Genomic DNA, 68,659 nt, shown 5'->3' on the forward strand with positions numbered 1-68,659 from the left:
ATCAGCAGATCTTTGTAGCCACCATTCCAACTTGGAATTAGTTCCTGTCATACTAGTGTAGGCACCTTGTAGCAAGCCCATTTGCTTTCACTCAGTTCCTGACTCAATTTAAAAGGCTATGTAGAACCACCCAATGCCTGCAGCAATACAGCTTGAGTCCAAAGCAGCCAGATATAATTTCATCCATATATCCTGGCTGGTCACAGTTGGAGGAGCTGGATAGCTGGTCCCAATAACATACTATTAACTGAATATTATAAAAGTTGAATGGTAACAATCTTGTATATTTTTTATCATCTATTCATCTATTTTTATTTTTAATCTTGTATATTTTTTATCATCTATTCATTTTATTAAATATCCTTGTTCTTGATCAGAATTCAAATTACCAACTAAAAATATCCCTATGTCTTACTACACAGTTTCCTTGAAGCACAAAATGTTTCCAGCTGCACATCAGAATAATACCTGGAGTAGAAGTTAATAGCTACCAAAAAGACGACATTTTTATTGGTGGAATCAATTAGGGCTCCAGGATTGTCTTTTTAGTGCCAGTATTTAATTCTCCTGGGTATTTTAAGAACTGTTTGTAATGTAATTTGGTGCCAGGTTCTAAATCTTTCAGGTATTTTAAGAACTGTTTGTAATGCTCTTAGCTTTCAGCACTATTTTTTTTATTGCTGGTTTAATTATAGTTTCACCTACTTTGACATTTTTATTATTTGCTAATTATATTATGTGTCATTTACTGTTTTATAGTTTGTGTCCTACATTTTATGTCTTGCACACTATACATAGAAGTCCAGTAACTAGCAGGACTAAAAGTGCAACAGAAAAACAAAGGGACAAATGCAAAAGTTCAATTTGAGTAGACCGTAGTAGGACTGTGCTATAAGGGCAAAATCTCATGCATTTATGCCATTTGGAGAAGACATTTCTGAATAAATGATTTGAGGTTGTACTATGTCTTATTATTTTTAATTTTTTAGAGCAGGTGGGACAAATAGCCAAATTAAAGTCATTAAATACATGTTTCTACCGTTCTGGAAGAAGAACCTATGCTGTGTTATGAGGAGAGCCAGCCTTTTTGACAAAGGGTTTTGTCTTATTAGTCTTTTAGTAGATCAAAAGGATTTGGTTAAAAGATTTACATGATCTAAATTCTACTCTGTGACTTTGACTGTGTAGCAAAAAAATATGAACCATGGTCAGCAATACTGAGCCTATTAGGATATTTGAGTACATATATTTGAGGAAGGGTGGAAACATTAGCAACAGAGCTGGTGACTCAAGAGACCAAGAGAACGTGGTAATTGAGGTTTGTTTTTAAATTAGGAAATGGGGTTGTGACTATCTGGGACTCTGGACAACAGAGAAGCAAACTGCCCAGCAGCCGTCCTGCATTCCCCAACGATGTACAGGTGATGCCAATCCTGGGAAAACTGGGCCATCATAAGCTGCTATGTTAAAGTAGCGTCTATCTTTGCTTCCCTTTTAACAAGATTAGTCTTGCTTTTCTCCTGCTCTTTATGTGGCTGTCTACTGGCCACCTCTTTGCTCTCATGCTAATGTGATTAGCTGGGCATTGGGGACCATACTGGGAGATACTGTCACAAAGATCTCTTCTTACTTGAGTGCACCTCTTTCCCGAATGCAGCATCTTGTGTTGGTAGTCACAGGGGGCATTGTTAACCTGAGGACCCAAACAGAAAGGGATATTTATGATCACATCCCATAAAACCTGATTCAAGCAGACATTTCAGAGAAGAACTGGACAGAAGACAGATGTGTTTCCTAATGTAGATGCTGGCAGAGCATTCACTTGTTCAGCATATGGAAGGGTTCTTTATGGTGCCTAGTTACAATCGCTTTTATTAACGCTACTTTAAAAGGTGCCAAATACAAATACGGACACAGACTTACCAAGGGAATTTTTAATCTCTGTTTTGAGCATCTGCATGGGAGCAAGTTACACTGATTTCTAGAGAACTTTCATCCAAATAAGTATGATTAAGGGAGCAAAGAATTTAGGTTCCCACAAACCAAATGTGGGAAGATCTACTTCTGCTCATTAGAAAACTGTATTCATTTCATAAGATTCACAGTCACGGTTTTCTTTAACAGGCAGGTGGAACTAAGGATGGGGGGAGCAGTTATTTGGTCTACATTTTAAACCAATACATTTTCAAACCAATACACATATTAAAATGTTAATTTGTGAAATGTATACCTTTTTGAACTTTTCAAGAGTTCTCAGATTTAAAAAATAAATACAAAATATTTTAGATACATTTAGGGAAAGTGCACATAATATATCTGTATTAGTGAAAATCAGAGCAAAATGCATTATATTAAAACTGCTTATAAAATTATTTAATATAATAAAATAAGCATGCCAAATGCCTCAGTTATGAGAAATACATACAACACATGCAAATTTTCATGCAAACCTTTAATAAACCTTACAAATGAAGCGAATTTATGGGTGTTTCTGAGAAAGAGAAAAACTGTTGTCCAACAGGATGAAATCTCAACACTCTGCTTCCTAATAATGACATTGACAATAAATAATTCTATCTTCCAGTTTAAAAATGTTTTTGTTACAAAATATTGGCAGAATTTTATTACTGGTACATTTATTAAATTGCTCATCCCAAGCTGATCCCATCTAGAGGTGTGGAACTACAATTCCTGTTGTCCTTTCGCTAGTGTGGCCAGTGGTTGATGAAGGATTCTAAATTAATGTCATATAGAACAGTTGCAACTGATACAAGAAATGATCACCCTAAAGATGAATTCTAGATTGTCAAACATATGTTGGAAATGCAAAAACACTCAACTTCTAGTTGTTAAAGAGATAGCAGCAGAGATAGGCTTAAGCACTGTTCAGTGATCCAAAGTCTTCTAAACTCTTTTCCACCTGTCCTAACCCCTCTGATCCTTAGGGATCTTTCCACCCTCCTCCATACTCAATGCAGGAACTCTTTCTAGAACTTCTATTTCAAGAGGTCCTGAGAAGGAGATCCACCAACTCTTTGGGTAACTGGTTCCATTGCCAAACTCTTGTTATTGTCAATAATTTTCTTATAAAGTTCAATAAAAACACTCTCCTGTTCCTACCCTCCGAGGCATCAGAAAAGAATCCTGCATCAACATAATCTTTATCTTTTATAGTAGCTTCATTTTCTCTTCTAGATATTGATGCTATCCACAGAAGCTTCTTACAGCACATCATTTCTGACTGATTCTCCTCACTATCCAGTTTTCACAATCACACATAGAAATTGGAAATATTTGTCTATACCGTAATCACAATTAGCTTCTCCATCAGGAAAGCCCTGTGAAGAAGTTTACTCCTTATGCTTTCTTGCATATGTTGAGCAGGGAAGAAGAGAAGGTCTTATTTGGATGTTCTTTCTTGCTTTCTATGCTATTCATATTAGTTTTTATGGAAGCTGACTTTCTCAGCTTCCATAGAAACCTTTAAAAGGTTGACTAAAGACTTCAAAAAATTGAAAGCTTGGAATCCAAGCAAGCTAATAGTATAAACAGACATTGCATAGCATGTTTAAAATCTAAGTGCAACACAGTGAACCAAGTATTATAACATCTCTGCTCCATTTTTACATTAATACCTTATGAAAAAATGAGACAGAAAATCAGAATGTTACATTTGGTTCTTTTGGAGGATGTCTGTTTCCTTTAAACAAATTGAAACAAATGAAGGGTATATAAACATTTAGTTTTACTTTGTGGACTAGTCACTGAAACTATATGCAAGTCGATTTGCTGGGTACTCAGTAAAAAAAAAAAACTTCATAGAACAATTTGTGGATAATTAATTTATTAGTGCTTTTATATTATTCCTTTCCTCTATGTCTCTTCTCCCCACTTTATCCTCCCATTAGCACTGTGAGATTGACCAGGATTTAGGTGCAAGGTCATACAATGAATTTTATGGCTCAGGAGGATTAGAACCTGGACCTCCAAAGTCCTTGTCCAACACTTGAACTTTTACATCACACTGGCTTTTCTAATGAGGATGCTGGGATGTTGATAAGCCTTGGACCCTAATCCCATTAAATAGATATTAAGCTGTAGAAGTTGTTGCCTAGTGAATTGTCATTTCTTACTTTAGCCTCTTTTTTGGAGGGGGTTGAGGAATTTCCCACAGACATCACACACAAATGCTACATGAGATTTTTTTTTCAGTTTGCTAAATTTTGCCTTTCAGGTTCCCATAAAATGTTGTTATTCTCACCCTTGTGCAATGAAAGCATCAATTGATTTATGTATAGAACAGGCAAAGCTGTCGCTTATTTCATGTATTATTTACTTAAGGAAAGAAAACATCCAGGTTGAAGAATTGTATGTTTTCTTTCTAGACAGGAAGAGATAGGGCCAAAGAATAGGCAGCCGCTTGTGACATGGGAACAAAGCAGGGGTGAATTTGGCTTCTCCCCCACACACTGGGACAATTCACAAGGTCTGAAGCCCGCATGAGGTGTCTGCGAGTCTTACAGGAAGTGATTATTAGAGATAGGCTAAAGAAAAGATCACTTGTAACTGTTGGAACACCTGACAACTCAGAACTTGAATAAGTTATCCAGTGACTACGTTGGCTGGACTTTTATTGGAAGTTGTAATTTCCAAGATCTGAATGATATCCCATTGGCCAGGACAGTGGTTCCCAACCTTTTTTTTTTTTTTGACCAGGGACCACTCTCCAACATTAGTACTAAAAGGGTTACAAATCAGTTTTTGGTCAACTTTAGATTCAGTTTGGTTATTTGGGGTGCTGATTCAGAAAACTGCATTGGATAGACCAAATCAGCTCTAGTTTCTGATACAGAACATATACTATCCAGTAGTCACCATCTGCTCGTCCACAGAAAACCATAGTTAATAATCTAGAGCTGATGTGGTAATAGTAATCTTCCATGGGTAGTCAGCCTCTCCCTTGCTGGCATCCCCATTGCTTCAGCACGGTAAGAGGGTTTTGTGAGATCAGTGACTCTCGTTGCCGCATGGTTTCTAGGCAACGGCGTAGTAATGGTGAGGCCATGGACCACATTTTTATTGTTGTGGATCACTAGTGGTCCATAGATCACAGGTTGGGAACCACTGGGCTAAGAGAATCTGGGAGCCTGGAACAGTAATCTTTCTGAGCAGTACTTTTTTTTTTTTACCCAGGTTCCATCAACTGCTACACGTTCTCACTTTCATGCTATTGTTCTTCTTTCTAGGTTTAAGGGCCCTAGTGTGGCTATATGCATTTTACATAGAAGACATTTGAAGCTGTTCTGTATTTAAAGGACTGCCTGATCCAAGTTTGATTTAAATGAATGGGAGAACAGTGATTGTTGCCCATCAACCATCCTCCCTGCTATGACATGTACTGTATCTATTGCTAGTATAGCCAGTATTATATTTCTATTATTTCTATTTCTAGTATAGCCAGTATTTCTAAATGTATGTCTATGTATATAAAATTGTAAAAACGAGTCTTATACTGTATAAATAATTTATTTACACACTGTTTTGTGATTCATGATGGGAAATGGCTAGATTAATAGAAAGGGTTTAGAAAGTTTGTAGGGAAGCCTCTCCCTTGACTCAGCCCCTCTCTCCATCTGTCCTGCCCATATCTTTGATGATTAGACTGATATGCTTAGGGGTAAACCCCTTTCTCCTGTTTCCAGCTCCCTTCCTGGAATTTTCCATTCCCCTTTGTTCTCACAGGATGAACTTAACCTAGCTAGAAGAAGGATCCTAGTTACTTTTTCTATTAGCCATGTAGTTCTCTTAAATAAAGCTTTTCAGTAAGTTTAGCTACTGGTTTTGCTCCTTAAGCATGATATCTCAGAGTTCCTCCTGATATGTGCATCTCTGTGCAAACATGATACAAGGGTCCCCGTATTTCCAGTAGGCAGTTGATCACTTGATTAGCGCTGAATAGGACTGTAAATAAAGAACAATACTCAAAAACAGGGGAATGACAGGCAAGAAACAATCAGGGGAACCTAATCGCCTCCCAAGGCACCCACATTTTTATTTTTCTGACCCACATTTTTATTTTTCTAAAACATCAATTCAAAGCTGTCAATCCCCTGTTCTTTAGTACCACAGCATACACAACATGATCATTTGAGCTGTTTATACCCATTGTAGTATATAACAATAATCCCCTCTTCTGTTTACTGTCTATTTACCCGGTTCCTCTGTACAAAAACAAAAAATTGAATATTACTTCTTTGGATAGAAGACACTAAAAAATAAAGAAGCCATTACATTTCAGATGGTTAGAGTTTCCTTTGAGCTGTTTGCCCTTGCCTATTTGTCCTTGCTTTCAAGAGAAAAAGAAACTCCCAGCATCCTGAAAGCAGAAACATCTGTCAAGACTCAGCTTTCTTGGCTGAACACAGCAGAAGGGAAAAGCTCAACTGATTAATGTTGTCTTTTACCTAATACCACAAAGGATATCTAAGGACACTGACATCATTATAAGTCCACCCTAAGCCTGGTAACAGACCAATCAAATACATCACATTTTCAATATCCTTTATATTGCCTAGAGGAAAAACACCAAATGAAGTGTGCAGAGACCCAAAGGACTGCACAAAATCTGCTGCTGCTTCTTTGACCATATTTCACAACCTTATTTGTTGACCTAGGAGCTCCACCTTCTCTGATAGAAGGATCATTTTTTAATTAACGTATTTAGCAATATATACTAAATGTTGATTTGGAGTGAAGGAAGAAACACAGGAAAGAATGATTGGGAAATAGATTCCTCACAGCAAAGATTCCACTGTAATGCAAAATAGCCAAGAACTGTATTGGATAAGTAGCTTCCTGCTCTCCTACTCCAGAATAAAACCTTAATGGAAATGCAAAGGGAAAGGGACAGGAGACAGTATTCCCATTAGATGGCTAACACTGTTCAAATAACATTGAGAGTGGTTTATAAATTCCAAATAAAGTTGTCTGGCACATTTGAACATAGCTCATCTCATCCAAGGGAATTGATAATGTTGGGCGAGTGGGCTTAATATCAAAAATGATGCATGCCATATGCCAGCAAATATAGAAAACACAAGAATGGCCATCAGACTGGAAAAAATCAACTTATACCCCCATACCAAACAAGGGAAATGCAACTTTTGTACAGTGGTCCTTATTTCTCATGCCAGTAAGGTAATGCTCAAGATCCTACAAGGAAGACTCCAGCAATACCTGGAGCGAGAGTTACCAGATGTACAAGCTGGGTTTAGAAAAGGCAGAGGAACGAGAGACCAAATTGCCAGTATCCGCTGGATAATGGAGAAAGGCAGGGAGTTTCAGAAAAACATCTATTTCTGTTTTATTGACTATTCTAAAGCTTTTGACTGTGTGGATCATAATAAATTGTGGAGCCCCCGGTGGCGCAGTGGGTTAAACCTGTGCCAGCAGGACTGAAGACCGACAGGTCACAGGTTCAAATTCGGGGAGAGGCGGATGAGCTCCCTCTATCAGCTCCAGCTCCTCATGAGGGAACATGAGAGAAGCCTCCCACAAGGTTGATAAAAACATCAAATGATCTGGGCGTCCCCTGGGCAACGTCTTTGCAGACAGCCAATTCTCTCACTCCAGAAGCGACTTGCAGTTTGTCAAGTCGCTCCTGATACAACAAAATAATAATAATAATAATAATAATAATAAGAAGAAGAAGAAGAAGAAGAAGAAGAAGAAGAAGAAGAAATTGTGGCAAGTTCTTAGTGGTATGGGCATACCAAATCACCTTGTCTGTCTCCTGAGGAATCTGTACAAGGACCAAGTAGCAACAGTGTCAGAGGGATTACCAAAGTATTTTCTGTTGGTCATGGGGGTTCTGTGTGGAACGTTTGCCCCAATTCTATCATTGGTGGGGTTCAGAATGCTCTTTGATTGTAGAACTATAAATCCCAGCAATTACAACTCCCAAATGTCAAGGTCTATTTTCCCCAAACTGCACCAGTGTTCACATTTGGGCATATTGAGTGTTCATGACAAGTTTGGTCCAGATCATTGTTTGAGCCCACAGTGTGCTCTGGTCTCTGGATGTAGGTGAACGACAACTCCAAAACTCAAGGTCTGTGCCCACCAAACCAGTATTTTTTGTTGATCATGGGAGTTCTGTGTGCCAAGTTTGGTTCAATTCCATCATTGGTAGAGTTCAGAATGCTCTTTGATTGTAGGTGAACTATAAATCCCAGCAACTACAACTCCCAAATGACAAAGTCAATCCCCCCAACTCCACCAAATTCGGTACAGTGAATGAAAATACATCCTGCATATCAAAAGTTGGATGTTTGTAACTCGGAGACTTCCTGTACTTATTTTTTTAAGTTCTTATATGAAAAACTGGTAACTTTTTAAAATTTTATATAATGGGACAAGTAGCATATTTGAGCCCACTGGCTACAATTGTTTTTCTATAAATTTCTAGAATTTCTCAAAGGACCATCTGCTAAGTGTTAATGGACACCAGTCCGTGCACCACCACTTCAAGTAGCTGGGTATTGTTGGTGCTTTGAGCAATTCTAGGTACATTATTTGAAACGGCATGTTCCTCCTTGATTTTTCTACCTTTTGATCCTTGGTTTTGATTCTTTAAGGAAAGTAAGCAAACTTGGTTAGTAAAGTGAATGTTAATCAAATGTGGTTCTCGCCATTTTCTGCATGATCTCTACACAGCAGGGGCTTACGTGGTTTTCAAATGCTAATGAAGGTGGTCAGTTGAAACATTCACACCTAGCTTCAGCAGAGAGCTCTTTGCCCCACCCCAGTCATTCCACAGATATATAAACCCATTTTCCTATTTCCAACAGACCTCACTACCTCTGAGGATGCTTGCCATAGATGCAGGCGAAACGTCAGGAGAAATGCCTCTAGAACATGGCCCTATAGCCCGAAAAAACCTACAAGAACCTAGTGATTCCAGCCATGAAAGCCTTCGACAATACATTAAATAAATATTGTTCTTCGTCCTAGTCTCCAGGGAAGCAGAAAACAAGCTTGCTCCCTCCTCCCTGTGACTTCCTCCCATATATGTATACATGGTTATCATGTCTCCTCTCAGCCTTCTCCTTTTCAGGCTAAACATGCCCAGCTCCTTAAGCCGCTCCTCATAGGGCTTGTTCTCCAGACCCTTGATCATTTTAGTCGCCCTCCTCTGGACACATCTCTCTTGAATTGTGGTGCCCAGAATTGGACACAGTATTTACCTTTACTTAACTGCATAGCATAAGAAAGGACACTCCGCGCATGCGGAGAACGAAAAAGAAAAAAACCCAAACCACTTCCCGTCCTGCCACTGTTTTCCGCCGCCGCCATATTTACCCAGGGCGGAAGAGCGGGCAACGGCGACCGGGAGGAGCCCAAAAGCCCCAATAAAGACGCCTTTCGCGAGCTCTGGAGGGGGTGGGGCGACTGCGGGGTCACGTGGCCTGGAGAGACAATATGGAGGTGAGGGAGTTTATCGTGAAGGAGGAGGTGGAAGAGGAGGCCATCGCGACGGTGGCCGCGGAGACGCAGAGGAGGGCCCAAGCGGGCGGCCAGGAGGAGGAACGGGTTCGCCGCCGGAGGGTCGCCTCCGAGGACAAGGTCTTCATCTGCTCCTTCCCGGACTGCGTGGCCACCTTCAACAGGCCCTTCAAGCTCAAAGCGCACCTGCTCCGCCATATGGGCCAAGAGCAGGAGGTGAGTGTTGCCATGGGGAGGGAGGGAGGGAAGGGGCGGGGGCAGGCGCGCGCCTCTCTGCCTGAGGCCACGCGCCGCGCCGCCTTGGGGTAGTGAACCTGACCCTGGCAGCCAATCAGCGTGAGGCGGCTTCCCCATTGGCTACTGCCGGAGAGGAGCTCGCGCTCGGGAAGCACTCCTGCCGGAAATGGGTTCCACTGGAGCGCGCGCAGCTACTCCTGCTCTGCCTGCCCTGTAGAATCCTCATTTATTTATTTATTAGCAGTTCCCTGCCACGCCTTGCTGTGGCCCAGTCTTTGTGTGTGTATATATATGTATGTTTTATCTGTGTGTGTATGTGGTTTTGCGCATGCGTTGAAATGTAATTTTTTTTTGTTTTTTGGCTTATTAAGTCCCTTCCTCTGTGTTTTTCAGTGTTTTTATGAATGATGGTCACTCGTTGGCCTGATAGGTGTATTGTGTCCAAATTTGGTGTCAATTCGTCCAGTGGTTTTTGAGTTATGTTAATCCCACAAACATTACGTTTTTATATATGTTTACTATACTATATTTATACCCCGCCCTTTTTCACCCCAAAGGGGACTCAGAGCAGGTTACAAGTTAGATGTACATACAATATATTATAACGGGGCTCCATGCAGTCATGCTGGCCACATGACCTTCGAGGTGTCAACGGACAACGCCAGCTCTTATGCTTAAAAATGGAGATGAGTACCCCCCCCCCCCCCAGAGTTGGACACGACTAGATTATTAGCATAACACAATATTAGCATTATATACTATACATATTGTATTATGGCCATTTGTCAGGGGTGATTTGAATGCAATATTCTTGCTTCTTGGCAGAGGGTTGGACTGGATGGCCCATGAGGTCTCTTCCAACTCTTTGATTCTATCATATTATTACATAGCATAATATTAGCATTATATATTACTATATTGTATTATACCACTATACTGTAATATTATTAGTAATATTACGTGTAATATATAATATATAATTAATATTATATAGTATTATTAGTATTATATGTATATACAATATATTATATTATTAGCATAACAATATTAGTATTATATAGTACTATATTGTTGCTGGGGGGAAGGGCCCTCAACTGATGGCACAGGAAACATGGTGGAACAGTCTTCCTGGCTTCCTAATATAACAGGTATGGACAAATTTTGGCCCTCCTAATCTCCCAGCCCAGGTCTCTTTCTTTTATTTCTCGTTTAGTCTTCCTGAATGCCTCTGGCAGCAATTCCCACAGGAAACCATTTCTCTCATAATCTGCTATCCTAAATTCCCCTGGAAACTCTTGCTTGGATTTACTCATTGCCTGGATCTTGTGCTACAAGCATTTTTATTTCACTAGTAAACTTTTCCCACAATGATTTTGATACAAGCCAAATGTATTGAAAACAAATTGGCCTTCTAAAAATGCTTTTAAGAGCTGATAAAGCATATTGAGTAAGTATATAGGTTGTCATCCAAGTACAAATGCAATCCTAGCTGCAAAGTCAGCATACATTTTTTATCATCCCTTCTCAGTGGCATAGTAATAATACAGCGCAGCCCTGTATCAGTGGAGGATACATTTTTGGACAACCTTTGGGTGTATACATACACAAATATGCATATCTGTTTTATATATAGAATAGACTCTTAAGTTAATTGACATCCTTCGGGATTGATGAATGCCAGATAAATATAGTTTCTGCTTGCTGAGAGTTACTATTAAAACTAGGACTAATACTATACTCCATGCTATATTAAACTCTGTATCTATTTAATACTGAAGAACAATAATTAAAAGCAAATTGAGGCAAATAAAAATGTAACACAGTTTTACTGTGTTATAAAAACAGCTTTGTGAATGCAGTTTTAGTTTTTGTTAAATGGCGATAATAAACATTTTGCTGGTTGCTCGAGAGTTCCAATTGTTTGAGTTTCAGTTAATTGAGAGTCTGTATGTCCATAGAGAATTACCACTGTACAGTATACCAGAGTTCAGTTGATTTAAATTGCTAAACACTCTATAATATTTATATGGCAACCTTAAAGGTGCATCTGCACTATATGGTTATAAAGGTTGACTGTCCCTATTCTGAAATTCAAAATTGTCCATATGGGGATGCATTTACACCAAGCATGGGCAAACTTCAGCCCTCCATGTGTTTTGGACTTAACTCCCACAATTCCTAACAGCCAGTAGAGTTGAAGACAAAAACACCTGGAGGGGCGAAGTTTGCCCATGCCTGATGTACACTGTAGAATTGACACAATTTTATTTGCCATGGCTCAGTGCTGTGGAATCCTGGGATTTGTAGTTTGGTTAGGTACCAGCTTTCTTTGCAGAAAACGCTAAAGAAATACAATTCCCATACTTCCATAGCATTGAGTGATATGAAATTGAATAATTTATCAAATGTTGATACATCCATGGATGGCTGAAATAGTGACATCGTGCTTTCTGGTGGTTTAGTGTATATAGACTTGTGTTTCATGCACAAATATGGTATATAAAATTACCTCCGGGCTATGTGTATATGAAACATAAGAAACAGGTATTCCAAGCTCCAAAATAAAAAAATAAATCTGAAATCCAAAACATTTCCAGTGTCAAGTACTTCAGATAAGAGAAACCCAATCTGTATCAGTTTCATATCACATGGATAGTCATGACTCCATCCTACTTATTCCTGAGATCTACTCTCAGATGAGGTACATACAATTTTCAGCATGAGTGCTCTTGTTCATATTTTTTGGGAAGTCTGAATACTTCACCTAACTATAAATCCAAAGATTACATAGGCTGGAGCGATAATAGTAGTTAAAAGTAATATCAGACTGCTATAAATGTGTATTGATGATGATAATTTCATCATTATCATTATTTATATAGTACAATCTCTACATGCCACTTTACAAGTAAAATAACAAAGAAATTCCTTGCCCTCAATCTCACAATCTAATTAAGACATGACAGAAATGGAAAGGGGGACAGCAGTGTAGGAGGGGATTACGTCTAGCAGAAACTGCCTTTTATACTCTCCCTTTAAAGTCACAGCAATAGCAGATGGAGAGGGGTCTTTTATCTACTTCTGGATCTAGATATACATTATTTCAGGAAAGGGTTATGTGTCCCCCTTTGGATGCAGGTCCTCACCAAGATATTTGTGCTGTCAGTACAATTGGTCAGTTTGTTAACATTTCCTTGTTGATTAGATCAGACAGGAAGAATAGCAACAAAAGAGGGACTATGCTAGCACTGTCACTTTGTGACTGGCATGCTCTTATTCTTGGTGCTGTGCTGCCTCCTTGCCCTACAGATAAATGGCATATACAAGTACTTAGAGGCAGTGCTAATTTCACCTACTGGCACACTCTGATTATTTGATATTATAAGCCTCAGTGCCTGTTGTAAAAAAATAGACATCCTTTAGGCTAATTAGTTAAGCACCCTCATTGTGCAAGGAATATTCCATTTGTAATTTCTACAAATCACTGCCTTTTATAAAGCACATGAATCTAAATGAAGAGAAACGTTTCCTTTTCTTTCGCCTTATAATTTCAGCTTATTTAAAGAGATATGTCTATTTATGACTAGGACTAGAAAGTCTCAGATTGGTATATCATAGGTCAAAACATTCCTTCTTCCTCTTAGTTGAATAGCTCTACCTTGATTAAATTGGAAATGAACTTTTGATGAAGGAAGTATCAGATTGATTTGATGAAGCAAAAACATGGAAAAGAGGAAATGCTCTCTTTGTGGAGCAGAGAAAAGCAGATGTGTTCCTTGGAAAGACAAGGATGTGAGTAACTAAACAGTAGTTTAGTTACTCTGAGTCTCCCTCGGGGAGAGAAGGGCGGGGTACAAACACAGTAAATAAATATTAGTGTGATATCTATTGATATACTTTAGGTGTAAGAAATGCTTTTCCAGAAAAGTTCTAAGGCATGTCATGAGATAACCAAGTAATTTTTTTAAAAAAACCCCTTCTTTTTTATCAGCGCCCTTTTATTTGTACTTACGAAGGCTGTGGCAAAGGCTTCACAAGAGATGCTCACCTTAAGCGCCATTACCTTATACACACAGGAGAAAAACCATATGAGTAAGTATGCTGTTTAATTACAATCTGTGTATTTGAAAGGGAAAATATTTGGATTTTAAGTGCAACATCCAAAGCCCCAAATTTATTTTGGGACAAAACAAATTGCCAACAGTAAGCCCAACAGGAGGATATAATGCGACTGCACTCTCTCATATTCAAAAATCCAAAATTGTCCAAATGGATGGCTAAAATAGCTGTCCCATTGATTTCTGATAGTTCAGTATATACAAACTGTGCTTCATTCACAAAGTAGCACAAATGTTGCTTACAAAATTATCAGGTTATACATATATAATGTATATGAAACATAAATGAATTCCATGTTTAGTCTTGGGTCCAGTCTCCCAAGTATCTCATTATGTCCATATTCTAAAATCCAGGACACTTCTTGTCCTAAGTGTTTCAGACAAGAGATATTCAGCCTATATCTATTCCTAAAGACATCAAGGTTGACTTTATCTGGTGGCAATGAATTTTATAGTTTAACTGTGTATTTTGTTAATAAGTACAGTTGGCCCTCCACATTTGTGGCTTTCACTTTTGCAGATTTGATTATTTGTAGATTAAATTAATATTTTCTTTAGGTCCTCAAGCCTGACTCTGCTCAATTTCTACCATAGAGTTGTTCTGGAGTACCTAGAGATTCCTAGAGATCTCTTTCAGGTAAAAACAAAGGTGTGTGTTCTTAAAAATGGGATTTTCCCCATTTTTTTTGTCAGGGCCATGCACCCTTACCTCCTGTGAATGTGGAGGGCAGACTGTACTATCTTTTATTTATTCTAAGTTTCTTGCTGTGTCCCTTCTGTGCGTGGCCCAGGGATTTAAGGTTATGAAAGTGGAAACAAGATCAGTGATTATTTGACTGGGATTTCTTTAATTGTTCAATGGTTCTGGTAGCTAATTACACATGCTTTTGTTTACTCATTCTTGTTATTGAGAACCTTTAAAGCCCTAAGTGGTTCTGGCCCAGACTACCCGCCCGAATGTATCTCCTGTTACGAACCATCATGAAATTTAAGATCATGTGGAGAGGCCCTGCTTTCAATCCCACCACCATTGTAAAAGCGATTGGTAGGGACGAGGGACAGGGCCTTCTCAGCAGTGCCCCCCTCCCGCTTGTGGAATTCCCTTCCCATGGACATCAGATTGGCCACCTCCCTCCTGTCCTTTAGAAGGAAACTCAAGACTTGCTTGTGGGACCAAGCATTTGATCATTGAATAGCGGCAAGTGAGAAGAAGACATAAATAATTTGAAGTGACAATGAACTGACCTAGACTTTGGTTTTAACTGGCATGTTTTTAACAACTGTTTATTTAATGTTGATTTAATAAATTAGTTGAATGTTTTTATGATTGTAATGGTACCAAATGGTGCTTGCTGTGAGGTCGCCCTGAGTCCCCCCTCGGTGATGAGAAGGGTGGGTACAAGTGTATGAAATAAACAAACAGATGTTTGTCTTTGTAGATGCACAGTGCCTGGTTGCAATGAAAAGTTCATCACAAAAGCAAACTTGAACAAGCACGTTATTCGCAGGCATCTGCAGAGGAAATATGTAGTAAGTGTCTTTATTTCTTTTCTATTTTGTGCTGGACATTTGGAAATCATTTCCCAAAGTATGCTTGATCTATCAGTTATTTTCATCTTGTTAGTGTTTACATTGCATGCCTGGGCTGTTATTAAGCACCGAGGACCAACATGCTACTGTTGGCTGTCACCACTGTCAGCTAAGGCAGGGGAAAGTTTCTTAATTGGGTTGTTGTAGGTTTTTTCAGGCTATATGGCCATGTTCTAGAGGCATCCTCTCCTGACGTTTCGGCTGCTTCTATGGCAAGCATCCTCAGAGGTAGTGAGGCAGCTCACTACCTCTGAGGATACTTGCCATAGATGCAGCCGAAACGTCAGGAGAGAATGCCTCTAGACCTACAACAGCCCAGTGATTCCAGCCATGAAAGCTTTCGACAATACAGTGTCTCAATTGCTTGCAAAGTGTTATTTGATAGAGGTGGCAGTGGGGACCAATTCTGTGAAGAGTCCTGTCAGATCACAGCCTTACCTCATGCTGTGTAGAAATTGGGAAAGTTACTTTTTAAAATACTGCTCCCAGAATACTGTATCCAGAATGGGTCCTTTCCTCAGCTTTGCCATGGCTTTACATATCAATACTTGGGGAGCACATAAAATAAAAATACTTTACTTTACCTTTGCCTGTTGCTGATAATATCAAACTTTGTTTTCTGAACAGTGTGAATTTGAAAATTGTGGGAAGGCTTTCAAAAAGCACCAGCAGTTGAAAGTCCATGAGTCCCAACACACTGGAGAGCCAGTCTTCAAGTAGGTGAATTATTTAGCACCTCTGTCTATGCTTTTATGCATGAAAACAAGTATTGGGGTTTTCAGGATACCTGTAGACAAGAATTACAAATGATTACTTTGACAAAGATATGTACAGATGTTTCTGGGATGTCTTTGGTTACTTCATCAGTTTAATTTTGTATGCTATGAAGCAAGAAATAACTGGAGTCATTTTTGACAGCACACTTTTTCACACACCCTGTGCTGATTAACAATGTGCCTCTAGTTTTTAGTGTGAGCATCAGCAGCTTTATAAAAATGCTACAGATTATACTGTATGATCATCATTTCCATTCTTTTCATGATTCTTATCCTAACCCCTGTTCTGACCCTTTCCCTTAGAGCAGTGGTTCTCAACCTGGGGTACCCAGATGTTTTTGGCCTATGACTCCCAGAAATCCCAGCCAGTTTAATAGCTGTTAGGATTTCTGGGAGTTGAAGGCCAAAAACATCTGGGGACCCCAGGTTGAGAACCACTGCCTTAGAGCCATCCTGGCCCTTCTCAGTTCCCATCTTTAGCTCAGCTTCAATAATTTGCTTTGATGTTTCAAAATGTTTGTCTCCTTTTTAGAAATACCATCACTAAGAGAATGCTGGTTTTTATAGCTTTTACAATGAATCAAAATTCTTATACTGTAACAATATTTCAGTAGACATAGCACACTTTAGAAAATCTGTTTAGCACAACATAGTGTTATTATTACAATAAAATACAAGTCTCTCTTAAGAACAAAAAGTTTGAGACTTAAATTCTACTCCAAAAGACGTTTTGCAAGATGTAGCTTAAATGTATTAGACAAAAAATAATCCTTCTTGTGGTGAATTCTTTAAAGGCAGTGGGTTGCTGTCAGTTTTCTGGGCTGTATGGCCATGTTCCAGAAGCATTCTCTCCTGACGTTTTGCCCACATCTATGGCAGGCATCCTCAGAGGTTGAGGGGTCTTTAAAAGCAATTTCTAAAGTGTCCTTAGAGCAGTGGTTCTCAACCTGTGGTTCCCCAAATGTTTCAGCCTTCAACTCCCAGAAATCCTAACAGCTGGTAAACTGGCTGGGATTTCTGGGAGTTGTAGACCAGAACATCTAGGGACCCATAGGTTGAGAACTACCGCCTTAAAGCATCATGTTAATTTTATGATGATAACAGTGAAAAGAAAATCCACTTTATGAATTGCTGCTTCCTAGTTTGTCAGCTGTAATTATGATTGTAGTTGTTACGTGAATAGTTTTGTGTTTGCCACATAGATGTACCCATGAAGAATGTGGAAAGCATTTTGCGACACCTGCACATCTAAAACGTCATGGGAAAACTCACGAAGGTAAATAATTTTCTTTCTTCAGCCATGCCAAAACAGCAAAAATGTAGAAGACTGGCAGATTCATAGTACAGGAGAAAAGGAACATACTGAGTGCAAGAAAGGACCATCAAAACACAGTAATTTCACTTGGAAAAGATGGAAAAATGCTATAAATTATTCATAAATGGGTTATCAACTTCAGATACAAGGACTAGGCTCAAGCAAATTGATCTTTTAGTTTAATCAAAACCTGACAGACAGTGTTGGTTAATTTCAGTGACTTTAAAGATAAAGCTGTGCTCAAGTCTTCTTGAACCAATTATACACACACACACAAACACACACTGTATTCTTTGTAAAGTTATTGGCTTTCTTGAGGATCACTTTGTTAAAGAAAGCTCATAAAACAACAGCAGAGTTTGACAAGTATTATGTGCTGAATAACTGTCATTTTAAAGTATAATAGTATAATGTACAAATCAATATTGTGGTAGATGTGGTTGTCCTTAACATCCTAGGAATCTGAAAATCCAGTTCAATGAGTTAGCACTGTATAGGCAGAAGAGGAAATTCCCTATAGCAGATGAATGTGCATTAATGCTTTGTTTTAGCCTGTTTAACTTTATTTTTGTGATGGTGTTTTCAAATTAGGTTATCCATGCAGAAAGGGGGACTGTCCATATGTTGGGAAAACCTGGTCGGAGCTTCTGAAACACATGAGATACAGTCACACAGGTAATTTCATAGTGATAAGTTTTTTTGAAAACTCAATCTTAAACTTTCTTGCTGTTGCTATATGCCTTCAATTCTGACTTGTTATGGGTTTCTTGGCAAGGTTTATTCCAGAGATGTATTCTGTTTCCTCCCTCTAAGGTTGAGAAAATGTGACTTGCTCAGAGTTATTAACTGGATTTCCATGACTGGTTAGTGATTTGAAATGTTCAACACTCAAAGCCAATATACCATGGCGTCTGTTGTATATACTGTTCTATATCTATGGGGATTCAAGGTCTTTCATGTTAGAAATTTACCTGTAACTTCCAGGAATGAAAGTACATACCTATATAAGAAGATATTATTTATTTATTTATTTATTTATTTATTTATTTACAGTATTTGTATACCGCTTTTCTCACCCTGAGGAGGACTCAAAGTGGGTTAGGGTTAGGGTACGCCACCCTGAGTTGCCTTCAGGCTGATATGGGCGGGATACAAATGTTGTAAATAAATAAATAAGGTAATGGAACTTAGAGGATGCTAATAAGGAGTTGGTTAATTTTGTTCACAGAGTTTGTTTTCCATGTAGAGAAATTAAAGTAGTGCCCTCTCTGTTGCAGTTTAGGCAAAACCTTAAAAGCTATCTTTTTTAAGGAAGTCTTTGACTGAACTCAGGACTTACAAAGTTGAGAAAGAACCTGGACTGTATGATGTATTTGTGGGTGGTTTTAAAGTATACGAGTTTAATGTATGTTTTAGGACATGTGTCAGCAACTACTAATAATTGGTTTCAAATCTTTTAACTTTTATTATGCATGTTTTAATCCGCTATAAGCCGCCTTGGGCCCTTAAGTGGGGAAAGGCAGGGTCAAATTCAGCTCTAACACTATGCCAGCAGTTTCTACCAAAGTACTTTAAATGTACCAGATCCCACCTGATTTTGGAAGCTAAGCAGGTTGATCCCTGGTTAGCATTTGGATAGGAGACTGTCAACGACTAAGAAACCCTATGAAATTCTTCAGATGGCCTTGAGTTAACAGGTGACTGGAAGACACATACGCAGTTTCTCCTCTTTTCCCCTTTTCTAGAACCAGTGATCTGCAAGATATGTTCCAAAGAATTCACCCGCAAAGATTACCTCAGAAGCCACCAGAAAATTCATGCTGCCAACAGAGAAGTTCTAAAATGTCCAAGGGAAAACTGTGAACGAACTTATACAACGGTGTTCAATCTCAAGAGCCATATTCTTTCATTTCATGAGGCCAGAAGACCATTCAGATGTGACCATCCTGGCTGTGGAAGAGACTTTGCAATGAAAGTAGGTGCTTTTAAGTGTCTGTTTGACTCACATTGTTCATCCCCCTTTAAATATATGCATAAACAGAAATGTTGTTATTTTACAGCAAAGCCTCATAAGGCACACAGTGATACATGATCCTGAAAAGAGAAATGCCAAGGTAAGTCACATTGTTGTCTTCATTTCTGTTTAGGAATGAAACAGAAGTTTCTGTGAATAACCAATGCCTGACAGTAATTTGGTAAACTTCGTTTTGATGGGATGGTGATGGTCTTTGTTAATGATTCAAGAATGTGGTGATAGTAATGCAAATTCACAGAACTAAGTAGGATTTTTTTCACTTAATTATATGTAAAAAGAGTAGATTAATTTAAATATTTAGTTTATAATACAGCTTTAGGTTTTTGATTGATACTGCTTCATATATTTCCAAAATAGTAATCCAAGTCTGATAACACATTGTTTAGCAGTAAAATAATTCAGGTGTCTACACTCTGGTTTCATGATTGTGTCCAGAACTTACACCTTTGTTATCCTGGCTGGTTTGCAAACTTCCCTTTTTCTAACCCATAGAAGCAATGTCTCTTAACTATTTCCATAAAGTACCATATGTTGTAATCAAGAGCCTTGACAAATTGTGAGGTTTAAGTGCCCATAAACTGGACAGTTGTTTTCCTTCCAACTTGTTCAGATCCACCTTCACAAAATTGAACTAGTCAGGAAATGCAGGCAAGTAATGTGAAAATGAAATGCCTGTGGTTGGTAGGTACAGTGTTAATAATTGATATTATAGAAATAATAACATTGATTAGTTATGTAGATTTGGTTAAAAGAGAATTTTCTATTTGGCAAATACAAGAATTAGCAATATATTTATATCAGAACCTGGAAACGTTTCCTTTATAGTTTACAGCTTCTTCAATCTCTCATGCAGCATGGCAGCTATAATCTTAAAAAAAACAAACCAGCAAATCTTAAAGTGAAATTCCAGATTTTATTTTGAAAAAATGTTTTAAAGAAATTTCTGAAATTACTTGTAGTGATGGATATGACTCTGAAATTACTTGTAGTGGTGGATATTTCCCCAGTAGGTGCTTCTAAAGTTCTTTTGCATGTTTGGTGCTAATATAAGTACTGGCACTGTAAATATATTTGAATGAACACACTTAGTATTGGATCATTGAGCATTCTTGCTCAACTCATCCCCACCCACCATTCATTTATGCTTATGAATTTGGGAATTTTAGGTAGTGTAAAGGTAAAGGTTTTCCCCTTGACATGGTGCTCATCTCCATTTCTAAGCCAAAGAGCCGGCATTGACCGTAGATGCCTCCAAGGTCATGTGGCCAGCATGATTGCATGGAGCGCCGTTACCTTTCCACTGGAGCGGTACCTATTGATCTACTAACATTTGCATGTTTTTGAACTGCTAGGTTGGCAGAAGCTGGGGCTAACAGTGGGAGCTCACCCTGTTCCCTGGATTCAAACCGTCAACCTTTTGGTCAGAAAGTTCAGCAGCTCAGTGGCGTAACCCGCTGTTCTACCAGGGGCTCTCTTTAAAGTTAGACAGTATAGGCTCCCTCTAAAGTTTCCTAGTTTGTTCACCTATCAATAATACTTGCTTATTTAACAAGGTAGATCATATGATCAAAAAGTCTTAAGTTTAGTGGTCATATAAAAACACCCCCTTCTCTATCAACTTCCTCTCTGCTCTTTTCCTGCTTCTATCCTCAGCTTCAAGATAGTGAAATTAATTTTTGAAACTTACTGAAGCTAGTCCTTTTGCCTAATCTTTTCATTAGTTAGTTAATATGTGGGGACGTCAAATGTATGTACGTTCTAAAAATGATTAGTAAAGTTATTTAGTTTGTAACATGATGCTGCCTGCTTGTTTCTTTACTTAAGTCAGTTCCAACCTTGGAGGTACTGAAGACTGAGGAGGATTACTTCTGCTAAACTCTGCTGAAGGAGATCGTTTCCTATCAAATCCAGTCTTCATATTTTTTTTTCCAAAAGGGCTTACACCCTGGGATATACTACCTTTCTCACATTTTGGGGTTGATGGGCCCATTCTCAATCTTTAAGTGCTTTTTCTGAGACCACATAGCTGCTGTTTTACCAAATCTACAAATGGTGCTGCTTTGCTGCTTAAAGAATAGAAGATTAGGCAACAATGGCCATGGATAAGTCCTGGCCTTGGAGTAAGCTGATACATCTCACCGCGATGGGGGTATTTAATGCTATGTCCTGTGGAAACAAGCAGATCCCCAGAAACAGTTTTATATGAACAATGACAAGGCAACAGCTTACATGTGACTGGCAGTTGATGCAAAGATAAATTTGCACATCCAAGATTTGAAAAACAAATGTGAGAAAAACTACAGGAATAACTTGACCCTTCAAGTAGCATTAATTAGGCTGTTCTTATCATGAGGCTTCTGGGTGCAGAATTGTTCAGCCTTCGATTTTTGGACGAGAACATTAATGTATATCCTGACTGTCTGGACTTCCAGTCTTCTGGAAAGTTCATGCCAGAATTTGTGAAACTTAGACTGTCTATGGATAGCCTTCCAAAATATTACACTCCAATAATCACTGCTTTTCAAATTAAGGAAGGTATGACTTTGCAAAAGACTATTTCTGAAATTGGAGAATACCAAAATAAACAAAACTGCATAGAATGCATCTATAAAATAAAAGTTGCAGGAGAGAAATATCCCATCTGTTGGAAAAGGATTTGCTTAAAGTACCTTCTTCCCTTCAGAAAAAAATGTGAATAAAATTTAAATATTCAGAGGTCAGCATTAAATGCCATATTCTAAGCCAACTATGGGAAAACAGCCTTCCTGTAGTGTACGGTGAACTCAATGAGGCACTTTACATGGAACCAGCCTCCTGGATTTCAATTTCCTAGGAAAAAGGCATCTTACATGCAAACAGAAAAAGAGTATTTATGGTTTACAGCAGGCTGCCAGAGCATGGACTAAGAAACTAATCACTTTCTCCCCGAGAAGGGGTTCATTCTAAGCACTTGAGTATTGACAGATGTATATACAAAAGGTTAAAAATGAAAAATGGACTTATATCATGTGTTATGTTAATGATCAGATCCTGTGCAGTCAAGACAAAGCAGATAGTAAGGAGATAATGCAAAATCTCAAGGATACACACATTAAAAATGTGGAAGACATCACGCACTATGCAGAACAGTTAACTGTCTTCTCATAAGAAATCTCATTGCAGTGAAAAGAGTTGGCAGATATTTTTAAGGAACCACAGATCACAGTCTGTTGCTGTGGCCAGCCACAGTTGATCACTGCACATTTGGTAGACAGGAAATCAACAGAAACCTGAGTTTTTATGGTGGAAAATCCATATGTTGGGCAAATAACTATCTACAAGTGCATATTCTTCTATTGGTGCTAGGTATATATCAGCAAAGGGTGTGTGTGATGAAATACAGTGGCTGCATAACTTACTTCTGTACTTCAGAGTAACAGAATCCAAGCCAATCATTTTGATGCAAAATTTCTGAGAGTAAAAAACACTCAGGAAGATGATTAATATTGGTTTCCGCAAGGTGAAAGAGACACTTCAAAGTAGACTTGTTCAATAACAGTGCTGCAACACTGAAATTATGATTGCTGATAACCTTACCAAGCTTCTCTCCAAGGAGCATTTCCAGACATTACAAGAAGGGATGTTTTTGATGAGGGTGCAAGAGAATTAGAACATGGAACTGTTGTGAAGTCAAGCATTCTCTCACTTCCTTTCATTGCTATTAGAGCAATTGGGGATTTTAGATAGTATAGGGTCCCCCTGCATGCTTGTACTCCTCCCGAGTTCTGTACGTCAAGTTCCCCCATTTGCTCACCTATCTGTTAACAGTGCATGGTCATATACTTTATGTATGTAAGTAACCAGACCATGTGAGAAATGTATAGGATTGGTGATATAAAAACTCCCCTTCTTTCTTTCCGTTTCCTCTTTGTTCTTCTCTTCCTCCTTTGTTCTCAGCATTAAGATGATGAATTAATTTTTTTAAGTTCTCTGTGGTGCTCTTTCACCCAATCTTTTCATTAGTTAGTTAGGATGTAGGGAATTCAAATGTATGTACATTCTCAAAGCAATTAGTAAAATTATTTTGTTTGTAACTTGATCCTGCCTCCTGGTTTTTTTTAAAGTTAAGTGAGTCTGAGCAAGAGAAGCATTATTTCTGCTAAACTCTGCTGATGGAGACTGTTTCCTAATAGATCTAGTCTTTATATCTTTCCCCAAAAGAGAAAATACACTCCATTTTACCAGGCTTAAGAAGTCTACCATGCCTTACCAGGATTCCTAATAATGGGGAAATTCATATGTTTTCACCAGATAGCAGCTGTCAGACCTGAATGTTAGGGAATCAAAACACTTCAGATATAACTGTGGGTGGGTCTTGCATGCATTTATTCTCCCCCAACATACTTTGGCAATCATATGTGCAAGATGAACATTCAGATACAACTGAAGTTATAGAAAGCATGGTTACAAAAATTAATAATGGCTTTCCAGGCATTCTGAAGGATGAAGCAGCATGCTAGGAGCTGCTGCTTCATCCTTCAGAATGTTGTTGTAATTCCATTAAGCAGATAGAATTATAGATAGTATTAAATGCAAGAGAGGAGAGTTGGCGTTACAGTGATGGAACAGGTCCCCTTTTTGGAAAGATGTGAAGTAGTGGATCTTCTTGCTTACAGGGGTATCTGTTTGCGTCTGCTTATGTTTGCATGTTTAAACAAGAGTATATTTTTCCTGACCCAAAGGAAACCATACTTAAACCACAATTATCTCTGCAACTTCTCCAGCACTGAGGAAATGCAAAAAGCAACAGTGTTTTGTCATTTCCCATAAGCTATCTACCAAGAATGCTGGTCACAGATATGTGTAACAATAATACAGGTTGAGCATCCCTTATCTGGAACCTGAAAATTCAAAACACTCCAATAATAACTGTGTGTGGCTGAGAGTGATACTGTTGCTTTCTGATACCTCAGTGTAGACAAAATTTGTTTCAGGCACAAAATTATTTTAAAGTATTGTATAAAATTACCTCCAGGCTAAGGAGTACATGACACATAAGTGCATTTTGTGTTTTGACTTGGGTCCTATCTCCTAAGATGTCTCATTATGTACATATAGGCAAATACAGGTATTCCAAAACATTTCTAGTCTCAAGCACTTCAGTTAAGGGATACTCAACCTGTAGAAATAGATTAAGTTTCCTTTTTATATGACAGATGTCAAATGGAATTCTGTTTGTCTTGTCTCCTAAGGTTAAAAAGCCAAGACCTAGGCGGAGCCTAGCCTCTCACCTCAGTGGATACATCCCATTGAAATCAGACCAAAGAGACATACTGTCCATCAGTGATAGTTTGACTGAACCTGCAATGAACAATACAATGCTGGCAGTGGAAACACTGTCCCTTGGCTAGAGTTTCAGATGAGCCTGAACAATAGCTTTGTGAAACAGGAAGAGACTTTATAGAGTGATCATTGTCATTTAAGGGGTCTGTACAGATAAACAAAAAGCCATTGAAGCAAACTCAGTCTTTTGTCACATTTCAAAATCACTGGTTGAGCGTATCTGAGGCAGTGGTTGACTTTTCAGTGTCCCTGGGACCTTCTTTGATCTTTCCCCTCGTCTTGAGTTCGCGGATCTCTTTCTCAGACATGTGTCTCAATACACATGTGCTCCTTCCTTCTTTAGCAATGCGTGGCTCTGAGAGGTAAGTTGCTTTTTCAGGCATTGCACCCAAAATCTGATCAAATACTGCTAGCTGAAAATAAAGAGAGAGTTTTTTTTTAATTTAGTAAAAGAATTGGACTCTTAATACAACAGATCAGGCATAGGAATAATGTGACAAAATTCTAAATCAGTATGTAAAAGATACTGAGAGATGGCAATGAGATCTGACTGCCTTTAGTCTAACATTTGTATTTTGAGTATAATTCAGGAACTGACTGGAGTTTGACACTTGCTCATTACAATTACTATAATCTGGCATGCTAAGAAATGCCACTTTTTTATTCTCAGCGTCTTGGAGAGCTTCAGTTTCTCTTCTCTTGCATCTGAAGTATTTTGTATTTACAGATAATAAAGTTATCCCTGGTTGTATTGAGCTAATGTTAGCATGTGTTAAAGCTAACATTAAAACTGTAAAAAGATAAAATTCAAACTGTAAAAAGGACAGCTTATAATTAAACTAGAAAGTGTGACATCCAAGACACTTAAATGATTTCTTCAAGTCTGGATACCAGTTTTTAGGTCTGAAAATCCTGAAAAAATGAAACAAGAAATGACTGGAAAGCCATTCTTGTTTTGCTATTTATTTAATTGGGGTGGAGTTCTGTTTCATTTAAACAAAGCATTGCACATGCTGGGGGGTGGGTGGGTTATGGGAGTTATTGGGAAACCAGCAAAAAGAAAAAAGGGAAAGAAATCCATAGATTGCATGAAGCCTATATAGTTTATGCTCACTCATCACTCCAGCTTTAAACAAAACTTATTTTGGACATAGAGGAGATCGTTATATCCAAAGTTATTACAAAAGCTTAAAAAATAAAATACTTAAAAGGAGTCTTTACTGTTGACAAAACCAGGTACATAAAATGCTGTTAGAAGGCATACTATCAATGGAAGAAACACACTTTAAAACTTTTAAATTGAATTACCATATTTTTTGTTTCATCAGCAGCTCTCTTCTGCTGCACTGTTACCCTCACATGGTGCTTCTTATCAATCCACTGCTGTATTTGTTTTATCTTTGTATCTAAATCATGTTGGGCAATATTTGTGGAAAGTGTTATCTCCTTCTGTTGGACAGGCCCTATGGAAAATAAAGGAAACATCTTTAATCTTTGCATTTAACCATTCTTCTCCAATTTAGTTCTTTTCTTAAAATACCTGTGATCGGGAAGGTGGTGCTATGGAAATCCCAGAAATCACATGGGCAACTTGTACTCTTTCAACCTCAGAGGGAGGCAAAGGCAAATCCCTTCTGAACAGATCTTGCCGAGAAAACCCCATGATAAGGTCACCATAAATTGAAAATGACTTGAAGGCACAATAAACACCTTCATATTTCTTCACAATGTTGAAAGGCAGCATAGGAGTCCTACCCATGTATGAGGATCTGAAGTTATGTATCAAGGAATTCATCTGACCATAACATAGAACCAAAACTAGAGATGTGGGTCACACCTAAAACTCATTACTTCAGTATCCTTCATCACATGGGATGTAAGCTAGACCTTAATGTATTGGTAGTGGACGACTGAAAAGGGCTCTATCTCCAATTACAGCTCTTATGGACAGAGGAAGCAAATATTTACAAGGCCCAACTCACATGGACTTTGTAATTGCATTCAATTCAGTGCAGTTACGGAATCCTCTTCAGACCTTCAGCTTCAATGAGTGAGGGTCTAACTTTCAAATGCATAGGGATATTGAGGGGGAACCCCCTGTCCTCAGTTCTAGCTTGGCTTATTAAGCAAGCAACGAAATATGGTTATAGATGATCTGCGCCGGGAGCTAGACAGGGGGAGTGTGTCCCTGTTGGTGCTCCTGGACCTCTCAGCGGCCTTCGATACCGTCGACCACGGTATCCTTCTGGGGCGCCTTGCGGAAATGGGTCTTGGGGGCATTGCTCTGCAGTGGCTCCGGTCATTTCTGGAGGGTCGCACCCAGAAGGTGTTATTGGGGGACTCCTGTTCCGCACCACAACCTTTGACTTGTGGGGTGCCACAGGGTTCCATACTGTCCCCCATGCTGTTTAATATCTACATGAAGCTGCTGGGTGAGATCATCCGGAGTTTCGGGGTGCGGTGTCATCTGTACGCAGATGATGTCCAACTCTGTCACTCCTTCCCACCTGCTACTAAGGAGGCTGTCGAGGTCCTGAACCGGTGCCTGGCCGCTGTAACGGTCTGGATGAGGGCGAACAAACTGAAACTAAATCCAGACAAGACAGAGGTACTCCTGGTCAGTCGCAAGGCCGAACGGGATATAGGGTTACAGCCTGTGCTGGACGGGGTCGCACTCCCCTTGAAGGCGCAGGTTCGCAGCTTGGGTGTGACCCTGGACTCATCGTTGAGCCTGGACCCCCAGGTTTCAGCGGTGACCAGGGGAGCATTTGCACAGCTTAGGCTCGTGCGCCAGCTGCGCCCGTATCTCGGGAAGTCTGACTTGGCCACGGTGGTACACGCTCTTGTCACATCCCACATGGATTACTGCAACGCTCTCTACGTGGGGCTGCCCTTGAAGATGGCCCGGAAGCTTCAGCTGGTTCAGCGCGCGGCAGCCATGTTACTAACTGGAGCGGGTGGCAGGGAGCACACAACGCCCTTGTTGTCCCAGCTCCACTGGCTGCCGATTTGCTACCGGACCCAATTCAATGTGCTGGTTTTGGCCTACAAAGCCCTAAACGGTTCTGACCCAAAATACCTTTCTGACCGCATCTTGGCCTACGAGCCCACGAGGACCTTGAGATCGTCTGGGGAGGCCCTTCTCTCGATCCCGCCTGCATCACAGGCACGGCTGGCAGGGACGAGGGAGAGGGCCTTCTCGGTGGTGGCCCCCCGGCTGTGGAACACTCTCCCGGCACACATTAGACAGGCGCCCTCCCTCATGTCCTTTCGAAAAAGCCTTAAGACCTGGCTGTTCGAGAGGGCATTTAATTAAGTGCTAAGCAACAAACAATACGGTAATGAGAACTGGAATGGTACAAGGAAGATGAGACTGGCTATGATTTCACTAAGAGACGAAGCGGATTTTTGTGTAGTCTGTAATTGTTGTATAGTTATATGTTGTTGATACTGGCCTTTTGTAATTGTCTTTTATGTGTACTGTACACCGCCATGAGTCGCCCGTATGGGCTGAGAATGGCGGTTAATAAGTGCATCAAATAAATAAATAAATAAATAGTCAAGACATTTTCATGTAGCTACTGAAAGTTCAGGTTCTGCCTTTGTGGGTTCTCTCTTTGGATGAAATGAAGACACAATCTCTCTACAAGTTACTGCGCTCTGAGCTCTTGTGTGCAAACCACAGCTTGGGTTGCTGTGCTGTGGCTGGACTACCAGAAAAAGAAAATCAAACATGGATATATCCAGGTAAGAATCTTCCTAAGCCAGCATCTTGAACAGAATAGGTTATACCTCAAGCTCCAGCACTAAGAGTGCACAATCAATAACCACCATGTAGCATCTGGGTATGGAGTGTAGTGCTCTCATATGGCAAAATGGTGCAAAAACAGAAATGTGGCAGGAGTAAGGAAGAGTTGGGAAGGCTTTCCTTCAGGGCCACAGAAAGAGGAAAGCTAGTCTCCTACTCCCATAGTTCTAGGGAGGCTTGCTGGAATGTGGACAAAGATACTCAGCCCATGTGAGTCAGGAGCAAAAAGGCTACACCATTCTTACTAATGTAAGCAACTTTATCAACATCTTTTTCTATAAATGCAACAGCATAAAACTAATGAAATGAAGACTTCCAGTTCAAGACACTAGAAAATGCCTAGAAAGCATATTTTGTCCAATGTGGATAAATAAAACTATGATTCATGGTCCCATGGATACAAGGGCTGTACTAAATGAGCTAAAACTGAAAAGATTCATCTGAGCTAAAACTGAAAAGATTGCACAATCTTGTATGGCATGATGGAACAACTCTGCAGATTTCCACTCCCATGTAAACATCTAGTAGTGTATCTGATCGTGATTAATAATTGGGTATATAGGCATGTAGTTAAACTGACTTTTAAAAAATTCCTATCACCAAAATAAGAGTGTGATTCTGTTCTGCACTTACAGAAAGGAAAACAAACAAACAAATTGATTATATCCTGATTAATGTTTAAAGACCTTTCAGAACCACCGAACTTTTAACAAGAGCCATACGCACCATTTGAGGGGTTAGCTTTCTGCTTTTCTTTCAGTTTCATGCGTTCCTCATGAATCTGGTGCCCTGACATCAGTCTGTAAACTGGAGGATCTGCCTTCTCTGAAAGCAGAACAAGCCTCAGTCCCCTTTCGTCCATGATACGAATCACGTCGGCTCTGTGCATCGTTCCCTCATTCTTGCCATTCTCATCGATCAGTTGAACAATCCTATGCGGAATTTTCTTTCCAACACTTTCAATAGTCTTTTTGGCATTGGGATTTATTTTCTTTCCTTTCAGTTTCTCCTCAGCAGCTTCATGTGTACAGAATGATTGTGTGGGGAAAGGAAGAAGTCCTTTTGTAGCATGCTCTGTCACAAGCCATGTCTGAGAGAGGGGTGTTCTTTCCAGTGGGCGCATCCCAAAAGTAGCAAGGTATCTACTGATAAAGTTCACTTGATCCCTTCTGGCCTGAGCAAGTAGTTTCTTTAAGCACAAGGCAGCCATTCTAGGAGAACTGGGAAAAGAAGTGAGAAAAATCCAAAAAATTAAAGTTGGATAAGCAAGACAGTTATTCAAGAAAGCTATCAAGGGTATGACTTGATTTAGCATTCAAGTTTTCTCTATACATATATGTATCAATCTGCATAGTGGATCCATTCCCAGTTCATAAGCAAATTGATTTGTATATGATTTATTAGTAGGTCTCCCCCCCCCCCCCTGCAATTTTAAACTTTATCATAATCCCTTACTATACCCCAACAGAATATATCTATCACAATACAGATGTGTGGGGATTGGGAAATATGAAGGGTCTCAAGAGACTAAAAAAACTATCCATTTTTCTTGAAAAGTTACATCATGTGGGAATGAATGGCACAAGTACAAATATAGATTCACCCAAAGCAACTTGGGTATGTTAACAGGGAGCACAAGGGAGCTCATACGAATGATAGGAAAGTACCATCTCAGTTGCCCAGATTGCATTTCTGTTGTATACAGAATATTAAATGAATGCATCATCCAATACAGTTCAGTGTGTTTTTTTAAAAAATGAAGAAAGTATATTGGGATTTTTAAAAAAATGCTTTTAATATACTGAATTCTAACAGAGAAATTCTATATACTCTCTGTGCATATTAACCTTATTATAAATTTCATAGTATCACAGAATTGGAAGTGACTACAAGAGACATCCAGTCCAATCCCATTCTGCTATGTAGGAATATACAATCAAAGTACTCCTGATGGATGGCCATCCAGCCTCTTGAAAAGCCTCCAAAGAAGAAGCTTCCGCCACACTCTGAGGCAGAGAGTTCCACTTTTGAATAGCTTTTACTGACAGAAAGCTTCCCCTAATGTTCAGGTGATAATATGAATCAATTTCTCCCTTGTGTCTTAATCTCCAGGGCAGGAGAAAACAAGTTTACTCCCTCCTCAATGTAGCATCTTTAAAATATTTAAAGATACTATCAAGTCTGCTGTCGGCATTCTTTTCTCCTGGCTAAACATCCCAGCTCCCTAAGCCGCTCCTCATAGGGCTTGGCTTCCAAACCTTTGATCCTTTTAGTTTCTCTTCTCTGGACACCTTCCAGTTTGTCAATACCTTTTGGATCATGGTTCGCAGAGCTGGGCACAGCATTATTCCAGGTAAGGTCTGACCAAAGCAGAACAGAGTGGGACTATGACATCCTGCAATCAAGACAGTTGACTCAAAAAAAACCCCAAATACTAGGACCAATAAAGTGCAGGGGAGGTGTGCATACTACTTTGAGTTTACTGAAGAATGAGGATCGGGAAGAGATATAAATGTGACAAACAATAAACTTTGAACTATTTTGTTTTCCAGAGCCCCTGGTGGCACGGCGGGATACACTGCTGTGCTACTTAACTTGCTGACAGAAAAGTTGGCAGTTCTAATCCGGGGAGTGGGGTGAACTCCCGCTGTTAGCCCAAGCTTCTGCTAACCTAGTATTTTGAAAACATGTAAATATGAGTAGATCAATAGGTACAGCTCCGGCAGGAAGATAACAGCACTCAATGCAGTCATGCCGGCCACATGACCTTGGAGGCATCTACAGACAACGCCGGCTCTTCAGCTTAGAAATGGAGATGTGTACTACCCCCCAGAGTCAGACACAACTAGACTTAATGTCAAGGGGAAACCTTTACCTTTTTATTGTCGAAGGTTTTCCTCACTACCTCTGAGGATGCTTGCCATAGATGCAGGCGAAACGTCAGGAGAGAATGCCTCTAGAACATGGCCATTTAGCCCGAAAAAAACTACAACAACCCACTTTACCTTTTTAATTTTGTTTTCCATGGATTATTCCCATACCTTAGGTTCTTTACCCAGAAGATGTTATTTAAATCTCCAAATAGGCAGTGGCCTCACAGGTGACTTTCACACTGCACAAGAACAGCGGTTTAGTTCCATTTCAGTTGCCATGGTAACATCCCATGGAACTCTAGGACACTCCCCTAAAAAAAAAAAGATCTTGCTCTGCCACATATGACGTAATAAACACATCAAATCAACTTGTGAAAACAAGTTGGAGAAAATCTGGGGTCACTTTTGAATGTACAACACCAAATTCCTATTTTCGGTAAAGTTTCCCCCTGACATTAAGTCCAATCATGTCCGACTCTGGGGTGTGGTACTCATCTCCATTTCTATGCCGAAGAGCCGGCGTTGTCCGTAGACACCTCCAAAGTCATGTGGCCGGCATGACTGCATGGAGCGCCGTTTTCCTGTTTTAAAATTGATTTTTATGTCTTGCGGGCCTGTGTGCGATGCACCACAGTAGAATGAATGCAGTTTGACACCACTTTTGATTGCTACGATGCTATGGAATCAGAGGAGTTGTAGTTTGGTGAGGCACCGTCAACCTTAACACCTTAAGGTTGCGAGCTGTTCAGCAGTGGAACTCTCTGCCCCGGAGTGTGGTGGAGGCTCCTTCTTTGGAAGCTTTTAAAAAGAGGCTGGATGGCCATCTGTCAGGGGTGATTTGAATGCAATATTCCTGCTTCTTGGCAGAATGGGGTTGGACTGGATGGCCCATGAGGTCTCTTCCAACTCTTTGATTCTATGATTCTATACCTCATCACACTAGAGAATAAATCCACTTTTGATCCAGTTGCTGCCTCCTGCAGGATTCTGGGCTTTGTAGTTTAGGGAGGGGCCTTTAGCAACCTCACTAAACTACAAACCCCCAAATCCTGCAGGATTCATTCTCTAGTGTGATGAAGCAGAAAGCTACAACTCCCAAGATTTCATAGCCCTGAGCCATAGCAGTCCCAAGTAGTGCCAAGCTGCATGAGTCCTACAGCGGACGTGCACTCAGAGCTGAGGCAGAGATGGTTCCCCACTCACCTGCCTGGGCAGCAAGACTGTCAGCCTTCCTAGAGCGGAAGAAAGAGGGCGACGCACTGGCCGGAAGAGGCGTGGCTTAAGGCGGAAGTAGTGTTTGTGTCTCCCTAACAAGCGTCCCCAGTTGAGCTTTGGGGAGGGCAGGAAGGCAAGGGACAGGAGTTGCTTGGTGTGAATGGATTGTGCAAATAGGGTGTCCCTTTATTAGCTAAGCGCCAGCGAAAGTGTATTACTACTGTTGTTAATTTGTTTTTAAATGTTTTCATAGAATCAAAGAGTTGGACGAGACCTCATGGGGCCATCCAGTCCAACCCCCTGCCAAGAAGCAGGAAAATTGCATTCAAAGCACCCCTGACAGATGGCCATCCAGCCTCTGCTTAAAATCCTCCAAAGAAGGAGCCTCCAGCACACCCTGGGGCAGAGAGTTCCACTGCTGAATGGCTCTCACAGTCAGGAAGTTCTTCCTCGTGTTCAGATGGAATCTCCTCTCTTGTAGTTTGAAGCCATTGTTTCGTGTCCTAGTCTCCCAGGAAGCAGAAAACAAGCTTGCTCCCTCCTCCCTGTGGCTTCCTCTCAGAAGCAGGAAAATCGCATTCAAAGCACCCCCGACAGATGGCCATCCAGCCTCTGTTTAAAAGCTTCCAAAGAAGAAGCCTCCACCACACTCTAGGGCAGAGAGTTCCACTGCTGAACGGCTCTCACAGTCAGGAAGTTCTTCCTCATGTTCAGATGGAATCTCCTCTCTTGTAGTTTGAAGCCATTGTTCCGCGTCCTAGTCTCCAGGGAAGCAGAAAACAAGTTCGCTCCCTCCTCCCTATGACTTCCTCTCACATATTTGTGCATGGCCCTCATCATGTCTCCTCTTGATGTCGAGCCTCCCCCCCCTCCAAAAAAATACTTATAGTTCTGCAAAGGGCAAGGGCACCAGACTACACAGCAAGGATCCAGTCTTGGTCACGTTGCCAAAGCACGGACAATAACCAGGACCCCATGAGGCTTTTGGGAAACGGCTGGATCTTGGGACTTCTGCCCTCTCTGAGGCTTATAGTTCCCCAAGGACTAAGCTATGGATCTTGTTACCAATCAACTCAGCGCCCATCTGCTAACTTTAACCAGGGAAAAATGACTTTCTGCTTGCTTGCTTTGAACTGCAAGCCCCCTCCATTTCCACAAACTTTCTCCAGAACCATGGGACTCCAAGTTTTCAATTAAAATCAATTCTTTTATTAAATATTTGGGATGTGGGATGGGAATGGGGTCTTTCTGTATGAATTATGTACTGATGATAAGTGTATGAAATATCGCTTGTCCCCTGCCTTTCCCCCTTGACCTCTGACTTTTGTCCCAGAAAATTGCGGCCAGAGATTACCCCCTGCCTCTCTCTCGAAACTTACTTGATTATTTTCACATCTGCATGGACAATAGCAAGTTGAAACACCCTCTTGTTTGCTCTTTGTCTGGCAGGCAGGGAAGTTCTTTGGACACTGTGATTGAATCACAAAGGGACAAGGTCCCTTGTCCTGGCTCTGTTTATTTCTTTTGCCAAAGCCCATCAAGGACACTCCTTATCAGATCTAAGGCAGGAAAACCTTTCTTAATGAAATCAACCTTTGCTGGCCAAAACAATGCCTAACCAATCCGGGTGGAGAGGGGCGGGCGGAAATTTTTTTTGAAATGTTTTCCTGTATTTTGCCTATAAAAATGCCTGTATCACTGTGCTCCTGCATGCTTGTGGAGGAACTATCCCCACTTGCATCCGACTCAGCTGAATCGCTAATAAACACCTCGATGCCTCTTCTTCGCTTTGGCAAGGGTCTCATTTCAATTATTAATATTAAATAAAATTGCTGGAATCAGGCTTCTCTGAAGGCTTGCCAAGGTAGCGTTCCCTCTTTGGTGGGAACTAAGGGTTGTCTCTCTTTGGAGTTGACCCCTCTAAAGTCTAGTTCGATTTCACTCTCAGCCTTCTCTTCTTCAGGCTAAACATGCCCAGCTCTTTGAGCCGCTCCTCATAGGGCTTGTTCTCCAGACCCTTGATCATTTTAGTCACCCTCCTCTGGACACATTCCAGCTTATCAATATCTCTCTTCAACTGTGGTGCCCAGTGGAGGAGACGTGGTTTTAAAAAGGGAATTTTCAGATATTTCCCCAATGCCCATATGTCATGATTTACTGCCATATTGACCTATTTCTGCAGTAGGCCTATGTTCACAGAAAATGCTGAATGTTTGAGAAATCAGTGCTCCAAAGAAGAAGTTACTATTCAAGGATAGCAGTATATTAGGAGAAAACCAGCTAGCTGTTGGCTAGATAGAACCCCCAAGCTTCCCAGTCGCTCTGAAGCCATGTTTGCAACAGATTAACAGATAAGATACAGTCATGGTCAGACAACAATAGACCATCGTTATGTTATAGTTGTACCATTGTTAGGATCCCACGTGTGCTATAATGTCAATCAACAACTGCATAACTAACTTAGACCAATGAAATGATTTGTCTTTGGGAACCAATGAAAATGTATATTCCATTTATTATAAATGCTCTCCAGCCCCATTGGGGTTTCGACAAACCCTTTGATTGCATCCCTGTATGCTTGTTTGTCGTTATTGCTATGGCCACGCAATAATAAATAGTTTTTGCAGTTTAAAAGATTCAACTTTTGTGGTGTCCATCCTTGCCCTCCCTATTGGAAAGGGGGCTTCTGCCTTTTTGGGAAATATTCTGGTTTCGTTGCCCCTACACCAGAATTGGACACAGTATTCCAAATGTGGTCTGACCAAGGCGGAATAGAGGAGTAGCATTACTTCCCTAGATCTAGACACTATATTCCTATTGATGCAAGCCAAAATCCCATTGGCTTTTTTTTTTTTTTTTTTTTTTTTGCCGCCATATGACATGGTTGGCTCATATTTAACTTGTTGGCTCTTGAGCCATGCGTTCCCCATTCTGCATCTTTGCAGAATCTCTTTTCCTATCCCTTTTCCAGAACGGCTTTTTTTGCTTCGATTTGTTCAGAGAGGTTTTGCCCTTTTCTTTCCTCTGAGGCTGAGAGAGTGTGGCTTGCCCTGAGTCACTCAATGGGTTTTGTGGCAAAGCCAGGATTTGAACCTTTGTCTCCAGAGACCTGGGGCTTTTGCTGGTTCCCAAGGATGGGCAAATGGATTTTTAAGGGGGTCAATTTGAGAAATTAACTTTTATTTTTTTGCAGTTGTTATGGTTCTAGTGCAAGCATGGGCCAACTTTGGCACTCCAGGTGTTTTGGACTTCAACTCTCATAATTCCTAACAGTTGGTAGGCTGTAGGGAATTGTGGGAGTTGAAGTTGGGATTTTGGGCTGCATCATAAGGAGTATAGTGTCTAGAACAGGCATGGGCAAACTTCAGCCCTCCAGGTGCTTGGGACTTCAACTCCCACCATTCCTAACATCCTCAGGCCCCTTCTTTTCCCCCCTCAGCCACTTAAGCCTCAGGCCTCAGGCTGGAGTTGAAGTCTCAGGCCCTTTCGTGTTCTCCCTCAGCCACTTAAGTGGCAGAGGGAGAAAAGGAAAAGGTCTGAGGTTGTTGGGAATTGTGGGTGTTGAAGTCCAAAACACCTGGAGGGCCGAAGAAGAAGAAGAACTTTATTTTTCTACCCCGCCTCCATCTCCCCAAAGGGACTCGGGACGGCTTACATGGGGCCAAACCCAAGGCAACATACAATTAAAAACAGAACAATAACATCATAAACAATAATAAACAAACATCAAAAGCAACAGCAGACTAATTTTGGAGGCGGGGAGGAGGCCATTATGCTAACTGGTTAAAGGATAGGGTGGTTCAATAAGGTGAATAGAAACATATAGTAGCATAGGAAATAGCATGGAAACAGAGCAATTAAACAGGAACCATTTGGCTTAACTTTAAAATATAGTAATGTAATATAGGAATTCAGATTTAGGTCATGATACAGGTCAGAGAAACGTGCCAAGAAGAAGGTGCGTCAAGCCAACCCCGACCGGGACTGCCTCCCACCTGAAAACTGATGCCCTCACTGTGGGAGAAGATGCAGATCAAGAATAGGGCTCCACAGCCACCTACGGATCCACCTCCAGGTTACCATTCTTGGAGGACCATCATCCTCGGACTACGAGGGATCACCTAAGTAAGTAAGTAAACCGGTCATCTGTCGCAGGAGTCATCAGTCGAATGCATAACGAAACATCCACATCTTTAATTCCTTATGGAATGTGGGTAGGGAGGGTGCCAGCCTAATCTCGCTGGGGAGGGAGTTCCAGAGACGAGGGGCCACCACCGAGAATGCCCTTTCTCTCGTCCCCATCAACCGCGCCTGAGACGGGGGTGGGAGCGAGAGAAGAGCATCCTCGGAAGATCTTAAGGTCCAAAGTTTGCCCATGCCTGTTCTAGAATGAGGGAAGTCATGGTGCTGTTGTATTCTGCTTTGGTTACACCTCACCTGGAATACCGTGTCCAATTCTGGGCACCACAGTTCAAAAGAGATATTGACAAACTGGAAGGTATCCAAAGGAGGACAACTGAAATGATCATTATAAAATATATTGATTATAAAATAATCAAAGGTCTGGAGACCATGCCCTATGAGGAGCGTCTAAAAGAGCTGGGTATGCTTAGCCTGCAGAAAAGAAGGTTGAAAGGAGACATGATAGCCATGAATTAATAAGCGAAAGGGTGTCATAAGGAAGAGGGAGCAGCCTTTTTTTTCTCCTGCCTTTGAAACTAGGACTAAGAGCAGTGGGTTCAAATGACAAGAAAGGAGATTCTATCTGAACTTTAGGAAGAACTTCCTGACCGTAAGAGCTGTTCAGCAGTGGAACTCTCTACCTCGGACTGTGGTGGAAGTTCTTCCCTTGAAGAACTAGCAATCTGCCAGGGGTGCTTTGATTGTGCTTTTCATGCATGGCAGGGGGTTGGACTAAATGGCCATGTGGTCTCTTCCAACTCTATTATTCTATGATTCTAAGTCCAAAATACCTGGAGGGCCAGTTTGACCATGCCTGTTCTAGTAACTTCATATACAGTATATAAATTATTTTGTGATGTGCAAATTTTAAAAATTCAAACCAGAATGTGCACAGCGGTCAGCTGGTGACAATGGAGAGGGGAAAAGTTAATAAAGAGGAGTGGTGAGAGCATAGAGTTAATTAGAAAGTGCAGCAGCACAGAAAAGGGAGGCCACTTTCATTCGTAACAGCCCCACTCCTCTCAGTGTCTTTTAACAAGCTACATAAATGTATAAAAATGTCTTTTTATTCTGTGTATGAATGTGCTGGTAGCAAAAAATTTGGACAAATCCAAAGCACATTTATTATTACTTTCATAGAGAAGTAAATATTTTTGTATGAAAAAAATACTTTTAAAAGGTGATCAGTCACTAGAAAATTAATGTCAGGTGACAGGACATTATCACATATTCTCACCAAATATACACAAATAACTTAGACACTTAAGTTACCCTGAATTCAGTGCAGATTACTCAAATCAATTGTGCCTCGAATATGACTACTGCCCAAGTGATATTTGTTTATTTCATTGGAAGAAGAGACCTTGATGAAATAGAAAACTGGACTGAAATAAAGATCGAGACAAATGCATAATATTAGTAAAATTTCTGAGACTTTCTTTTAGGCTGTTAATAAAAATACATTCACAAAATGTAGTGATTGGAAGCAGAAAAGCCTTATGCTGAGCCTTGGTGTGAGCCAGAGTAGTGTTTAGAGTGTTGTCAAATCCCCGCCCAATAATGGAAACCATTCTGGGAGACTTCAGGCAATTCACACTCTCTTGGCCTTAGAAAAAAATCAAGGGCAAATCTCTAAACAAATTCTGCCAAGAAAATCCTCTGATAGATTAATCTTAGGATCGCCATAAGCCAGAAATGACTTGAAGGCACACAGCAATAAACTTAAGTGCAGTAACAGGACTGTAGAAAATGCATTTGAAGCTGTTAACAATTTCTGCTCCCTCTTCCCATTGTACTTGGATCCAGGATTGCGTGTTTTACGAGCTGCCTCTCCCACATGCGCTATTCCTTCTGAAAACAGTATATGGAATTGTTCATTTTTATACAGCAAACATTCATGTATATATGTGCAAAGAGCATTAACTATTTGGATACTTACCATCTCAAGCTTCTTTTCTATTTTTAGTTTTCCAGACGTAATGCACAAATAACTTCCCTCTTAATCAATCACAACAAATGCGAACAGAACAAATAATAGCTTAGTGCATTTGATCCAGAAGTTTATGCTAAGAATACAAATGTACAACAAAACATTGCTTCAAAAAAATCCCAGTAGAACAGACATCTTTTATGAGCCTTTTCAAAAATTCTCCTAAGAAACACATGCCAGCGTAACGCTGCCCATACAGCTTTTTAAAAAGAATTTAAATAAGAATTCTAATCCTAAAACAAATTCCCGAATCTCCCTGGGAGGAAATAAAGTAAAGTAAAGTAAACAACAAACCCTGGCAGTGTCGCCAATGCATTAAATGTCTCGCTGAACGTGGCCACTGTATGGTGCGGGCCTTTCTCTTGTACATCTGAGACATTGTTCCGTGGCTTTTGCAAGTTGCTGGGTTCAGCTGCAAAGAGTTTGAAAGCTGCTTTGTTGGCAGCCTAAGACACATCCGTGACCTTATTAAAAGGGAAGTGAATGCACTCCCTTTTTTTGCAACAGTAAATCTACTAATTTTACAGTCAGTTGAACAGCAATAGATTAATTTGTTTAAAGTCTGTATTCACAAAGCAAATGCAAACTTTGTGGCCTTGAATACCCTAAACTACAGTGTGGGTTCTCCCCCGCAACCCACCCTTGGAAGGGGAGACACTATTGCGGCTTGCCCTCGAATGGTCCATGCGGTTCCCTGTCACCTGCTTCTCAGCACAGGTGCTGACCCCTCTGTCTATTCTCTCCCTCCTGACAGACTAACAACTCCATCCAGCCTTTGTGTGCCACAGAGAACGCTTTCCAAGTGACTGGACTGGTTTTCTTCAGCAACCACAGGAAGCGGAATAAAGAGAAGGTTAAGGGCCATACTGGGGGTCAGAATGGGTTAAATTTAGTTAACATCAGAGGTTATAGCTTTTAACAAGGAGTCTGAAGGAAACTTATTTGAAGATGCAATTTGTTTCTTCTTTGTCAATCTTTTTCTCCTCTTTATCTGTATTGAGAGTGACAGCTTAACAAAGTTTTTATATGCTGCCTTTTTTCCTCTCCGTCCTTTATAAGGGATAAAGGCACTGCAATGCTCCCAAAAGAGGTGCAGGTGGAAAACAACTTTATAAAGCTTCCATGATTTTCAAATTGAGGGATGAAAGTAGGTCCCCTGCTTGGCTAAGTCAAAATTAATTTGTAGATGTTAAAAAGACAGACACATTATTGGCAGAAGCAGGAATTGATGGTGGCAGGCTGCTTTTTGGGACACATTATAACACTGGAGTCTTTGTGCAAAGGGTTTTTTTCTCCCTGCCCCTGCCATTTTTTTCTATTTTCTCTCCTATCTCCCACCAACAGGGATCTGAGTGAAACCATCTAAATGAGATTCCTGATAATTCCTTTCTTTAGAATACATTGGTGTATTCTGCACGGAGCTAGTTAGTGTTTAGAAAGTCCCTAAACACATGCAAACCTAGCGGCTGTATAATAAAAAATAGTCCACCCAGATCTCTCACCATCTCCATCATCTGTTCAGATCTATTATGGTATATAACATTGTTTATTGGAAGTATGTTAAGAACTACTTAAAGAATTTTACTGAAATAAATTAATATGGGTACGTGAGATCTCTTTTTGACAATTTGTAGTACTGTTTTAAATCCTGAAATTCAGCTGTTTCATCCTCTAGCTCTGTTTGTTTAGCATCATCCTATACCACCAGGCTGAGAAAGGCAGTATACAAATACAATAAATAAAATCAACAAATAAATAAATATAATACAAATATGTTAGAACCATTTCCTCTTGCCATTAAAAAAACAGCAGCTTGTTCCTATGCACTTAGACTAAAACTGTATATCTTGCCCTCCTCAACTCTGAAGGGGACTCAGAGTGGTCTTACAAATTAGGTAGTAATTTGATACCAAAAGGTAAACATAAAATACAGTACAATACAATACAATACAATAAACATTTCCATGAAAACTGAAACATTAAAACAACACAATTTAAAACCAATTATTAAAATCATGCTTCTCCCATGTCTATGATAAAACAAGAAAAGAAAAATTGTAAACATTTAATATGTCATTAGAAAGTGCATATTATGTCATTTAGCCTGTAGAATTAATGATGGGTTTGATGTATTGTCGAAGGCTTTCATGGCAGAATCACTGGGTTGTTGTAGATTTTTTTTCGGGCTATATGGCCATGTTCTAGAGGCATTCTCTCCTAGAACATGGCCATATAGCCCGAAAAAACCTACAACAACCTAATGATGGGTTCCTCTGTAAGACTCAAGGAAGGATTTCACATCTTATTGCAGAAACTAAGCAACACCCTTACTTGGCATCATTATGAAAACATGTTCTGTTTTAAAGACACCATTTGTATTCTCAAGAACTCTTGAAATAATTTTTGGTTAAGATTTGGATGAGGCCTTTTCAGTGGCTATGCTTGAGCTGTGGCACTCCCAAGTACTCTGTATAGTATACTTGTCCCTCGTGCCATATTGTGTGGTCACCCACCTTGTTTTTAACTTTTTGAAAGTCTCTTAAAACCTTCATTTCTAAGAAGGTCTTCAGTGGCTAATTTCCCTCTTGCTATTTTAATTTGCCAGAGAGCTTCACCACCGGTGCCACCACCAATATTTGTATTGCCATCGCACGCTCTTTACCTGTTAATTGCTGTTTAAACATTTCTTTATAACAAGCTATCTCCAACTCATTAAAAATAGGAGGGATATAAATGTCTTAAAAAGCTGAGCTTTATATTACTGACAAATAAGGTGTATTGGACACAACTGGCAAATATTTGCTGGTATATACAGTTTATGATTCACATTCATCAGTGATTCTAACTGCATTTTGTATTTTTATGCATCAGAAAGCAAAGGCAACATTATCTCAGTCACTCCTCTTGGACAATTTTGGATTTTGAAGTGTTTCAGAATTTGGAATTCCAGATAAAGGATACCCAACCTGTATGTGTTTCTAACGATATGTAGAATTTGTTTCCAAAAGGTACAAAATCCATCAGAAACAACCTTTACAGGAATAAAACAAAATACTGGGTATATGCATTCTTTTGCTATAAAATGTCATTTTCCAAGCCCTGTACCAAAGTGATTTGATCTTTTCATGATATTCTACAAATCTACTTCTAGTCCTTTTGTTCTAAGCATAACAACAACAACAATCAATGTGCTGCCACCTTTAACTCATTTTTCAATCTTTTTTTAAAATTTGATACCTTTTGAAACAAACTTCACATATATTGTTCTTGCAACTAACTTGAGAAGCAAATATGAGGAGCCTCATACAAATCATTAACAAAAATCAAGAATAGCAGCAAAGTTATTTTAGGGTACATTTGTTAGACCACTTAATTGGAGGGCCCCGAATCAGCTCCATGGTGGCCAAACACTACATTGAACTGATCTAGGATAACTTGGGGCAAGACTACCTTAAATCAGCCTTGCCCCACATTTACCAAAGTCAGAAGATAGTTTGAATTCCGGCCCTCTTGTCCTCCATATTGCAGCAGTCTCCAACCATGGGTTAGCTGTCATCTGCAGTGATGTTGGCTAGCATGATTGTTCCTTTCCCTGCTCCCAAGTCACCCTGTCTGACGTCATTGCAGGCAATAGCTGTGGGTAGGACCCATGTCATGGCCAGAGACTACCACAACACAGAAAACAGGAAAGGATTGTAAGTGTGGCTGTCCAGATGCATTGAACCATGTTCAGTTGCACCAATTGGCTGAGATTCCTTCCCTCCTCCACAGGAACTAGGGGAATGCCTGCCTGACCCATCCCAGAGCCAATTCAGCATATGCCACAATAATCAGCCCCAGTATATTGGTCAATGTAGGTTAGCCCTTATTCTAAGAACTGTGTATTGTTTAATGCAGTTCATTGATTCTAGTCTCCTCCAGCAGAGTTTTCAGCCATGCTTATTGAAAGACAAGATAAGCATCACTCTTGAGATGCCCCCAGTACAGGTCGGACCATTTCTTAAAAAACAATTTGGATAGAGATGGTGACTTTCTGAGACTGGATGTGCTTGTAACAAGCTGACTCCCCACTTCGGCTCCAGCTATATTATCCAGAATCTTATTTGCGTAACCACTTTCCTGCCTATAATTACTTGATGTCTCCGGAGTCGCGGTGGCAGCACCATTAAATGTAAGGCAGAAATTAGAAAAGCTGCTTTGCCTCTCTAACAGACTCTTTCCTGAGTTTTATAGCTAGCATGGAAAAGGTCTGTTATTTGGGGGCAGCCACGCTGGGATGTACACTTCAACAAAGGCTATGACCAGCATCATTATATGCAAATTTGCGACAGCATTTATCCTACTCTTCATTAACATAATATCATCTGATACCCAAGGTAGCAATTAGCTGATCCTGGACATTTCTCATAGCAGATGTGTGGGTGAGGAGAAGCACAAGAGAAAGAAGAGTTGGCTAGAAATTGTAATAGGCAATCCTCCCCACACACTACATTTAATATTCTGGATATATCTGAGGGTATACTAAGTGAATGTTTAGTGTGCATTATGGTGTAAGAAAGACCAAGGAGACCTGGGTGTAAGGTCACAATCCTATTGGATGCTGCACAGAGTAAATCTGTGCCCACATACATGTCCATTTCTCTTGCAAAGTAAAGGAAAAGGCATTGCACACTCCTTTTGCACACTTGGAAAAAGTACTTACATTGTCATTGTTGGGAAATATGAGAGATAGTAGTTGATCTCTCTAGAAGAGTAATCAAATTGACAAGCAGAAGCCAAATAACAACCAATTCCACACTTCCACTACATACACTATGTGCAGCAGAAAAAGAAATAAGCCCAACCTTCCTCCTTAAAACATACAAAAACTAGCTTCACCTATGAGTAATTTAGAGTAGTCCAATATGTGGATTAATAGAAAAGAGAGAAAGGAGAGAAAATGGATATAGGTTAGAATGATGTAGCAAGTTGTAAGGAAAACTTAGGAAATATTAAGTTAGTGTGTGTATATGCTATACCCAACTCCTAGAGTAACATGCAAACTAGACATTTGAGTATGCAGGTATGCATAGTTGAAAGTACTTCAACTGCCATAATGCTGAATAAATCTTCAACATCACCCTTGAGTCATTCATGAAGCTCTCTGAGGGCCCTTCCAGACAGGCCTTATATCCCAGATCTGATCCCAGGTTTTCTGTTTATCCCAGATTATCTGGCAGTGCAGATTCATATAATCCAGTTTAAAGTGGAAAACATGGGATCAGATCCTGGGATCTGTCTGGTAGGGTCCTCTTTTGAATGTTGTCCAGCCTAGGAACTGGCTGGACAACTACCTAGGAAAACAACAACACCTACTGGCTATCCTAGCTGGGACTTTTCTGGGAGTTGTAGCTTTTAAAGAGTAACCTTTCACTAGAGGGAGAGCAAGGGCTGAAGGGAAGTACTGTATTTTGTCTGTGAACTCTGTATACAGTATAAGTGTATGTTTGTGCACGTATGCACACACAGTGTTTATGAGAAGTTTTGTCTTTTTGTTTTGTTGATGCTATATGTGTTATCTTTCTTTCAGTGATATTGTCAAAGTTGACTGAACAAGCAACATGGTGTGTGTTTTACCTGAGGGCTGTGTGTATGTTTATGGATTAGTATAGGTTTATTGTCTCTGTGTTTCATCACCAGTTTGCCTTCTGTGAAATGTTCTTTGCCAGGGGAGGAGGATGATTTACCATACATATTGGCATTTTGGACTTAGATCTCACCTTTGCCTTGGACTCATTTTCTGGACCAAGTTGTGTGTTGCTTTTTCTTTCTTTCTTTCTTTCTTTCTTTCTTTCTTTCTTTTCTTTTCTTTTCCTTTCTTTCTTTCTTTCTTTTTTTTTTTGGTTGTGTCAGGAGCGACTTGAGAAACTGCAGGTCGCTTCTGGTGTAAGAAAATTAGCCGTCTGCAAGGACGTTGCTCGGGGGACGCCCGGATGATTTGATGTTTTTATCATCCTTGTGGGAGGCTTCTCTCATGTCCTCGTATGAGGAGCTGGAGCTGAACCCCCTCTTAATGTCCTTGAACCAACTTCTAGTTTGCTCTAATTTTTGTATTTTTTTTTTTAAATCAAACCATTGAATCTGTGGATGTAGAATCTCTGGCTATGGAAGGCCAGCTTCATTTATATTTCTTGGTACAATTTGTTGATCATAGCCTCAATTACTTTAATTAAATATTATGTTTAGCATTTTCCATAGTGCTTTCAAGTATCTGAAGTGTTTATTTATTTATTGTTTACTACATTTGGGGAGATAGAGCGGGTTATAAATAAAGTTTTATTATTAGTTTTATTATTATTAATATACCACTTTTCTTCCCCTAAGGGAATTCAAAGCGATTTCCAACATAATAAAGGCAAAATCCAGTGCTGTACATACATGTAAAAACCAAAAGATAATAGCAAGACAATAACATATAAATAAAGTGTTCCACAAGCAAGATATTATTGTAACTCTTACAACAGTCTTGTAGTGTGGGTGGGTCACTATTCTTATCTACCTCCAGACTAAAGCTATCTGGGTGTTATTGGCAACCCCTCCCCCAATTATTTATAGTTCATCAAGGGCTAACAAACAAAAATATGGTTTGTTCCTTTTTATTAAAAAAATCTTTTCTGGAGGTCCACAACTGTGCAAGTTCAAGGCTTCAGAAGATCGAGAACAAATCCAGCAGCATGAACTATATTGTATCTAACCCTTCTATAAATCATATCTACTTTATTATTTTTGTGTAACTTGTATCTTTCAGCCATATATTGTATCTATTTCTTATATAAAATGTATCTAAACTGCTTTATAGTAATGTATCAAATGTAGGCCAGAGACAGCCATCCCTCCATGACCTGGCTGAAATAATCCTCTGAGAATAGAAAGGTTGGGCAAATCCCCCTGGCTATTTCCCTTGCCAGTCAAATAAGCCAAATATTTGTATAATTCTGCTGAGACCGAGAGCCCGATGCTCCCTTGTGGAAACCGGGGTTTAGAGTATGTTCATTTTCTAACTCTTTTATTGACAGCCAAATCCTTGATGGCCCCGGGATCTGCACTTTTCGTCCTCTGAGGGCCCTTCCACACAGCCATATAACTCAGAATATCAATGCAGAAAATCCCACAATATCTGTTTGAACTGCAATATCTGAGTCCACACTGCCATATATCCCAGTTCAAAGCAGAAAATGTGAGATTTTACTCAGCTGCTTGGAAAGGCCCTGAGTCTCACACCTTTGTTTCCTGAGCTCCATATCTCTGTTTAACACGGAACTGGACAACTGAGCTAATCAAAATCCCGTCATCATATAATTGGTATTATCTCCTCACAGATCTGCAGCCCATTGGTCCTTCATCCTGACTAATCCCCAGTTACCATGCTCCCTACCAAAGGAATCCTCTCCTGGAAGCCATGACATTAATGGAGTTTTCAGCCAATCTTAGCGTGGATCCTAGCCAGCCTCTTTTCTGGCCAGTCAGGCGAGGGAGCGGGAGGTTTAAATGGCTGTCAGAAATGTATAATATTTCTTGCATTTCTCAATATCTTTATGCTTGTATCTTTTGAAGCAAATTGCTTGTGCTTGCATCCTTTTTGGCCAACTCACAATAAACCTCTATGGCTTGTCTTCAATCTGGTCAGTTGCTTTCACTGTCCTGGCCCTTCTGGTTTAGCATATGTTCACCAGGCACGGATCCTCCTATCTATGGTCCTAGCTGAATCATTTCATGGGGAGTTCATGAAAAAAATTGGTTAGCCTTTGTAATAATTTAAGTGTACACAATTGCAAGTAAATCACATAGGGTTTTTTTTTTTTTTTAGAAAAATAAACAAGATTATTGAGTTGAAATGAGGCTAATCTCTGGGTTATTTGTGTCCATGTATCATGCTGCACCTTAATTTGTGCGGTTATAGGCTTTCTTTGATTGTTGAAAACACACACACATTTAAAATGCTATCTTCTTGGATCTATTGTTCATTTAATTTATTAAAATGTGTTTAAAGCATTCTTAATCCCTGTGAATAATTGAGATTACAAATACTTGCGTTAATGAAGTAGATTTTTTTTCTCCTAAGTGTTGCTTATATAACAGAAAATGTGGTGCCAGAAGCAGAAATAACATGAAGAGAACAGGGATAGGATTCTATGTTATAAATAAAAATGGCTAAGAGGAATGAAAAATAATTCGTAAAAAGATGCTTTGTTTATTGAAGCATATTTGTACAATGAGGACAATAAAATAATACAGTATATCTAGGTGAGCAAATGTATCAGGATTTTGCAGCATTTGTTGCTTTAATTTTCCTGATTATTTCTTGGTAGTTCCTGGCACCAGCTGCAACATTTCATTCCCATCCCTAAATGGATTTGCCTTTGCCTTCTGAGAGTGTGACTTGCCCAAAGTCAACCAGCAGGTTTCCATGGCCAAATGAGGCTTTGAATTGTGGTTCCCCGAATTTTGAAGTTCACCATCCAAATCACTACACCTCACTGGCTCCCTAAAGTATAAAAAACTGGTTGTAATTTTGAAGGACACCTCAGAATTAGAATATAGTTGGAAAAGATCCAAAGGGACATCCAGTCTAACTCCCTACTATGCAGGAGCACCCAATCAAAACACTACAGACAGATGGTCATACAACCTCTGCAACCGTGTTTGTTTGTGTTGTGTGTGTGTGTACCAGCTCAATTCCCCACACTGTCTCAGAGTAATGCAATATCACCAGCATTATGGAAGTTAAACTGGTACTTCTTATTCTCGAAAAGGCAAGCATTAATGATGACTTCTTTGTGAATCCAAGGAGGACACTCTGTTGACATTGTCCTTCATTAGGCATGTTTTCTTCTTCATGTCCTGTTCCTTAATCTCCGTGCATAATATTGTACCTGATGCCAGTTCAGAAGTTGTTGGTTGCTGGTCCATGGTAAATACTCAGGGAAAAAAAGAAATGGTTGTGGTTATTGAGCACAGATGTGGTGCCAATCACCAGAACACTGGGAAAATCCTGACAATCGTACCTTAAGAAGCAGTGGATTAGTGAATTGCCAGCCACTCTGAAGCCCTACTGTTTCATGCCAGATTTAGACACACAGGAAGTTTTCTATGTCAGTTCCATGCAAAGGATATAACCAAGGGTGCCATTCCTTAGAGTCCTTAGAAGACTGTGGAGAATTTAGATAAGTGGTTGTCAACCTGTGGGTCCCCAGGTATTTTGGCCTACAACTCCCAGAAATGCCAGCCAGTTTACCAGCTGTTAGGATTTCTGGGAGTTGAAAGCCAAAACATCTGGGGATCCACAGGTTGAGAACCACTGATTTCGATCCAGGGAATGCAAAGCCACCTTTCCCCCATGGGGCCAGATTACGACATGCTGAGCAACGTTTAAGCAACTCTACGATGATTGGAATGAGAATCGCACAGCCCTCCAGGAATATGTAAATGTTGTCTGCAGTAAAACAACATTTATATATTTCTGCAGGGCTGCAAAATGCCTGTGGGCTTTGGAAGATATGTCAAAGAGATTTTTCTGAACTTCTAACATCTGAACACAATTTTGATTTGCATTGGTGTTGCATCCATAAATATAAGGAGAATGGCGCGTCTATGATCAAAGGCTGATTTGGTTTAACCACTGTATCTTGCTGATTTGTTGGGCAACAAGGAAGGAGACGAGAGAAAAACAGAAATATTTCTTTTAATGACATTGCAGGGAGGGGCGGGACCCTCTTGCCCCTCCATCCCATTCTAATTCCTCCCCCTTATGCCTCTCGTGGTAGTAATTAGCTCGCTGTGCTAATGAGAACCCTTGGAGGAAAGACTGACAGGATTAATTAATGGGTGAATTTCACTTTAATAAATGTATAGGCAATTTTCTAAATGCAGATGGCCCGTCCACCCTGGTGGGAGTTCTGCACAGAGCCACTTCATATGGTAAGTGTCTGAGAGAAGTGGTTAATTGGTAAAATGCTACATGATACTGATTAGAAGAGAGCTAATGGCTGCCTTTGCTTCCCAATGTATTATTCATTGCCAGGCAATGCCAAAAACCTCCTCTCCTTTCAGAGATCCCCCACAGCCAGATATTTTCAGTAAATTAGACTAACATCTAGCTACCTGTGAAACCAACAAGGACTTCTGCTCATGGTATTGATCTCCTACATAACAGTTTGGGATGTTTTTATTTGTGTGCTGCTCTTTCTATCCCATCTTTGCTTCAGCAAATTCAAGCAGTGTAAATTGTTATTTGCCACATTACATTTGGGACACTCTCTTGGGGTCAATCAGGAAGGCTGAGAGACAGTAACTCATTTTGATATTGCAGTTTGATATTCCTCTAACTACCATAGCTCAATGCCATGGAATTATGAGAGTTGTTTGGTGAGGCACCAGCACTCTTTGGCAAAGAAGACTGAAGACCTTATAAAACTAGATCTGTAAGTCTTATAATTCTAGATCTGGTTAGTTATAGGTAATATGTATCTAATCCCAACCCTGCTACAGTTCTGTGTTACCACAAAGCAGCTGCTACCAGCGATGACAGTCTGTTCTGTCAAGCAGGGTGCAGTAGAATAATGTTTCCACCCATCTCTTATGAGCAACCTCCACTTTGAGTCAGAAGCAGGATATCAGGTGTAAGTTCTCACCATGGGCCCTTTCACACAGCCGTATATCCCAGAATATCAAGACAGGAAATCCCAAATTATCTGAGTGTGGACTCAGATAACCCAGTTCAAAGCAGATATTGTGGGATTTTCTGCCTTATGTGTGTAACAAATTAATTTTAAAAAACTCTCTGGCTTACTCTTAATTTGGCACACACCAGATGTGGATGTTCTTATAATTATGGGGACCACAGCATAATTATTGGAATCTCCACAGCTCTCATAGGAGGAAAGGGTTAAATTATCTTCCTTCTGCTGCAAGTATAAGAAAGGTAATTTAACCCCCTTTCTCCTAATGTGGTGGCCTATTTCTCTTCTGCTGAATTCAGAAGAGGATGCTATATAGGTATATTGGCATAACAAAGTACATGTGGTCTTAGCAATTCCATTGTAATAGAAAATTTGGGACCCGCATGTTCTTCCACTGTGAGGATATCGGTTTCCAAGTGGAAGTTGGTCCTAATCAGGGTTGGCTTGACACACCTTCCTCCTGGCATGTTTCTCCCCTTTGCCCTCCATTTGTGCCTTGTTGAATTCCACAGCATTGCTGGTCACAGCTGATCTCCAGTGAGAGAGCTCAAGGGATTGTCTTTGAAAACTGGATTAATATAATTTAAAATGCTGTCTTCATACTATAGTTAGTAGAGAAGCACATGTTCAACTATTTCAGTCATTAGGTTCTTGTGGGTTTTTTCGGGCTATAGAGCCATGTTCTAGAGGCATTTCTCCTGACGTTTCGCCTGCATCTATGGCAAGCATCCTCAGAGGTGTGAGGTTCAGTCATGCTTGATTGTAAGGGGCAGACACGTTGGGAGTAAAGGAATATTTATTAACCTTGTAAGAAGGCTAATAGTAAAGCATTAAATGACCAAGGTTGAAGGTGCTACAGTGGTTTACAAACTTTAGTTCTCTAGATGTTTTAGATTTCAGCTCCTAGAAGGTCTGATGGCTGGCAAAGTTACATAGTTAAGTCTTGTGGGAGTTGAAGTTCAAAATACCTGGAAAAACAAACTTTGGGAACCAGAACTAAAATATGGTACGCGGCCTCACCACTGCCTCGAAACTACACGACAACTAGAATGACTGGTCTTGCAAAAACCCCTTATAGTGCCGAGGCAATGGGATGTCAGGAGAAGAGGCCGACTACAAAAGATTACTACTACTGCATCACTTCTAGATTATTAAAGATGGTTTCCTGTGGGTGAGCAGATGGTGACTACTGAATGGCATATGTTCTGTATCAGAAACTAGAGCTGATGTGGTCTGTTCAATGCAATTTTCTGAATCAGTACCCCAAATAACCAAACTGAATCTAAAGTTGGCCAAAAACTGTTTCGTAACCCTTTTGGTACTAATGTTGGAGAGTAGTCCCTGGTCAAAAAAAAAGGGAACCATTGCTCTATGGGATGTCTATGGCACCAATAATGTGCATCTCAGTATTCTCTGACCACTAGTCTGCTTTAAAATCAGTGTGGGAAGGAGACATCTCTTTTTGAACTACAATCCCTTATTCTCCCAATCAGAAGGGACATTAGCCATGTTGTCTACTGATGCTGAGAGCTGTATTCAGAAATCAAAGTTTTGTAGATTCTCATTTAAACAAATCATAAAAAACATCTAGCAGAAAACTCTTGAGACAAAAAAAAAAGATGTTTCCCAACATTTGTTGTGTTTGCTTTTATGTAGCAATCTTCCCAGAGGCTTTTCTTATTCAGAGTAGTGTTACTATTCTCTTCCTCTTAAAGTGGCTGAGAGTTTGACTTGCTCAAGATCATCTGATAGTTTTTAATAGGTGAGCAGAGAATAAATTCTCTAGCTCGTGGACTCGTATTCCAGCACTTAAACTATTAAATCATGCTGTTTCTCATTTATACTCTCCCTTTTAAAAATAGAACAGGACTACATCTAAGCCAGTACAAATGTCTCATTTTCCTCCTGAAAAACACATACACACTAATGAAAACATCAAAATTGCTTGTAACATGAGAGGCCAAATTTAAGTCCTGGTTGGTATACAAGAATGCTATTGCTATTGGCGTCTCCATCCTAGGACTTGGTTCAATACCAGATCTTCACCTGGGACCACAGCCTCTTTATTTTGTAATAAATTACTACATGGACCATCAAATTTGATATTCCCTTATGAAGGTCTAATTAAGACAAAAGCAAAATCCCCTTAAATGTAAAACCTCTGGCTAATAGTACTAATAAAATGCCCTGAAATGTTTGATAGAGCTTTCATGGACTAATTGCCTTTCATTAACTTTAGCACTGACTGAACTGATCAGTGAAATAGTGGCCTAGGCGAAGATACTCTGGGAGTGGATGATTATTATGGAGGGAGGATGGCACAAATTAGCCAGAGCAGAGAAGAGAAGGAGAAAAAGGAAGGTATATGGATGGGTTTTCAGATAGGAGTCTGATTCATTTATTTAATTTACTAGCCTGCCGTTCTCCTTGTGCATGACCCAAGGCAGCTTACAAGCATTAAAAAAAAGTGCATTTTAAACAATGTTTATACAAGATGATAAAAACAATATTAAACAACAATAAAACAATGTATTGTCAAAGGCTTTCATGGCTGGAATAATTGGGTTGTTGTGAGTTTTCCGGGCTGTATGGCCATGTTCCAAAAGCATTCTCTCCTGATGTTTCGCCTGCATCTATGGTAGGCATCTTCAGAGGTTGTGAGGTCTGTTGGAAACTAGGGAAATGGGGTGTATACAGTGGGGAGGGGAGTATTTAGTTGGATACTAATTGTACAAATTCTCCCACTTAAAAAGATAAGAGAGGCCTGTAATTGACATCATAAGTAGACCTCAACTATGAGAGACAACATGAGAAAACACATCCAGTAAATCACATTGTCTGATTTTTATCGAATTTATTTGCAAATTATGGTGGAAATTAAGTATTCGGTCCATAACAAAAGTTCATCTCAGTACTTTGTTATATATCCTTTATTGGCAATGACAGAGGTCAAATAAAGAATTGAAAACTGGAAGGAAAATATTGACAGTAAGAGTGGTTCAGCAACAAAAACAATTACTTGGAGAGATCATGGGGTCTGCTTCTCTGGATGACTTCAAAAGGAAGCTAGACAGCTACTGCTGGAGATGCATTACCTGGAGACCCTGCATTAAGCAGAGGATTGGACTTGATGGCGTATGAGGACCTTTCCAACTATGATTCTAAGATGATCCAAGAAGGTTTTGCTTGCCATGTAGGGAGAGATGTTCAGTGTATATTGATAGACTACTGAAGAATTCACAGCAAGGCCAAGATTTTCATATCTGAATTCTCCAACAACAAAACCCATTTCTCTCCCCAGGTTAAACTCTTAGAATCTCTAGTGAAGCAAATGTAGATTTTTGTTAGGTCTTGAGCTCAATCCATTGTGTGCCCAGTCCATTTTTCTCCTCTGTTATACATTTTTGGGTAGTGATAGGTTGGAATACCCAAAGTGAAATGGACACAGCATAAACTGGTGATGACTTTACATAAACTCATTTGCTAGGTGTCCTTTCACACGACACACTTTTGCCTCTGGGATTCCACTTTAGCTTTCCTATAGAATCTTGGAATGTGCACTTTGATAATAAGCTAGAGTTCTCTCTCTGAGGATGCTAAATACTCTTTGCCTTAAACTACACATGCCAGGAGTCCACTGAGTAGAGACATGGTAGTTAATATGAAATCATAGCGCTGAAATTATGTAGCACAAAAGATCTTCAGAGATCTAGTTTTTTTGTAGCCAAATGAACTCCATCCATGCATTACAAGGAGATAATGGTAAACTTGGAAAATGTGATGATCTTCTTAAAGTAGAAAAGACTGGATTGGTGCCTTTCTGATTAAAAAAACAAAACAAAACAAAACTATCAATGGTGCTGAAGCTGTTTAGCGCAGAGGTCCTCAAACTAAGGCCTGGAGGCCGGATACAGCTCTCCAAGGTCATTTATCCGGCCCTTGCTCAGTCTGGAACGACTTGAAAGCACACAACAACAACAACAACAACAACAATCTTATCTCATCAGCCAAAAGCAGGCCCACATTTCCCATTGAAATACTAATAAGTTTATATTTCTTAACATTGTTATTCATTTTAATTATTGTATTGTTTTAAAGCGTTTTTGCACTACAAATAAGGTATGTGCAGTGTGCATAGGAATTCATTCATGTTTTCTTCAGTTTATAATCTGGCCCTCCATCAGTTTGAGGGACTGTGACCTGGCCCTCTGTTTAAAAAGTTTGTGGACCCCTGGTTTAGAGGATAAGACTCAGTACCTTCGATAGTCCAGTTGAAGTTCAGATTAAAGCTCAGATTGGATTTTGGCCCAATTGGTACACAAATTAGTGTTTGTGTATCTGCGTCCATCTGTCCATTTATTCATATGTGTCTGTGTCCCCACTCTCCCATGCATAACTTAGATCTGTGGTTCTCAACCTGATATTTTGGCCTTCAACTCTCAGAAACCCCAAGAGCTAGAAAACTGGCTGCGATTTCTGGGAGTTGTAGGCCAAAACACCAGGGGACCCACAGGTTGAGAACCACTGTGTAGCATATGAGAGGTGTGGAGATTCCGATAATTATGCTGTGGTCCCCATAATTATAAGAACCTCCACATCTGGTGAACGCTCTTGGGAAACTGAATTAAGAGTAAGCCAGAGAATTTTTAAAAACTAATTTGTTACACATATAAGTCTTGGGATGATGAGGACGTACACCTGATATCCTGATTCTGACTCAAAGTGGAGGTTGTTCATAAGAGAGGGGTGGAAAAGTTATTCTGCTGCACTCCGGTTGACAGAACAGACTGTCATAGCTGATAGCAGCTGCTCCATCATAACACAGAATTGTAGCAGGGTTTGGATTAGATACGTATTATCTATAAGTAAGCAGAACTAGATTTATAAGACTTACAGATCTAGTTTTATAAGGCCTTCAGTCTTCTTGCCAAAGAGTGCTGGTGCCTCACCAAACAACAACTCCCATAATTCCACAGATTATGGATAGTTTTGATGTACCCTCTACTTTAAGAAGAAAAATCCATGGACTGTTGTAGAAGTATCTTAAGACAGCCTTGTTGTTAGCCAGAACTTTCAAAGAGCTATACTTAATCTAGTCTGGGGATAGGTCTCAGTATGTTGAAAAGGTTCAGGCTAGAACTCCATCAGCCCGGAAAAACTTACAACAATCCATCAGGATTATTTGCCCCATTAGCACAAGAGTCTCTCTGTGTGTGTGTCTTCTGTCCATCCATATCCCCACTTCCGTGCTCAACTTAGATATGGAAGAGTTTGAAGTACCCTCTGCTTTAAGAGAATCCACAAACCCTTATACCAGCATCTTAAGACAGCCTTGCTGTTTGGCCACCTTATCCACCATGGGGCTTTGTGGGTGATAATTATATCGTTTAATAACCCATCTCATTTGTGTTTTGCTTCGGGCAGAGTGTTTGATTTGCCCTTCCTTTCTTTTCTCACTTTGTAAAGCTCGGACAGTCTCAGCCCTTGTGTAGTGCTGTTATTGTTGCTTGGAGAATGTTTACTCCAGGCTCTCTTTAGGACTTAAAAGGATGGGAACTGCCTCCTAATTGCCCAATTAGTCCTAATGCCTGCGTGGTGTTGACTGTTTAGTTACCACGTATTGTGTACAGAACTAATTGTGGTGAAAGCAAATGAATGGGAAGGAAACAAACAAGCTACTAGAAAATAATTACATGGAGTGTTTCTTTTTAGTACCTGTAGAGCAGATTTCATTATAGTCAACAGCTTCTAAAGCTGCTCGAAATAGCGGTATTTGTCATTTTCATAGAAACTTGATAATGACATTAATTTATCTTAATGGCCTGTTCTATTGTTATAAATAGTAAAATTAGCTCAAATTGTCTTGCTTTTGCTGGTTTTGGATGGCTCCAAAGGGCCCCACAACAGCAGATGAGTAGGTAATTTGGTGTGCTTGACAGACTTCCAATAATTTGTTATGTGGAACATGAGTAATGTTAGTGCCATTAATGTTCATTTTCCTCTAAATTCATTACTGCCCTTTTCCCTTTTATCTTTTTTAATGTCTGGGCCATTTTGCTATATTTCAAGTGCCTCCACCAAGCCTATTCCTATTCCGCTATAGTAGCTATTAACATTCTGAACATAGCGAACATCAGGTAGAAAAACAACTCTTTATGAAATGATGGGCTTAGTGGCTATTTATGACCAAAAGCAGGTAAAGCAGGGAGGTATTAGGCAAGGGCCATAATTAACTGGAACCTCATTGCAACGAAATTTAAATGTTTTCATGTTTCTTGCAAAGATTAATGAAGAGGGGAGGAGGGGGAGAAATTTCTCAGGAGGTGTAAATGCTTTAATAAATAACAAATCAGGACAATAACAATAATGTAGCCCATTAGCACAGCTAATTTATTTCCTTTAGTATCATCCATGTTTAAACTTCATCCGATTTTTAAAAAGCTCTACACCAGCTGTATATGCAGGATTTGTTTTTTTAAAATCAATACATTTAATTTTTGAAAAACAATTACTGGGAAATTGCAATGGGGTCTACTGACATGATTAATCAAAACAAACCAGATACCATTTAGAATGATAAAAAATAACTATCTGCAAACATGTTTGCCTTTAAATTCTATCAGTCTCTAATTCCAGCCTCCCCCCCCCCCCCCCCCCCATTGCACTATGTCTATGTTCTTCACATCTTCTGGGATAACGGGCAAGATTTGGGTTAAGATAGTCATGAAACGTGGAAACATGGTTTCATGTTTTCATGGTACGATGGAAGCCAAGTGAACTACAAGGTAGGTGCAAGACAGGGATTGAATTGGTTGACTCCCTGGACCCCAATCTAGCCTTCAGCTTTAGTCATTAGGCCAGGGGTCTTCAGACCTTTTAAACCAAGGGCCAGATCACAATCCCTCCAACTGTTGGAGGGCCGGATTATAATTTGAAAAAAACATGAATTAATTCCTTTGCACACTGCACATATCTTATTTTTAGTGCAAAGAAAACTTAAAAACAATACAATAATTAACATGAAGAACAATTTTAACAAATATAAATTTATTAGTATTTCAATGGGAAGTGTGGACCTGCTTTTGGCTGATGAGATAGGATTGTTGTTGTTATGTGTTTTCAAGTAATTTTAGACTTAGATTGACCCTGAGCAAGGGCCTGGTAAATTACCTTGGAGGGCGTAATCCGGCTCCCGGGCCTTAGTTTGAGGACCCCTGCTTTAGGCTATGTAAATCTATATATATATATAATGCTCTATGCGTAATGAGTACCTTAAAAACAAAGAACCAATGAACTAAATCACACCAAATTTGGCAACAAAACGTCTCACAACACAAGGAGTGACCATCACTCAAAAATTATGATTTTGTCATTTGGGAGTTGTAATTACTGGGATTTATAGTTCACCTATCATCAAAGAGCATTCTGAACTCCACCAACAATGGAATTGAACCAATCTTGGCACACAGGACTCCCCTGACCAACAGAAAACACTAGAAGGGTTTGGTGAGCATTGACCTTGAGTTTTGGAGTTGTAGTTCACCTACATCTAGAGAGCGCTGTGGACTCAAACAATGATGGATCTGGGCCAAACTTGGCACAAATACTCAATATGCCCAAATATAAACACAGATAGAGTTTGGGGGAAATAGATCTTGACATTTGGGAGTTGTAGTTACTGGGATTTATAGTTCACCTACAATCAAGGGGCATTCCGAACCCCACCAACGATGGAATTGGGCCAAACTTCCCACACAAAACCCCGATGACCAACAGAAAATACTGTGTTTTCTGGTGGTCTTTGGTCACCCTACTGATTACTAATGGTCTCCAAGTTTTAAAATATCTATTGCCCTCCTATATCAATATAATAATATATTGACAGCTACTTTTTGCATGAATTATTTATTTATTTATGTATTTATTTACTTCATTTCTACCCCACCTTTATCAACCAAAGTGTGGGGACTCAAGGCAAATTACAGAATATATTGTGAATGAACAAATGACTTTAGGCCTGAGTACCAAATTATATATCCTTTAGGTAAGCTCTTAATAGTATTCAGCAGATCTATATTAGTAGATAATATATAATTTGATGTTCTTAAGGCATTTGACATCTAAGAATAGCTGTATCTTGCAACCTGAGATAGAGAGACTTGTTTTGGGGAAATACAGTTTTCTTGTTCAAATTGTTCAAATCTAAAACATTTGTGCTATTCTTGTTATTTAATTGTTGTTGAATTGGTTTTTAGTTACGGCAATTCTATGATTTAAGAGTTACCATGAGTTTTTGTCATCAAACGTTCTATTGCTTCTTTGGGCTGCTGTAGGTTTTTCAGGTCGTATGGCCATGTTCTGGAAGCATTTTCTCCTGATGTTTCGCCTGCATCTGTGGCAAGCATCCTCAGAGGTTGTGAGGTTGTGACGATGCTTGCCACAGATGCAGGCAAAATGTCAGGAGTGAATGCTTCTAGGACATGGTCATATGACCCAAAAAAGCCTACACCAACCCAGTGATTCCGGCCATGAAAGACTTCAACAATACTGTGGCTTCCTTCATTTGTAATGTTATCTTTTTTCTTTTTCTACTGCTTTCTGTGTAACTAAGCACTTTGCCTTTTCCAATGCGATTTCATGATATGTCCAGAGTATGACAGCCTCAGTTTAGTCATTCTGGCTTCTATAAAAAGTTCAGGCTTCAATTGATCTCAAACGCACCTGTCTTTATGGCAGTTCATGGTATTTGTAGCATTCTTCTTTAGCACCACATTTTTGATGAGTCAATGCATGGGCAAACATTTCTACTGACTGTTAGGAATTATGGGTGTTGAAGTCCAAAACTCCTGGAGGGCTGAAGTTTGCCCATCCTTGGCCAATACTCTTCCTGTCAGTTTTCTTCACAGTTTCTATAAACTATTCCAGTTTTTGTTTCCTGAACATTACACTACACAATGACCTGAATGAAATGCCATATCAAAAATTCTAGTTGGTAATTGGGTGAAACAGAAGCCAATAACTTAGTCACTTTAAAATTGTTATTAGGGTGAAAGGCAGCTATCAACATGCATATATTATCTAAATTAGTATAATTATTCCCAAGCAAATTATTCAAAAATAACAGCTTGGCAGAATTTAATAGGAAAATTCATCTCAGGTGTACCTCACATTTACTAAAAGGGTCCAAAGTAATCCATCCAATTTGGGGAGGGGAGAGAGAAAGAGAGAGTTGGAAAAATTCCAACTCTGAAATTTTATTCTTCTGCTTTCCCAAAGAAGCAAAGGTAACAATTTAAATGGGGTGGACAACTTAGCCCTTTCATAAAGAGTTCAGATATGAACTGGTGATAATGGATAAGTTCCTATTCTATTACGTAATAAATACAAGACTTTTCTAAAAACTTCAAATTTGATGTTTGTAGGTAAAAACCTTCTCACCTGTGCCACCTCAATCATCATTTCCTTCTGCTCAGAGACAAAGCTGTGTAATTAGAGTGGAAGTGCACAGGTTTGTTTAGGGTAAGAGATCTTTCTTATAGGGTTGCACTGGTCGTACTGGAAGTTCTTCATAGATTTCAAATGATATGGTGCACATTATACTAGATTGCAACTATGCTGGGATGCCGTTTGTAAAGAGGCTACCAGTTTGTAAAGGAGCCACCACTTTGAAAGGACTTACTAAATTGATAACACAACTAATGGCTTGTAATATTGAATTGGTCTTTATTCAATGTGTAGCATATCTTAACTTGAAAGTATTTGTAACAGAGACTTAGTTTTAGAAGAAACTGTAACAAGTTTATTGAAGTATAGAAGAAGCCTGATGGTTTCAATGTTTCTTAACTCTTAGAGGCACATTTCTTCAGAGGTTACATTTAATACATTTCATAAAACAACTCTTAAGAGAACTATTCCTTTCACTAAACAGGTTTTAAACTTATTTTCCTTCAAAATGTGTTTCTTTCTTTGACAGATTACTTCAGGTACAAGTTTGTTCTTTCCTTATGTTATTTCTGTTGCAGTAAAGATTCTTATTAGAGTTCTCTCCCCCTTTTGCTCATACACTGACTAATAATATAAATAAGTCAACTCAACCTATCTAAACTACACAGGCTAAAAGCCAAAACCTTCCTGATTCTCAACACAGTAGAATCAGCCTTTCCCTGTAGTTCTTAGACTACATACTATCTTACTGGTTCTCAACATACGACAAAACCAGCCTTCCCTGTAGTTTGCTGACTACAGACTAGCTTACTGGTTCTCAACACACAACAAAACCAGCCTTCCCTGTAGTTCGCGGACTCCAGACTACCTTACTGGTTCTCAACACACAATAGAACCAGCCTTCCCTGTAGTTCGCTGACTACAGACTAACTGTTTTAAAATGGCTGCCCTGCCAAGTGGCAGTTGGCTCAGCCCCTTTTTCCATGGCAACCCAGCTCAGAATGAACTACGCTGGCTACCATCCCCCCAGTTATGCTAGTTTAAATACTTACCCTTTTAAACACCTATCTATAATTATACATAACTGTAGATTAAAACTCACACTTCACCACACTGTTGCATGAGGACAGCTATACAGTTTACTTACAGGGATGTAAATTATAATTGTATTGCATTATTGAAGATTGCCAAATGCTGGAGATCCTTAGAAGGATGACTCAGTAATGTCTGGTCCTTGTCATTATCTGAAAACTTGACTTGCTAATTAAGAGTATCAAGGAAAGATGGTAAGTTGCTTATCTGGCACCTCTTTATTGATCAACTTCCTATAAAATAATTATCATCTTACTGTGCCTAACTGGGCCTGAGGCTGTTAGGAATTGTGGGACTTGAAATCCAAAACACCTGGAGGACCAAAGTTTGCCCATGCCTGTTCCTGAAGTACAAGCCAAGTTCTGTTTAATTCAGCATTGTCTCAGACTGACATTCTTATGCATTTAGATCTCAGACCCCTTTCGTCGTACTGGATAATTTTTCTTCAATCTGCATTGAGGGAGAACTGGTTTCTTAATACACATAACCTTGAATTTCCCTAGATTTTTAATTCATCCCTGTTCCTTTTATGCTTATTTATTTTAGAAACGTAGAAGCTGGTCTTTGAATATGTATGTATGTACGCAGATCACACTGTCTTATAGCTTTGTGGAAGGAGCACCACAATCAACACATTAATCAAAATATACTCTGGAGTAGATTGTTCTTTATATATATATGTATTATTATATTTTTTTGGAAAAAAAACCCTTGGCAGATAATGCTTTTGTAATGCAGCATATCAGAGATAGAGTTCATAAATATTTATTCTAAAAATGTAAATGCACCCACCTGCCTTCATTTATAGAATAATAGCTTTTGAGAATCAGACACAAACCTTACTCCATTTAACTGACTTTGCCTAGAGTCCATTAGACTCTGTTAGGTATTGTGCCATGCAAGCAGCAGCATGTCAGCAGCCCATGGAAGATAAATGGAATTAGGCAATTGAATAATTACAGGGCCACTCTCTATAGGGCTATAAGTAAAGGTCTGTCAGCATTTCCATTAGGAAAGCCAGTCCCTGGGCTGCAGCATACATTTGCGAAAAGTTTGATTGAGGATGGGGAGTTTAGTAAACAGAAACTTATCCTGGGAGAAATGTTATTTTGCTTTTCTTTCAAGACTTGGTGATACAAGTACATGTGCAGTCTTGTTGTTGTTGTTGTTGTTGTTGTTGTGTGCCTTTAAGCCATTTTCGACATGGTGACCCTATGGCAAACTTTTCATGGAGTTTTCTTACTTATTTACTTCATTTATATCCTGCCCTTCTCAACCCTGAAGGGGACTCAGAGCGGCCTTACAGATAGGCAGTAATTAGATGCCATAAAATACACACAGTAATATAAATAAATTCATTAAAAACCCCAATTTAAAACATATTAATATTAAAACCAATTTGTAAAATCATGCCATCTAAAATCATGATCCAATGCTGTTCCATATGTCATTTTCCTATTCCATATTATCTTATTGCACTAAAACTTGCTATCCAAAATCTTGGTCCCATAAGCCCATTTTGCTTTTTTCCTGAAGGTCAGAAGGGAGGGAGCTGCTCTAATTTTGCTGGGGAGGGAGTTCCATAAACGAGGGGCCATCACTAAGAAGGCCCTGTCTCTCGTTCCCACCACCTCACCTGCAAAGGAGGCACAACCGAGAGCAGGACCTCCCCAGATGATCTTAACCTATGAGGTGGACTATAGAGAGAGAGATACAGCCAGACAAGTAAACTTTGAATTGTGCCGTGTAGCAGACTGGCAGCCAGTGAAGCTGATGTAACAGGGGGGTTCTTGACAAGATTGATTGAGAGGCAGTCTCCTACTACCCTCTGAGGCTGAGAGTGTGTGATTTGCCCACGATAAAATTAAAAAAAAATAAGATGCATTTTGGAATTCTAAACCTTTTCGTATTTTGTGTATTGTGCAGTGGAAGGTTGCACACATGATTACCAAATCTTGTTTTGGAATACAGGGGCATGCACAATCTGGAACTTTTATAAAACTGACATCAGAAATATTTCAAACAGTAAGGAGATGGGTTGTTGTATTTTTTCAGGGCTGTATGACTATACAGGCAGGGGCGGCCCGTCCATTACTCGAAGTAAGCGGTGGCGGAATACTTTTTTTGCCAGGGGGCGCTGTTCTGTCCTTAGGCCACGCCTCCTCCTGCAGGCCCCATGCGCCCTCCACAGCCTTCTTCTAATGGAGAAGCGCAGGCCCCGCCCACTAGGCGAGAGGGAAGTCCTCCCTCCCTCCACGTGCTGCCAGGAGGAAGGCAGCCAGCCAGGCTCTTTCGCTTTCCCTTTCCTTCCCTGCATCTGAGCCTGGACCCCTCTCAGGGCAGCAAGGAGGCCTGGTCAAAAGGTACTGCAAATGTCATCTTCTGTACATGCCTGCCCCAAACCCCTCTAGTATTTGGTAATGGAAGTCCTATATGCCAAGCTTGGTTCAATTCTATTGTTGGTGGAGCTCAGAATGTTCTTTGGTGCTTGGTAAACTGCAATTCCCAAATGTCAGGGTCTATTTTTCCCAACCCCCTCTCCAGTATTTTCTGTTAGTCATGAAAGTCCTGTATGCCAAGTTTGGTTCAGTTCTATTATTGGTGGAGTTCAGAATGCTCTTTGGTGCTTGGTGAAGCATTCTCACCTGATGTTTCACCCACATCTATGGCAGGCATCCTCAAGAGGCTGTGAGGTCTGTTTGTAACTAGGCAAGTGGGGTTTGTATATCTGTGGAATGTCCAGGGTGGGAAAAAGAACTCATGTCTGCTTGAGGTAAGTGTGAATGTTGCAATTGGTCATGTTGATGAGTATTTAATGGCCTTGCAGCTTCGAAGCCGAGCTAGTTGCTGCCCAGGAATCCTTTGTTGGGAGCGGTTAACTGGCCCTGATTGCTTCATGTCAGGAATCCCCCCCCTTGTTTAGTGTTGCTCTTTATTTATTGTTCTGATTTTAGAGGGTTATTTTAGAGGGTACTGGTAGCCAGATTTTGGGCGAGGGGCGAGCGAGGCATTCTCTCCTGACGTTTTGCCTGCATCTATGGCAAGCAGCATCCTCAGAGGTAGTGAAGTCTATAATTATAAGGGTTTATATTTATGTGGAATAATGACCAGGGTGGGACAAAGGACTCTTGTCTGCTGGAGCGAGGTGTGAATGTTTCAACTGACCACCTTGATTAGCATTTGATGGCCTGGCAGTGCCTGGAGCAATCTTTTGTTGAGAGGTGATTACAGATGTCCCTGATTGGGTTGTTGTAGGTTTTTTCAGGCCATATGGCCATGGCCTAGAGGCATTTTCTCCTGACTTTTCGCCTGCATCTATGGCGAGCGAGAGGGGCGAGCGAGGCATTCTCTCCTGACGTTTTGCCTGCATCTATGGCAAGCAGCATCCTCAGAGGTAGTGAAGTCTATATCTATAAGGGTTTATATTTATGTGGAATAATGACCAGGGTGGGACAAAGGACTCTTGTCTGCTGGAGCGAGGTGTGAATGTTTCAACTGACCACCTTGATTAGCATTTGATGGCCTGGCAGTGCCTGGAGCAATCTTTTGTTGAGAGGTGATTACAGATGTCCCTGATTGGGTTGTTGTAGGTTTTTTCAGGCCATATGGCCATGGCCTAGAGGCATTTTCTCCTGACTTTTTGCCTGCATCTATGGCGAGCGAGAGGGGCGAGTGAGGCATTCTCTCCTGACGTTTTGCCTGCATCTATGGCAAGCAGCATCCTCAGAGGTAGTGAAGTCTATATCCATAAGGGTTTATATTTATGTGGAATAATGACCAGGGTGGGACAAAGGACTCTTGTCTGCTGGAGCGAGGTGTGAATGTTTCAACTGACCACCTTGATTAGCATTTGATGGCCTGGCAGTGCCTGGAGCAATCTTTTGTTGAGAGGTGATTAGATGTCCCTGATTGGGTTGTTGTAGGTTTTTTCAGGCCATATGGCCATGGCCTAGAGGCATTTTCTCCTGACTTTTCGCCTGCATCTATGGCGAGCGAGAGGGGCGAGCGAGGCATTCTCTCCTGACGTTTTGCCTGCATCTATGGCAAGCAGCATCCTCAGAGGTAGTGAAGTCTATATCTATAAGGGTTTATATTTATGTGGAATAATGACCAGGGTGGGACAAAGGACTCTTGTCTGCTGGAGCGAGGTGTGAATGTTTCAACTGACCACCTTGATTAGCATTTGATGGCCTGGCAGTGCCTGGAGCAATCTTTTGTTGAGAGGTGATTAGATGTCCGTGATTGGGTTGTTGTAGGTTTTTTCAGGCCATATGGCCATGGCCTAGAGGCATTTTCTCCTGACTTTTTGCCTGCATCTATGGCGAGCGAGAGGGGCGAGTGAGGCATTCTCTCCTGACGTTTTGCCTGCATCTATGGCAAGCAGCATCCTCAGAGGTAGTGAAGTCTATATCTATAAGGGTTTATATTTATGTGGAATAATGACCAGGGTGGGACAAAGGACTCTTGTCTGCTGGAGCGAGGTGTGAATGTTTCAACTGACCACCTTGATTAGCATTTGATGGCCTGGCAGTGCCTGGAGCAATCTTTTGTTGAGAGGTGATTAGATGTCCCTGATTGGGTTGTTGTAGGTTTTTTCAGGCCATATGGCCATGGCCTAGAGGCATTTTCTCCTGACTTTTCGCCTGCATCTATGGCGAGCGAGAGGGGCGAGCGAGGCATTCTCTCCTGACGTTTTGCCTGCATCTATGGCAAGCAGCATCCTCAGACGTAGTGAAGTCTATATCTATAAGGGTTTATATTTATGTGGAATAATGACCAGGGTGGGACAAAGGACTCTTGTCTGCTGGAGCGAGGTGTGAATGTTTCAACTGACCACCTTGATTAGCATTTGATGGCCTGGCAGTGCCTGGAGCAATCTTTTGTTGAGAGGTGATTAGATGTCCCTGATTGGGTTGTTGTAGGTTTTTTCAGGCCATATGGCCATAGCCTAGAGGCATTTTCTCCTGACTTTTCGCCTGCATCTATGGCGAGTGAGAGGGGCGAGCGAGGCATTCTCTCCTGACGTTTTGCCTGCATCTATGGCAAGCAGCATCCTCAGAGGTAGTGAAGTCTATATTTATAAGGGTTTATATTTATGTGGAATAATGACCAGGGTGGGACAAAGGACTCTTGTCTGCTGGAGCGAGGTGTGAATGTTTCAACTGACCACCTTGATTAGCATTTGATGGCCTGGCAGTGCCTGGAGCAATCTTTTGTTGAGAGGTGATTACAGATGTCCCTGATTGGGTTGTTGTAGGTTTTTTCAGGCCATATGGCCATGGCCTAGAGGCATTTTCTCCTGACTTTTCGCCTGCATCTATGGCGAGTGAGAGGGGCGAGCGAGAGGGGCGAGCGAGGCATTCTCTCCTGACGTTTTGCCTGCATCTATGGCAAGCATCCTCTACTAGTGAGGTCTGTTGGAAGTAGGAAAAAGGGTTTATATATTTATGTGGAATAATGACCAGGGTGGGACAAAGGACTCTTGTCTGCTGGAGCGAGGTGTGAATGTTTCAACTGACCACCTTGATTAGAGGGCCCGCCAGAGTGAGTGCCTGCCTTCCCTCCTTAATAATAATTTTAATTTCTCCTCCCTATTCTACTAAATTAATAATTAAATTTAAAAAATATTGAAAAAATATTGAAAAAAAGGGCGCCATCTTTACAAAATATTTTGTAAATATTTACGAAATTTTGTAAATACCGAACTTTTTTTTTTTGAAAATTTTGTAATTATTTTAAATATCGAAACAAAAAAAACCCCCAATTACAAAGCGATTTTAGAAACAAATTTTTGCGTTGTTACCCAGGCCTAATAGATAGATAGATAGATAGATAGATAGATAGATAGATAGTGATTGGTTTTTTTTTGGGGGGGGGCACCAAAATACTGTTTGCTTACCATTGAAAATTACCTAGGGCCGCCTCTGTATACAGGGTAGGGTAACAGAACAAACACAAACCCGAAACAATCTATGTAAGGAGAAAGTATAATATCCAAAGAGCATATAGTATACAATTTACCAAAATCCCCAGTACACACTTCAATTCAGTGGCATAAAGCAAAATGAAAAGGAGCAGACGCTCTCAAACATAACAGTTCTAGGTCTGAATAAGGATCCCGTTGTATATAGGCTTCAGGGATGCATGCAATGAGAAAAAAAATATTTAAATCAAGTAAGCTATGAGTCATGAGGCTATATGTAGACTGAAGAAAATAATGAAGATGGAGCACCACTCAAAAAATCTTCATGGGTAAAATCCAAGTCAAGTCCAGTGATAATGGAGCACTGCTTCTCAAAAAAAGTCTCCATAAGAAAAGTCCAATTAGCATCCAACAAGGGTGCCCGGGTACTTTTGTACCCTGTTTCAGGGAAAGAAATCCCCTTCTTCAGGAGTTGATATAATCAGCAACTCTAGACTCAGATCTACAACAAAACATAGAGTAACAAGTATTTTCCAGCAAAATTAGAGAAGTAAAGACAACCCATATATCAAATATATAGTCACATAGTGCTGATAGCTTTACAAAAAGTTACTCTGCTTGTAGTAATTCAAACTGCGAGTAATTCTGAAGGTTCATTCACAGGTTTATAAAGAGGAAATAGAAACTTAAAGGAAACAGCTAAAATTAAGTGACTCATTAAGTCCCTGAGGGGAAAAGGTTTTAAACTTAAAGATCCAGTACATTTCCCTTTGGGATAATAGTTTTTCCAAGTCCATATGGGGTTTTGGAGTGATGTATTCCAGAGCACCAAATTTGAAAGAATGTTTGTATTGTGTAAAGTGTGAATATAGTAAGGACTCAGTAGATAAACATTTTATTCTAGATTTATGTTCAGAAATTTTAATTCTCAGAAGTCTGGTCATCTTTCCAATGCTATTTGGACTTTTCTTATGTAGACTTTTTTTTTTGAGAGTGGTGCTTCATCTTAATTATTTTCTTCAGTCTACATATAGCCTCATAACTCATCGCTTACTTTGTTTAATTTTTTTTCTCATTGCATGTTTCCCTGAAGCCTATATACAGTGGAATCCTTATTCAGACCTAGAACTGTTATGTTTGAATAGTCCAGAGAGAGAAGGGACAGAAAAAGGATAAGGGAGCGATCAAGGTAGAGAAATAAAATAGGTGAAAAGCTGCAAAAATTCATAGTAGGAAAAAATGGGGAAAAGATAAAATAAACTCCCTGTGGAATGGACCGGAAGACAAATGACAATTCCCCCCTCTATCTCAATTCTTTTTTTAAATTTTTTTTCCCCCTTTCTCTCTCTCTCTCTCACCTCTGTTCCCTCTTCTTTATCATATCTCTTTTGGTTTATTTAGATTCCCATCCTCATGTTCCAACCCCCATTTTTTAATGTATATTTAATAGGGCTGGGCGGTTTCATTTCGTTAATTCGTAATTCGTTAATAATTCGTTAATTTTTTCAATTACAAAACAATAACGAACCATTCTGGAGCAATTTTTTAAAAAAATGATTTTTTAAACACATTTTGTAAATGCTTCGTATTTCGTTATTGTATTCGTTTCGTTATTGTTCTGAGGTCGTTTCGTTATTATTTCCGCATGTCTGGGGCAAGTTTTTTGTTTAATTAGTGAAAAAAAATTATAATATCACACCAACAGTCAACAACAGAGGGAGAGGGAAGCTTCAGAAGTTTTTGGAGGTTTTTTAGCGTATTTCGCGGTCGCGTCCGCCATTAACGAATCGATTCGTTATTGTTTCGGAAATCGATTCGTTAATGTTTTGTAATTTTTTCACATTTACAAAATTTCGTAAATATTGAACTTTTTAAAAGGAAAATTTTGTAATTATTTTAAATAACGAAACGCAAAACCCCCCAAAAAACAAATCGATTTTAGAAACAAATTTTTCCGTTGTTACCCAGGCCTAATATTTAAGTAAAATTTGTGCACTAAAGATGATTTTTAAAAGCACAGCCCTGAAATGAGTTGAAGACTATTTTTAATCTGTTTTTGGATGGTTCAAATCTGAGGAGCAGGGTGAGCTCCCTTGTTAGGCCCAGCTCATGCCAACCTAGCAGTTGTAAACATGAAAATGTGGGTAGATCAATAGGTAATGATTATGTGGGAAGGTAACAGCACTCCATGCAGTCATGCTGGTCACATAACCATGGAGGTGTCTACACACAATGCTGGCTCTATGGCTTAGAAATGGAGATGAGCACCACCCCACAGAGTCGGACATGACTAGACTTAATGTCAGAGGAAACCTTTACCTTTTTAAAACAACGTTGTGCAATTGTGAGCACATGAATTTGTGATTAGGGTGATCTTAATGCATGCTACAAACCTCATGTGATAATGTCTTTAGAGACTGATGACATTATCACACCAGGGCTTTAACGTGAGCAGACCCACATTTCTGTCACCTGCAGAATTTTGGGAAATGTAGTTTAAGGTTGGATCTTTTGAAT

The 68,659-nt window shown here is 39.9% G+C and overlaps 2 protein-coding genes across 3 annotated transcripts; one reads left to right on the forward strand and one right to left on the reverse strand.

Moving 5' to 3' along the window:
* Nucleotides 1-9,432: 9,432 nt before the first annotated feature.
* Nucleotides 9,433-26,401, forward strand: GTF3A (general transcription factor IIIA). Of its 2 annotated transcripts, none has more exons than XM_060770896.2 (9): nt 9,433-9,720; nt 13,733-13,833; nt 15,299-15,389; nt 16,077-16,165; nt 17,428-17,501; nt 18,132-18,215; nt 19,286-19,515; nt 19,601-19,654; nt 24,807-26,401. In XM_060770896.2, exons 1-9 carry the CDS (start codon nt 9,481-9,483, stop codon nt 24,963-24,965), a joined length of 1,122 nt encoding a protein of 373 aa, XP_060626879.2. In that variant the 5' UTR covers nt 9,433-9,480; the 3' UTR covers nt 24,966-26,401. The 2 variants fall into 2 exon arrangements, with proteins under 2 accessions (XP_060626879.2, XP_060626880.1); XM_060770897.2 differs by lacking the exon at nt 24,807-26,401 and adding an exon at nt 21,400-23,653 and having other exon boundaries at nt 9,434-9,720.
* MTIF3 (mitochondrial translational initiation factor 3) lies at nt 23,918-32,835 on the reverse strand. The gene is made up of 4 exons (XM_060770895.2): nt 32,782-32,835; nt 29,432-29,925; nt 26,206-26,360; nt 23,918-25,310 (listed from the first exon to the last, which is right to left on the reverse strand). Exons 2-4 carry the CDS (start codon nt 29,913-29,915, stop codon nt 25,101-25,103), a joined length of 849 nt encoding a protein of 282 aa, XP_060626878.2. The 5' UTR covers nt 29,916-29,925; nt 32,782-32,835; the 3' UTR covers nt 23,918-25,100.
* Between the last annotated feature and the right edge of the window lie 35,824 nt (nt 32,836-68,659).

Source organism: Anolis sagrei, chromosome 3 (genome assembly GCF_037176765.1).
Source record: "Anolis sagrei isolate rAnoSag1 chromosome 3, rAnoSag1.mat, whole genome shotgun sequence".
Classification (NCBI taxonomy): domain Eukaryota; kingdom Metazoa; phylum Chordata; class Lepidosauria; order Squamata; family Dactyloidae; genus Anolis; species Anolis sagrei.

Bases quoted from the DNA above. Each gene is read 5' to 3' on its own strand.
- GTF3A (XM_060770896.2), top strand. From the start codon at position 9,481: ATGGAGGTGAGGGAGTTTATCGTGAAGGAGGAGGTGGAAGAGGAGGCC. The intron at 18,216-19,285 runs GTAATTTCATAG...CCCCTTTTCTAG, and splicing joins CATGAGATACAGTCACACAG to AACCAGTGATCTGCAAGATA. The intron at 19,655-24,806 runs GTAAGTCACATT...TTGTCTCCTAAG, and splicing joins CTGAAAAGAGAAATGCCAAG to GTTAAAAAGCCAAGACCTAG.
- MTIF3 (XM_060770895.2), bottom strand. From the start codon at position 29,915: ATGGCTGCCTTGTGCTTAAAGAAACTACTTGCTCAGGCCAGAAGGGAT. The intron at 26,361-29,431 runs GTGCGTATGGCT...TATTTTCCATAG, and splicing joins GAAAGCTAACCCCTCAAATG to GGCCTGTCCAACAGAAGGAG. The intron at 25,311-26,205 runs GTAATTCAATTT...CTTTATTTTCAG, and splicing joins CTGATGAAACAAAAAATATG to CTAGCAGTATTTGATCAGAT.